General features: G+C 40.5%; 1 protein-coding gene and 1 long non-coding RNA gene across 2 annotated transcripts; both read left to right on the top strand.

The window, feature by feature from the left end:
* Positions 1-31,877: 31,877 nt before the first annotated feature.
* On the top strand, positions 31,878-34,103 carry LOC149323923 (uncharacterized). Its single transcript, XM_089484311.1, has 3 exons — positions 31,878-32,085; positions 32,384-32,587; positions 33,527-34,103. The coding sequence occupies exons 1-3, from the start codon at positions 31,878-31,880 to the stop codon at positions 34,009-34,011; spliced, it is 897 nt and encodes a 298-aa protein (XP_089340437.1). The 3' UTR covers positions 34,012-34,103.
* Positions 34,104-53,601: 19,498 nt separating this feature from the next.
* LOC149323922 (uncharacterized) lies at positions 53,602-54,217 on the top strand. The gene is made up of 3 exons (XR_016280270.1): positions 53,602-53,644; positions 53,760-53,825; positions 53,947-54,217. It is a non-coding gene; the product is annotated as an uncharacterized LOC149323922 (long non-coding RNA).
* The last annotated feature ends 17,872 nt before the right edge of the window (positions 54,218-72,089 follow it).

The following is a 72,089-nucleotide window of genomic DNA, read 5'->3' as shown; positions in this document are numbered from 1 at the left end:
ATAAGAAGTGGTTTTGATGATATGCCATTGAGGAGTTCAACATTGTTTGGATGGGCAACTGTTTTTCCCCCCCTTCTGCCCTGGGACCCTGAATATTTAAAACACAATAAGTCCCAATATGTTTTGAGTAAATTATATATTAAACACTGTCCCCAAAGTTCCATGCATCTAATGAAGTGCAAGCACAGGTCTTGACTGCAGGACTCTTCTGCCTATTCTGCTCAAGGCATTCACACAATACGTTGGCTGCATCTACACTGCAAAATTAATGCAATTTGACACTGCTTTAACTGCCATGGCTCAGTGTTATGGAATTCTGGGATCTGTAGCTTTGTGAGATATTTAGCCTTCTCTGTCAGAAAACTACACAACAGCCATAAAAGTTAAAGCAGTACCAAAAATCTGGCAGTGTGGCAGCAGCCTAAATTGCACATTGGCACTGGCCTAATTCCATGTTTGATCTTTCCTTATCACATGACTCCTCCATTGTTGCATTTCATTTTCATCCTTATTGGTTCACATTTTTTCACTGATCCAATATTGCTGCTGTTCAGCTATTGCTTTTGGTTCAGTTGTTTTGTTCCACTGCAGTTCCAATACTCTGGCAGCCCTGTAGTGTGGATGGGCCTGATTCTCCTCTCCTCCTCCTCCCTGTCCCCATGTAGGGTGAAGTCACTCCATTTCTGGTGTCTTGACAAAGAGAACATCATGGTGCATAGAAACAACATTGGTTTCACTGTTCCCTGGTATTTTATTTTTTAAAACGTTGTTTTGCCACAATTGTGCAATTGCACTGCCATGGAGGGTTACAGCATGCCACAATTATGCAATTAAAGCAAAACATTTTTTTTAAATGCCAAGGAATGGTGTAAAAGCAATCAGTATGGACCAATGAATAGATAGGCTCACAACACCAACATGTGAACAAGGTGGTAATCATCTGCTCAGATATGGGGATCCAGTAGACTCAGCTAGAAGCTCTAGTCCACATAGGCAGGATAGACCCTTTGAGATAAGAACCTCTTTGAGATAGGAGTGTGATGGTGGGAAGGTGCTAAATATCTGAAAGGAAAACTGGAAATCAAAAGGCACTACCATCTGGAGATGACACCTCTTTGTTTAGGCTTGCATTTATTGGCAGTCATTTCTACATCTCTTCTAGAAAGGTATGCCTTAGAAGGAAAGGAGGGAGGGAGGGATGAACTTTTAATTGCACCTTCATAAATGGTTATATTTCTTTTGATAACACAAAACAGAAAACACTGTTTTCATCAAAGAGAACAAAAAGAGAACCAAATAAAAATTCAGAAGAAGGAAATAATTTTTGTCAGGAATTTGTATACTGACAACCAAGATTGTTAGTCTTTAACAAATGGTATACATTTTCATGGACTACTGTCCTCCACCTATGGAAGTTACCTGCCCTATTGCATTTCTATACACACAAACCTGTGCTCCTGCTAAACTCAGTGGAGCTAACTTCTCACCTGTCATTTTAAAAGGTATTCCATCAAATGCATTTTAAAAAAATTCACCTGCTAGATTTAGATCTCCTTCCATTTATATGGAAATTAGATCTCCCTCCATCTATTCTCTTTCACTGTCCTAAGTCTAACACAGTATGGGGGGATGGGGGTGGAGCAGTGAAATAAAGGTGTCATAAAAGAACTGCTGGCCCTAACACTTGCCTTAATGTGGTCAGGAGGAAATCCAGAGGTTGTAAACAAACACAAAAGCTTTTTTGGGACTGGGGTTTGAATAGCCAAGCGACCAATTAACACCTTATTGTAAGGATTAAGCATCCTGGTGTTTGCAGCAAGGCCCTTTAAATTGGTGCGCTGTTTGGAATTCAAAGTGTGACTGCACTGCTGTTTGTAAGGGAAGTGGAGATCAAAGAACTTCCAGAACAAATAATTATAGGAAGGTAAATTCTGTCTGATCTAGGAAACTGCTGGAAGGCCACCCTCCAAAGACTGGCTAATATTTTGGCACAAAGTAGTATGTAGGACTGTTGAGAGCGAGCATTACAAAAGACTGGCTGACAAAGGGAAAAAACCTCCTCCTCTCTAATGATTCCAGAGCAACCCATTTATTTTGTCCTTCCATAGGGTGGCTGATCGCTGTGTCAGCATGTCCATTAGAGGCATTTTTCAGGGTGTTTTTCGTTGTTGTCGTCTAACTCTGTTGATGCCACTGACTTAGAATCCCCAGTCAATTTAGAAAGGTCAGGCGGAGGCTCTTTATTCATTTGGTTTGTTTTATAGTAAAAAAATTTTTTTTTTCAAATTTGCAAGCAAAGATAAATTTTGACAGAGAAAGAAATAGAAATATACATAAACAAAACAAAAAGACAAAAAAGATATGTACAACAAATAACAACAAATACATTGCCCGTCCTCCCCCCCAAACTTCCCACTCTTCAATTACACTCTAGTCAGCTTTAACACAATAGCTTCCCTCTCTAAACTACATCCCTTTATAACTGCACCCTTTTCTATGATATAGAAGAGGTTGTGCTTTCTTAAATCTCAGTTCCCAAATACACAGTCTCCAATTTTTCTCTTAACAAATTCTTGTCAGTGGCTGCCATATACATAAATATTTTTGTGTGGAATTTCCTTTGATCACATTTGTTAATCTATCTGCTTCCCTTAATTCTAACAGTTTATCTAGCTATTCTTTGATATGTAGAATCTCCTTTTCTCATTTGGTTGTTTTTAAGGTGATTATAACAAAGAATGCAAGCAATTAAACAAAGCTAAATATTACTGGTGTTAATTTTCTCAGAATTTGGGAAAATTACCTTTTAAGACTATAGCTCTCAGAAACCTCGGGAATTATACCCAGAAAGGGACATTTTCCAAGCCCTGATTTTTCTGGCATTCTATTATGAATAAGCCAGCCTGCAGAAATTAAATGCCCCTGATTTTTATCTACTAAGAGTGTCATAGCAATACTCATTCAATCTATTGATAAAAACTCCTAAACCTAAACACTATAGAGTGCATGTAATTGATTATGAAAGATTTATTTACCATTTGTAGTACAATCCTACCCTGACCCCATCTGCAGGCTGAAGAAGGTTAAGATAGGGCATGGAGGAGCTCAGATAAGAGAGGGGAGAATCCTCACCAGATAGCGCAGATGGAAAGTAGGGCATTTAATGGTTTGCTTCAGACTGTCTGTTCTCTTCAAAAGTTGTCTCCTATCCCCAAATCAGGTACCTGAGTGATTCCAGTCTGGAAAGAGTATAGATAACCTCCATTATAAATTACACACATGCCAGTGGGCTATAAACCCAAAAATGCCTTCTCTGCTGCCAACACTAGTCAGTGGCATCCCTTGGGTTGGTGTCATGTGGTGTGTGTGTGTGTGGGAGGCAGACAGCTGCAGTCTCCAGAGGGTCACTTGGGCACTGCACCCCCAGCAACCTCTGCTCCTTCAGGGGTCATTGCAGTGGCCTCCAGAGGGCTGTTTGGGGTCCATCATAGTTGCTGGAGAAATGAGAAAGGGACACGATGGTTTTCTCTCTTGCTCAAATGCAGCACCAGTCCCACTGGGTGTACCACCCCACCAGATGCAGCCCCCCCCGGGGTGTCACTCAGTGCATTCCACACCCCTCACAACCCCTAGTGACACCATTGATACTAGTTAGTGTGAAGTGGCAGGACAAACTAGTGGATCACTACTTTTCTTTCTCCCCACCCACCCCACTCCATTGTTTCGGGATACTGGTGATTTGGATCATTTGGACAGTGGTTTCCACTATTTATGAGTGGGGACATATCCCATCTGAATTGCATTCTCCAACACCCTCACAACTGTTCTGGAAGACTGGAAAATCCTCCAGAGCTGATTTTTAGGTGGCACAGAAGGCTGATAGGAGGGGGGGGGGGACAGTTCCACAGCAACTATCAGCAGAATGCTGGATTTAGTCCACATGCAACCTATGAGTATATGTCTTTGCTGGTCTATATCCATTACTTGCTAGAGCATATTACTATATAGCAATGTAGGCAGAGTATACAGTATATTTATAGCAAGTTCCTGTTTGTTAAGATTCTTCATCCTTTCCTGCACCATTTTAACTTGGAACCATTTTCTCTTTCTGCCCAAGACCATGTATTTGATTATGTTCAAGTAAAGCTATTTTTATATGTTTTACAAAGAAGCCTGAGTTTCTTTCTTTCTATGCTGGTTCCTGTGTGTGTTTGGGTGGGCAAAGGACTGCTTGTTGTTCTCCTTCTGCCTTGCCAATTTGATTACTATGCCTGAGAGATCCAGTATTTTCTCTTACAGTATATTCTTGGTCAGGTACCCTGAATAACATGCAAACCCAAAGGAGAAAATAGTAGTTATAGGTAAGTTGCTATAGGGCTCGTGTTTTAATTCTAGAAGTAGCCAAAGAAGCACATTTTGTTTTCACTGAGGCGATCTGCAGATTTATATCTTGCCCTTCAGGTTCCCAGGGTAGTTTACAAAAATTAAAATTACAACGGCCCATGTGGTCAATGATATTTTCTGCACAGGCCAAGCAAAACATCCTCCTCCTATCCTCCCACTGAGAAGTCCAGATGACACCAGACCCAATCCCCAGTTCTAGTGCGGACTATGCAGATAATTTAGTCAGCTCAGCAATGAACCTGCTGTATACCCCCCTTACACCATTTTTAAAAAAAATCTTTTTCCCCAGTTCTTTCAGAACCTTTCGGAGTGATGGTGGGTGGAAGCCCAACACTACTGCTACTGCTAGATGTCACTCCCTCTGAGGTCAGAATGAAGTGCCCAGCCATGTGATCGAGGCTGGGCACTTCATTTTTGGCCTCAGAGGGAGTGACGTGTGCCAGCAATGGGCAGCACAGTATGATGCACATGTGAACAGCCACCTGGTAGTTCAACAGAGTGCCCATGTAATGGGAGGACTTCAATATTTAAAATATGAAATCGTGCCCAAAAAGTATGTGGGTATTTCTGTTTCCCCGCTCATGGCAAATCTTCATGCTCAAATAACTGAGGGGCAGATATATGGTGCTGAAGCATATTTTATTCTGTTTCTTTGGAGAACAGGACCTAAATTAACAGGTTCAGATTACCAAAAAAGAAAAAAAAAAGGTGAGCTAATCTGGGCTGGGCTGGAGATTTCAGTGTAACATTAGGAACAACATCCTGAGTTGTTTAACAATGAAATAGAATGCCTTAGAAATAGAGGTTACAAATTTAAATTTAAAAAAAGAAGAAGAAGAAAAAAGAGAGAGATGGATATTTGGCTGTGCTGAAGCCACCCATAAGTGAGTAGTTGTAGAATGATGGTCTGGGTCTCATTTTGGAATATGTTACTATTGATTTCTCTTTAGAAAGTAGCTCCAATTGCAAAAATTCTCTTTCATTATGTTTTAAGTGTAGAGGCATACTGTGTGGCATCCCCTGGAAAGCCCAGGGGATGCACCCCCTCCCAGGATAGCAATGTCTACCGAGAATAGGATGTGATAGCCTCGCTGGCAAACCACGAGGTCATGACTCACCTTCTGGTTGACAATGCTTTATCCATAATTGGATAAGCCCATGTTGATTCGGCTGAGACAGTGTACACATCCTGTTCCCTTTGCTAATTAGGATTTTCCTGAATACACATTGGTCCCTGATTCTGCAAATTGCCTTCTGATGTACTATGAGATAATGAAAACCTAGTGTAACCTTAATGTCAATAAAAGGGGCTGGCCAAGACCTGGCCAGGAGAAGCTTTGCACCCCCATTCCTGTCTCTGCGTCTCTCTGCCGCGACAGCTGGTGACCCCGACGTGATACGGAGAAGGTGGCTTTGGCCCAGCTCACTCGACTGGAATAGTCTGCGCGCACATCCTCAAAGGATCCCGTGAGTATGGGAGGAACGTTGTCCGCCAAGCAAAGGTCTCACGATAGGGAGTTATAGTTAAGCGGTTGTCAGGGGATAAACAAATCACCCAAAGAGACATTAAAAATTTAGTTGCAGAGATCTCATGCCAGTGTCCCTGGTACCCAGAGAGGGGAAGACTCTCTGCGGAGGAATGGGAGAAGATAGGCAATCATCTTAAGGCTGAGCCTCGTGCTGCGGCACCCCATTTGATTGCCTGGCAGGTGGTAAATACGGCCGTGGGACGGCTAAGCCAATCCACGGCCCCCAAAATCCTGCCCACAGCCCCCCGCTCCTCTAGCCACATTAGCTCCTCCAGGAGATCCACCTGGTTACCCCGTTCCAGTGGTTGCTCCTCCCTTATCGCCTGTAAGGCCCCGGCTGGGAGCGGTAGAAGCAGGAATAGCTGAAGCAAAGACAAATCCTAAAGTCAGAACACTAGAAGTGGCCTGGCTTTAAACTCTACCTGAGTTGAAAGGTGGAGGGAATGCCAATAAATCCCTAAAGGTCTTGGCCAATTTTGGTTTGGAGCAAGTGGTTTTAACCCAGATTCTTCATTGGACAAACCTTTTAAGGTATCCACCAACTTCGGCTAAAAATTGGGTCTAAACCCTAAGCCAATCACGCCTAAGAGGCTTTACAGCTTCATGACAGACTTGGAGGACATTCTTCCAAGGAAAGGAACAGTAAGTTTTCTCAGCTTTTCTGCCCTTCATCCTCCCACTGGAGGATAAGACTCAGATAAGCTCCCAAAATTGCTAGGGCTTTCCCCAACAAAATGAAGAAAGAGATTAAAGAATTGATAGCCCAAGTCAACCTCCTCAGGGAGGAAAATTCCATTTTGGCAGCCAAGGTTCAAAAATGGGAAGCAACATCAAATCAAGAACAAACCCATTTCTCCATCGCAGAAGCATGTATAATGGCAGATTTGTTAGGTCCCTTAAATCAGGAAACGAGCATAAAATGGATGATTCGGGCTGCAAATAGTTATCCATATGCTGCAGGATTTCATCTGACACAGTTGGCTAGGCTGTGCATGTCCTCTGTGGACAGAGACAACCTGGAAGCAGCAGTGATGTGTCGAAACCTTTTGTCCCAAGATATGTACTCCTGGATGGGACATATCTTGAGCCTATTGTGGCCAGGACAACTGGCCGAGGATTTATACTATGCACAAGAGCAAAAAACAAATGAGGGTCCAGAAACATACATGGCTAGGAAAATGTTGCTTGCAAGAATAGCTCTCCCCTCCAAAGCTGTGAATAAAGAGTTCATGGGTGAAATATATAGAGGACTTCATCCCAAGAGCAAGGAGTCTCTGGGATGCCAAATCAAAGAGTCAGAGCTATTTGCGGGTTGGGAAACCTTTTCCCAGCACCTAAGGCAGCTCTCTTCAAAATTTCATCTGATGATAGCACAGAGACAAGAAAAGTCCCGAGCCCCAAAGAAGAAAGCTAGGGAAAATTCCCTTAAAAAACGCTTTTTAGATCCATCTAAAAGCCCTACTCAGCCTTCTCACATTCCCCAAAGAGAGATGGAAACACCCGAAGGCCTGCCTCACCATGGCAAGCAGAAATTGCCAGAGACCCCCAAGGGACTCCACTCCAAGAGCCCCTATATTACTAGTTGCTCTGTAAATCTCAGGAAAGCAAGCCCCCCTTGCCCAAATGGAAAGAAAAATGTCTCACTTTCTTTTGGAGACACCTCTGCTACTGTTCGGACTACAGTCTACAAACAGAGAGATCAGAACCATACCCCAAATAAGCACTTCGAGGCCAAGAGGGTCAAAACCCCAGAAAACAGGGCATGGACTCAACCACAAAACCCCAAGCTTTGGAAACCTTTCCAGCCAGACATGCCAGAGAAAGGGAACCTCAGAGGTCATATTTCCCATTCCCGTGGTTCAGATTGGAGTGGCACTGGGAGATGTGTTTCCTGGAAGAGGCAAAAGCCCAGCTCCCTGGGAAAAACAGTGAAAAGGGATGACACCGTCTCAGCTTCAACCCAGCTCCTTGACCAAGAGGTCAGGCACACTGTTTCAGCCTCAGCTCCCAGAACAAAGACCTCAGAAGGTAGTTCTCGGAAAGGAATCGTAGAAACTGCTCTTTGAGAAACTCAAAACCCTACAGGCATTTTAAGCATTTCAGAGAACTTTTGTAAGTGTTGGGATCTTAAAAGACAGGAAGTTTTCCTTCCCCTCAGTAAGTCCAGTTTATTCAGTAGTCTGTGTTTTTTATATTTCTGCATTTTCCTTTGTGCCCATGAGGCAAGTGGATAAGATCATTCAGTAGGAAATTCCAAATTCCCCCTCTTCTGTTCCCGCTTTGCAAATTGAGATTGAGAAATGTCTCACTATCTTCTGTTGCTGGCACTCTACATGTGCTCAGGCAGAGTGACACTGTCTCAACTTTTTGTCTCTACATTCTGTTTTCAGAGGATTCTGTATGCCTTTAGTTTGTTCTCTCCTATTCAATTGTGGAAATTGTAAAGGGACAAGAGTTTCTAGGTTTTTTCCCCACTCAAATCTGTGTTAATTTTGCATTTTTGGTTGTGATAAAGCATAATTGAAATTCTCTTTGGATGCACAAATCTTACAGACAAAGTGAACATACCATTTTATGGAATAAAATCAATACTTAGAGTGTGCTTGGAAAACTATGTCTTATTCTTCTAGTAGTCAGCTTGGCTTACGCTCTGTCTCCTTTATGTGTTTGATTTGCCCAGGCTTGGCTGGAGAATTGCAACAGCTAGAGGCCAGAATGGGTGTTGTGGATCCTATTAATTGTTGTTTGTATTTGTTAATTTGCTTGTTTGTTTGGCTGCTTGTGATCTGCAAATCTGAAGACAGCTCCCTTCCTTTAGTCCAAAGGTCTTTGCTGCATTGGTTTTTTGATAGGGATTAATTCCTGTTCTCAAGAGTCTTTTTCCTTGCTGTTAAGCCTCACTCTGGTCAGCATAGTCTATCTGTAAAAACTGTCTTGGCTAAAGTAGGAAGAAAGTTTTGTCTAGGTTGCTTTGTGTCCTCATGGCTAAAGGACTCCATATCCCATCTACCTAAATTGTGGTACATGTTTAGAAACAGATTCTAGTCCTCTTGCACCTAGAAATTGTTCATTTGTCTGTCTGTTAATGTGTTTGGATTTGTGCTTCACTTTTGCAACTCATAAGCCTGAATTTCTTGTACTCTTCCTACATTTGTGTTGTTTTGCTTCCTTCTTTTATACATTGTTTCCTAGAGAGAGAGCTTCTCTTACCAGCATAGTCTATCTGTCTCTCTTACTCTTCATCTGGGTTAGCTATAGTGGGATTACTGGGGGGGGGAGAACCCCCTCCTTCTCCTCTGCCTCGTCTTTTTTGTTTTTGAGGTTAATCCTGTACTCCATAGGTCTGCTTGCAGAAAAGGATTTGTTAAAATAGATTTCCTCATTTTTGCTAAAATTGGTATCCTACCTTCTTTACTAAAGTCTGCTATTGCCATTCTTCTATGTTTTTCCCTATGGATAGCCTTCTTCTATAAACAAAAAAGGGGGAATGCAACCCCCCCAATCAACACAAAAAGGTTGTGAACCGGGCCATATCTGTTGTATTTGATTTGCCTGGAATAATTTAATTGCACTGTTTGATTATTTATTTCCAACAGAGAAACATTTTTCTTCATTTTCCCTGCTGCTGTGGCCCTTGGTGTGATATTGACAGTTTCCAGAGACAGCGGAAAGGACCAGCAACCCCCGTCATTTGGGGAAGAGGTTGTGCAGCAGTGTCAACCCCAATAGGCACAGTGTGGACATCAGCCAAGTATCTTAAACCCACAGAACCTAATATTTCAACCCAATCAACAATTTCACATGATGCTAAATCATGAACAACATGAACTTAGAAATGCCACTCTGGACAATGGAGCAGCCATAGACTATTTACTTTTGCTATGTGAAGAAATCAAAAATATGTGCTGTATTAACCCATAATTCTATGTTAACTGTTGTACTTGGTTTATTATGTTTGACCAGTGGAGCCCCTTCAGCCCAGTGGTATCAAAGAGGAGATCAAAATGTTTGGGAAAAGAGATTTCATTTATATATATCCATATTTTATTGCCACATGGATAGTTTTTTAATTGTAACTGTCAAACCTATAATTCTATACCTGCCAATGTGTCTGATGGCACACAGTGCTGTCTGAGTAGGCTTGTTCCTGTTCTCCAACACCCTTTTATCTTGGATGTTTCCAGGGTTCAAAGAGCAGTAACAATCATCTCTGACTACAATATACCTCCATAGCCCAACTGAATACTTTTGCTGTGTGAAGACGTCAAGATATGTGTTGTTTCAAATTGTCAGATAACTCTCGTTCCATTAATAATTTGATTGAAGAACTACATGATTTACCTGACTCAGGTCCACCAGAACATTGGATATTCTGGATTATGAAGCTGATTGATTTACTATTTGCCAGACCTTCCTTGGCTGAAAAGACTTCTTGTACGTGGCATTATCATTTTTGTGTTATGATCCTATTTTGCCATCTCATCCAATGTATCCCTACCTTGTGTTCTATGTTTTCGCAAAAGACAATGACAACTGTAGAGAAGCAGCTGGTCACAGGATATGTACATCAGCTCATAAAAAACAAAAAAGAGGGAGATGTGGCATCCCCTGGAAAGCCCAGGGGATGCACCCCCTCCCAGGATAGCAATGTCTACCGAGAATAGGATGTGATAGCCTCGCTGGCAAACCACGAGGTCATGACTCACCTTCTGGTTGACAATGCTTTATCCATAATTGGATAAGCCCATGTTGATTCGGCTGAGACAGTGTACACATCCTGTTCCCTTTGCTAATTAGGATTTTCCTGAATACACATTGGTCCCTGATTCTGCAAATTGCCTTCTGATGTACTATGAGATAATGAAAACCTAGTGTAACCCTGATGTCAATAAAAGGGGCTGGCCAAGACCTGGCCAGGAGAAGCTTTGCACCCCCATTCCTGTCTCTGCGTCTCTCTGCCGCGACAATACTGGATTACTTTTGGTCTACCTTCTATTTCTATGATTTGATGGCAATGTTTGTTAAGATTTGGGACTGGGGTCCCTAATGTGACCTTTATAATAGGGATATTTGAGACCAGCTTTAGTTTCCATCTGCATTTTTGACCTTTTATTTCCTTTGCAAGTTGAATGTCTTTGAAGTATCCACTGCAAATTCTCTGCTTACTGCAAGGCCAGTTCTGGTGCAGGAAACAAGATCTTGTTTAGTTAATGCAAATGTTTTGACATAAACTGACAAAAGCCAGGAAGCAGATAGTTTGCAGTGATCCTGAATAACTCACTGGGTTTGGTGAGTGCTTTTGCTTCCAAAAGGGTTGTAGTTAAAGACAGAGGATCAACTGTAGCTTTTGAATGACTGTTTTTGCCATGCAGGGAGAACAGTGTTTAAAAATATGCCTTCTCTCTGCCTATATATTTGTTTAAAAGAACTATTTATTTTCAGTAACTAATATATGAGGAGTGGAGAAACAGAAGGCACCTTTCTTGGAAGAATGTAAAGAAGAGAGATTTTGAAACCAGCACTACTGCAGAAGTACTTCTGACAGGAAATAACTTGCTAGAAATGATCAATTAGTTATATAGGGGCTGTACAGAAGGGCAGAGGCCGCCCTTCTTCAGCCGGATTGGGACCGCAAGAACCTCACGTGTGGCCCCGATCCAGCCTTTCGAGGGGTGCAAAAAAGAGCTGCAAAAAGCAGCTCCTTTTTGTGCCCTTGAAAGGGTGCCATAGCTGCGGTGCTGCGGCTATATGATGCTCCTTCAGTGCTGTGTCATCTGGAGCAATATGTGGTGTCAGGGCATCCTGGGGGTGTGGAGTTGGGCATGCGTTGTCAGGATGCTACGCCCCGACTCTGCCCCCAGACCAGCCTTTCAGGCCAGTCTGGATAGTTGTATATACAGACCAGTGTGGCTTAGTGGTTTGGTGTTTTTGTAGACATCTTGCCAACTTCTTTTTTTCCGTTACTCTCAAAGGTGCTATAGATCTCTCTACATACTGATTCTATAGAATAACATGCCTATATCTTTGAATATATACAGTACTTATATTTTTGACCATGAGGGAGTGCTTCATTATTGGGGGGGGGGGGGGAACCTACCCACTTTGTTCTATGAATGCTTTTACTTCAAACATCTCTATTAATAATATTGTTTCTTACAGGTAAGTAACAGCTTTGTTATTTCTGCCCAATTATGGAACCCTTTCAATGTCTGTTTCCAAAGAAAAACAATCAGGTTTATAAGAACATTAGCCAGAAAAATTATTCTTGTTTGTTTTCACCTTGCTGCAGTACTGGGGTAATTGGAGTATCTCTGGATAACATATGGGTAATTTCCTCCTTTAAAATGCATGCAGGAAAGCATGCAACCCCCATTAACCTTTGGGGGAAGTTAATCCCCCCCTAGAGGTCAATGGCATTTCATCAGGGATAAATTTACCCCCATGAGATGAGAATACTTTGGAGAATTCACAGAATGGCTACTCTGCATTTTGAGTAATAGGGGTTTTACATGAAAGGCAAATGAGATTTTCTCCCTTGAGGACACACTTGGGAGCTATAGGCTTTCATTTCAAATGTGGTTTCACGGGAATTAAAAAGATCAAAGAAACAATCACAAAAATAGGCATTAACAAGGAAAGCCTTTTGAAACTGGAGTTTGCACCTAACAATCTCTGTGTGTATGTGCCTTCAAGTTGCCTGTCAACTTATGGCAATCCCATGAATTCCACAGGGTTTTCTTAGTCAAGGAATACACAGGGGTGGTTTTTGCCAGTTCCTTCCTCTGAAATATAGCCCACACCACCTGGTATTCTACTCAGGCAGCCGCTCTCCTTGGGGGAGCATACATTTGTGTGTATGTGTGTAGTTGAACTTGTCCATGTCATCAAAACTACAGATGTTTCCCCAGCCTTGACCCACCAAAATGAATGTAGTTCTCCATCCCTTTAATGGTTGATAAATAGCCTCCTGTCTCTATACTCAGGTAAGATTCAGATGCCAGTACAGTCAACTTCCTTCACTGCAAGGAACCTTGGGAGGCATCTTGCTTTTGAGGACCTATTTTATTTTACCCAGAATCCATAAAATCCTTTATTTTTGACCATAATCCTCATACTGATTGGGATGCTCTGGGAGTTGTAGTACAAACTTTCTTAAACTCTGGGTTTACCATTCTATATCTCTGATGTTAAACAACGCAGCAAATGATTGTAATAGTTGGCATTTTGATCATTTTTTCCAGCATTTTATAACAGTCACCCAGTCAGTTTCAGTTGCTTGTCCTGACTGAGGAAAGGAGATGTGCTTTGTTCTGCAGCAAGGGCTACTCTCCCCCATTATGCCCTCAAACTTTGTAGGAGATTATTCCTTTGGGGGAGGTTTTGTGTGGCCTATTGTTAGGAGACTTGGCAGGGCAGTGGGCTGACAGAGGTCATGACACTGCCTAAAGTGATTTTATTCAGGCCATACAGACAAAAATTGCCATTTGGGAACTAACCTCCTGCCGGTTAGAAGCTCAATGTTCTTTTGTTCCCAGCTGAAGACTCCTCTCCCCCCACTGATGGTCTTAAAAACTGGCCCATAAGAACCAATTCAGGAGTTGGTAGAAGAAAGGTTTCCTCAAGAAAGCAAGGGAAATCACAAAGACATGAGTGACAGGATTCGTCTGCTGGGAGGCAGCTAGTATTGGGAACATTTGCGTATTCAAACAGAAACTATTGTCCCATATATTTGAGGAGCTGCTTATTCATTAGATCTGTTTCTGTTGAGTTAATGAACTTACCAGGCTGGATTCTTTTTTTTTTCTTTTCTTTTTTTCTTTTTGAAACAGTGTAAATTGTACCAGTAGAATTGTCCATGGCATCGTATTTCCCATTCTTATGTATAGTTATGAAAGCTGGACAGTGAAGGAAGCTGACAGGAGGAAAATCAACTAATTTAAAATGTGGTGCTGGAAGAGAGTTGTATGGATACTGTGAACAGCTAAAAAGACAAATCAGTGGGTCTGAGCGAGCAAATCAAGACTGAACTCTCCTTAGAAGCCAAGATGACTAAACTGAGACTAGCCTACTTTGGCCATATCATGAGAAGAGACTCACTCCTCGTTTGCATTAGCCTCCCAGGCTGAGGCCAGCCATCAACACAGAACAATACACATGCAAATCATTCCTGCATTCCCAGGCTCACACAGTATATATGCACCCAATTTTTCCAGGCAAAGCATTCTCTGAAGATGCCAGCCACAGATGCTGGCAAAACGTCAGATGGAAACTATGCTAGAACATGGCCACATAGCCCGAAAACCCCACCAAAAACTATCACGAGAAAAGACAATAATGCTGAGCAATGTAGAAGACAGTAGGAAAAGAGGAAGACCACATTGAAGATGGCTAGAATCAATCAAGGAAGCCATGGCCTAAGTCTGCAAGTAGGGCTGAGTAGGGCTGTTGAGACAGGGTAACTTAGAGGTCTGTTATTCATAGCATTGCCATAAATACAAGTTGACTTGACAGCAGTTAACAACAAAATGTAGTAGAAATATGTGTATGTGTGTATGCGTATGCACAAGTGTATATATGGTTATGGAGGTCTTGCTTCAACATCTGATATGATCTAAACGTAAGAAAACTGAGAAAGATATGTGCACCATGATTTTAGTGTTGTCTAAAACTAGTAGCCCCAATCTGCAGGGCCATAACTAATTATAATTAAATAGACTAAGACATCTGCCTTAGGTGCAGATGTGGGAGGAGGACAAAGTGTTGGGATGAGAGAGTAGTATGTGTCACACAGACTGCTGCCATTGCAGAAATAAAGCAGTTTGACACCACTTTAACTTCCATGGCTCAGTGCTATGGAATTCTGGGATTTAGTTTTGTAAGATATTTAGCCTCTTCCAGAGAGTCCCGGTGCCACACCAAACTACAAATCCTAGGATTCTATAGGATGGAGCTACAGAAGTTAAAGTGGTGCCAGACTACTTTGTGGTGTAGCCTTAGCCTTAGTGAATGGGCCCCTGTCATTTGCTCCTGGCAGCAAAATATCTTGGACTAGTGCTGCCAGCTTTCATATATATTGAACTACAACTGGCCCAGTGCCTGGAAAGGTTGTTTCTTTGGGTGACATTTTCAGAATCTTTCACCACTCAGCATAGCCAATGCCTAATCCCTATCCATCAAATAGGTCAATTGCCTAGGATAGCTCCTTTAAAATTCATCCTGAAGCCCTGAGCTAATTTAACTCCTCACTGCCATGGAAGCAAACAGACACTACTGGCCTCCCTAGAGACATTTATGTGTACCTATAGGCTTCTTTCTGTCACCAGTCTCTGTGGCCATCTGCCATTGTCACCATGCCAGGCCCTCTTAAACCCTTTGCCACAGCAGCAGAAAAAGAGACAATTGGGAATGGGCTGGGGAGCACAAACATTGTGTGTGTGTGTGTGTGTGTGTCTGTGGGGTGTTTGTGTATGTATATAAAATGTTTCATTGTATGTATGGCGGTATGAGAGTGGGTATGTGAGTGTCTTTGTACATAAATATTAAATGGATGGCACATGAGAGAGAGAGAACAAATGAGAGAGAAAGAGAGAGAGAGAGAGCAGGGACTGGATGAGAGAGTGGACATACCAGCATGTGTGTGAAGAGGTATGATTTGTTAGGGTATGAAACAGGAATATTGTAAGATAAAATCTATTTGTACATAGATATGAAAGAGGGAATGTGAAAGGTCATTTCTGTGCATGTATGTAGAGTTGACCCTCTGTATCCATGGATTCTTTATCCATGGATTTAAATATCCATGGCTTGAAAATATTTTTAAAAGTATATAAATTTCAAAAAGCAAACTGTGATTTTGCCATTTTATATAAGGGTCACTATTTTACTATGCTATTGTATTTAATGGGAATTGAGCATCCATATCCATGGGGGGTCTTGGAACCAAACCCCAGCAAATATCAAGGGCCCACTGTATGTACACATAAAGCAGTGAGATTCTTGGCTAGTTCAAATGTAACTATAGCAGTCTAATAAACCATGGCCTGCAAACATCTCCTTCGCAAAGTTAACATAATAAGCTATGGCCTAATAAATCGTGATTTATTAGCTAAAGTGTATTATTTCTGAACTGGATCTCTACGTGGAAGCATGAGACAGGGTAGTGAGTGTTTGAAAGAGGGTGTATATATCTCTCAAAGGGGCTGAGAGTATAGAATAAGCAAATCTTTAGTTTCTCAGTTTACTGACCATATAATGCATACTTTGTAGTCTACAGTTAAATTGGCTCATTTTTTGTTGGCTCTGTATGGATTATGACTTCTCATTGTTTCCCTCTGTCTACAGGATCTTCACTTCCCCAGCTTATCTGGTTTGCATGGAATCTGTGCTGCAGATTCCTCTCAGACTAGATAATCCTCAGAATATGCCGGTGAGAACTTGTTAAACCTGTGACGATATGTAAACATTTGCATTAAGCTTTTTAAGCTTTGCATTATAATTATGACAATTATATATGGAATTTGAATTGTGTCAGTATTATTTAATTACTCTAATATCGCTGTAGTATGATGATGATTTCATGCAATAGATGTACACTTAAATCCAGGGATGAACCGCTTGTGACCCCCTCCCCGCAATATTGTTAGCCTATGCCTTTTTAGTCACCAATGAGCTTGTACAAAGTGCGGGATGAGTCCTTCCTGAATCTTCGTTTGCAAAGCAAAGCCAGAGAGAGAGAAATGCTGAGTGGTATGTATGTGTATTGCTGGCAAATAACAGATGGGGGCCTTAATTCTCATTGCTGTGGGCATATTCTTATATAGCTGGTTCATCTACAGATATAGGTCTCTTCATTGACTACAGAGGCTTGGATTTCATCTGAAGAGTCTTTCAGAATCAGAATAGAATCATAGAGTTGGAAGAGACTTCAAGGGTCATCAAGTCCAATCCCATGCCATGCAGGAACACACAATCAAAGCAACCCTGACAGATGCCCATAGAGCCTTTCTTTAAAAACATCAAAGAAAGGAGACTCCACCACACTCTGAGGCAGCCTATTCCACTGCTGAACAGCTCTCACAGAACATTTCCACTGTGGGGTACGTGCTGATAAAATGTCAGGGAAGCGTGAAAGCCTGACATGCATTCTAAATTTCAGAGAATTGTCCCCTCACCTCCAGCGTCCCTGAATCGTTCGGGAAGTAGCCATTTCTCATTAATGCAAAGTTTCCATTCATAGAAAATTGCTTCTCCGCAAACAATTCAGGGATGCTGGAGGTGAGGGAACGATTCCCTGATGTTTAGGAAGTGTGTTGGCTTTCACACACGTGTGCTTCCATGACATTTTTCTGGCGTTTTACTAGCGCTTACCCCACTGTAAGCACTGGTGTGGAAATCTTCACTGTCAGGAAGTTCTTTCTTTTTCTGTAGTTTGAATACATTGCTCCAGTCCCTAATCTCTGGATTTACAGAAAACAAACTTATTCCATCCACAATATGACTTCCTTTCAAATATTTAAACACAGCTATCATATCACCCCTTAAACCTCTTTTCTCCAGGCTAAACATACACAGCTCCCTAAGTCACTCCTCAGAGGGCATGGTTTTCAGACCTTTCACCGTTTTGATTATCCTCCTCTGGACATGATCCAGCTTGTTTTTGAATTGTGGTACCCAGAACTCGACACAGCATTCCAGGTGAGACCTGACCAAAGCAGAATAGAGTGGTACTATTACTTCCCTCAATCTAGACACTATATTTCCATTGATGCAGCCCAAAATTGCATTAGCTTTTTTAGCTGCTGCATTACAATGCTGACTCATGTTCAACCTGTGATTTACTAGGACTCCTCGATCCCTTTCACATGTACTGTTGTCAAGCAAGGTGTCCCCATCCTATATCTGGGCATTTTTTTGTTGCCTAAATGTAGTAACTTAGATTTCTCAATGCTGAAATTCATTTTGTCAGTTTTGATCCAGCTTTCTATCCTATTAAGGTCATTTTGAATTTTGCTCCTGTCCTCTGGGCCACTCCTAATTTGGTGTCATCTGCAGATTTCATAAAGATGCCCTCTATTCCTTCATCCATGTCATTGATAAAGATGTTGAATAGTACTTAGCCTAGGACAGAATCCTGTGACACTCTCCAAGATGAAGATGAGCCATTGCTGAGCACTCTTTGGTTTGGATGGTCAACCAATTACAAATCCACCTAACAGTTGCATTGTCTAACCCACATTTTACTAGTTTGTTTGCAAAAATATCATGGGGGCCTTGTCGGAGGCCTTACTCGAATCCAGATGTGCTACATCCACAGCATTCCCTTCATCTACCAAGCTAGTAATTTTATAAATAAATAAGAGAGAGAGAGAGAGAGAGAGAGAGAGATCAGATTAGTCTTGTTTTTGAGAAACCCATGTTGACTTTTCATGATTATGGCATTCCCTTAGAAATGTTCAGACTCTCTATTTAATGATATGTTCTAGAATTTTTCCAAGTACTGATGTCAGGCTAACTGTGTGGTAATTGTTTGGGTCCTCTTTTTTCCTTTTTTGAAAATGGGGACATTTACCTTCTTCCAGTCTTCTGGGATCTCTCCAGTTCTCCAGAAATTCTCAAAGAGTATTGCCCATGGCTCTGAGATTACTTCTGTCAGCTCTTTTAATAACTTTGAATGTAATTCATCTGACCCTGGAGATTTAAATTCATTTAGATTAACCAGATTTTCCTATATTACCTGTTTACTTATTCTGTGCTGCATTTCCCCTACTGTGTCCTCTGCTTCATTTTCTTCAGGCTGAGCACTCTTTACCTTTTGTGTGAAGACTGAGCCAAATAAGGTGTTGAGGAGTTCTGTCTTTTCTTTGTCTCTTGTTAGCATTTTCCCATTTTTTCCCATTCAGTTGCTCTACCATTTTCTTCTTCTTCCTTTTGCTATGGACATAACCAAAAAAGCCCTTTTTATTATTCTTAACCTCTCTAGCAAGCCTGAGCTCATTCTGTGTTTTAGCTTTTCTGAATTCCTCCTACACATGCTAACTATTTGTTTAAATTTCTCTTTGCTGATTTCTTCCCTTTTCCATTTCTTATACATATCTCTTTTAAAACTGAGCTTACCTGAAAGTTCTTTAGTCATCCATCCTGGTTTCTTGAAATACCTCCCATTTTTCTTCCTCATTGGAACTGCTTGAAATTGTGCCTTCAATATTTTCCTTTTGAGAAACTTACATCTATCCTGAAGTCCCTTCTCTTACTATTCCTGATGGGATGCACCCAGTATTTCCCTAAGTTTACTGAAATCAGCTCTCCTAAAGTCTAAAATGTGTGTCTGACTATGCCTGGCTTCTCCTTTCCATTGTATAAAAACTCTAGGAGAACACGATCACTCCCTACTAAGGATCCCACTAACCAGGTCATCCCTGTTGGTTGGGATCAGATCTAAAATAGCTGATCCTCTTGTTGCCTCTTCCATTTTTTAGACAATGAAATTGCCTGCCAAGCAAGTGAGGAATTTGCTGGACTTAAATTTTTGGCAGTGTTTGACTTCCAGCAAATATCAGGATAGTTGAAATCACCCATCATCACTACATCTCTCCATTTTGAGTGTGTGGTCATCTGTTCTAGAAAGGCATTATCCCAATCCTGAGTTTGACTTGGGGATCTGTAGTAGAGTCCCATAATAACTTCCCAGTTGTTTCCTTCCTCTTTAATTTTTATGCAGATGCTCTTCATCTGGCTCCCAGCATTTAAGTCCTGGATCTCTTCACAGGTGTAACTATCCTTGGCATATAATGCTAATCCTCCTCCCATATTGCTGTCTCACATTTGGAAACTTTTGTGATAGTAGAAGCCTAAAAATAAATGGTTAGTAACAATGGTAAATATTACAAATCAGAATAAAGATTATAATCGGATAATGTTGAATGCTTGATAATCTAAGGATGATGCAATAATGAACTTTTACTTCCTTTGACCTGTACATTTTTCATTATACCTGTCTAGAATGCCACCAAAGTGACTTGAATTTCATGAGAAAAAAAAGTGGTATAGAAAATAAATCATTATTATTGAATTTCAATTTTGGTAGTCTGGCTTCAGAAGTGCTTGGGAAAACATTTAGAAGATGCAAGCAAAGACCAATCTGGGTTAGTATAAATGCATAAGGGCATTGACATGAGCCTGAAGAGGCCTTGTCTCTCCTTCCTGTTCAGCCACTGACCTGTGGCATGACTGTCAGAAGCCCAGGTCAGGCCCTTAAGAAGGGTCAAGCCAGGTCAGAAACCAAAAGGTCAGGAACCGTGAGAGAGATCATAGTCAGCGTTGAAGAACTGTGCCAGGAGAATGGGTTTACATGTGAGAATCCAAGAGGATTAGGCAAGGTCAGAAGTCCATACTAAACTTGGGTAGAAGGCAGACAGAAGGAGGACTGTAAGAAACAGAGGTTCAGAGGTTGCACATTTTACTTTTTTCAGGCTGTGTATCTGAGTATGTATGAAATAAGAAGGAAGTCAGGCAGGATGAAGACCATGAGAATTGGGTCAGATACAAGCCACTTATAAGAAGCACATGCTTAAATTTAAGACATTTCCACAAGTGTTACATCACCATCACCATCTATTTTACATTTCTGTATTTTGAATGCGAAAAAAATAGGATACACCATATCTTTGCCAATATTGAATATGCATATGATGCTGGCATGGGATACAAGCATACTTGTGTTCTATAAGTCATTTGATGCTCCCAGATCCCTGTAGTCTTTTCACCTTCCTTTACAAGTGAAAGGTGTGTGGAACTTGGGTACAAAGAGATTAGAGCTTGGATTTTTTTTTTTTACTACAGCTCCTAGAATTCCCTAGCTAGCATAGCCACTGGCCATTTTAGCTGGTTAATTCTGAGAATTAAAAAAAAAAAGAAATGTTTTCATTAAAAAACCCTAACTTTTCTAAGCTCTGAAACATCCATACATATCATAGGACCATATCATATTGTAATGTATGCATGGCAAGGACATCTGCATTAACTCTTCCACTTCCACTTAGTGCCTGGCTTCTAGATTGGTTGCTGTAATGTACATTCAACTTAAAAGGCAATTGTGTTGTCGTTGTGTTGTTTAATCAGCCTTCACAAGTGACATTGTCTAAACTGAAAGTTATTCCTACCATCTTTTGCAATAGTGTAGTTGTGCAAATATATGTTGGTTTAAGCATGATGAAGCCATAATAAGGCTTCCATGTAATGGTGCTGCACAGGGCTCATCCAAGAGCCTTTGAACATACCATTAGTTCTTTACATTTCATGGCTGGAATTCACTTGAGGATTCATGTCTTCGTAGATGGATTTGCGTCTGTAGGAATTAAAATTAACCAGTTTTGCAACATTCATCTTTAGCAAGGGTGCTGTTACATTACTATGTAGGGGAGCTAGCAAAATGACCATTGGGACTGATGTGTATTGGGATAGCAAGTTTAACAATGCACACTGGTAGAGCCCAACGGACATTGAACACTCTTGCCAGTAGTTTTTTGTGGGTTTTTCCGGCCTTGAGGTCGTGTTCTTTTTTTAAAATTAGTTCTATTGTACAAATATTAAAAGACAATCATCCACAGACAAACAAAAAAACAACACATAATAGACATCTACATAACAAGAACAACAACAAAAAAAACAAGTAATACGAATAACATACTGATATAGTTAAGTTGAAAAATATACTATCCAGTCACTTCCAAGATAATCGAAGATGACCTGATTACCTAATTTAACCATATTCTTTTGAAATGCCATCAGTACTTAAACCTCTAATGCTCAGAGAATAGCTTTATATGATTCCTAAAAAATATCAAAAATTACTATTACAAAAAAGGTCAAAAGATCTTTTGATCTTTGAGGCTGTGTTCTAGAAGAGTTTATTCCTGACATTTCACCAGAAGCTGTGGTTGGCATCTTCAGAGAATGCCAGCCACAGCTGCTGGTGAAACATCAAGAACAAACTCTTCTAGAACATGGCCTCAAAGTCCGAAAAACCCACAAAATACTATGGATTTTGGCTGTGAAAGCCTTTGACTTCACACTCTGGCCAGTGTCCTGTTGCATATCTTCTCAGTTCACAAACAGGGTTCCTGTTAGTGAACCCTGTTGGAGCCTCTGCCACATAGCTAAATACAGTGGTCCCTCCACATTTGCTAGGGTTAGGGGCACAGGATTCCTGTGAAATTGGAAAAACTACCAATATCAAAAGCACTATGTTTTTACCTGAGATAACACTTCTTTGGAAATCTCTAGGTCCTCCAGTACAACTCTGTGATCAACATCTGCCAGGCGTTGACCATAGAATTGACATAGAATCATAGAAGAGAGCTCAAGGGCCATCCAGTCCAACCCCCTGCCATGTAGAAAATCTAAATCAAAGCAGCCCTGACAGATGGCCATCCAGCCTCTGTTTAAAGACCTCTAAGAAGGAGACTCCACCACACTCCAAGGGAGTGTGTGCCACTGTCAAACAGCCCTTACTGTCAGGAGGTTCCTCCTAATGTTGAGATGGAATCTCTTTTCCTGTAGCTTGCATCCATTATTCCAGGTCCTGTTCTCTGGAGCAGTAGAAAACAAGCTTGTTCCCTCCTCAATATGACATCCCTTCAAGTATTTGAACAGGGCTATCATATCACCGCTTAACCTTTTCTTCTCCAGGCTAAACATCCCCAGCTCCCTAAGTCATTCCTCATAGGACATGGATTACAGACCTTTCACCATTTTGGTCACCCTCCTTTGGACACGTTCCAGTTTCTCAACATCCTTTTTAAATTGTGGTACCCAGAACTGGACACAATATTCCAGGTGAGGCCTGACCAGAGCAGAATAGAGTGGGACTATCACCTCCCTTGATCTAGACACTTAACTTTTATTGATGCAGCCTAAAATCACATTGGCCTTGTTAGCTGCCGCATCGCACTGTTGATTCATGTTCAATTTGTGGTCTACTTGGACTCCCAGATCCCTTTCATAAGTAGTTTCATTCAGCCAGGTGTCACCCATCCTATATCTGTTCATTTCATTTCCCCGCCCTAAGTGCAGTACCTTACATTTCTCCATGTTGAAATTCATTTTGTTAGCTTTGGCCCAGCTTTCTAATCTATTAAGGTCATTCTGAAGTTTGATCCTGTCCTAAGGGTTATTTGCTACTCCTCCTAATTTGGTGTCATCTGCAAATTTGATAAGTATGCCCCCAATTCTGCTGGAGAAGCTAGAAATGCCTAGTGGATTGTTCTCTTTAGGAATCTCTAGGTCCTTCAGTGTAACTTTTGGTTAAAGCTGACCATAGAGTTGCACTGGAGGACCTAGATATTCATTGAGAGAACACTAATACAATCCATGAGTAATCAAATCTGCAAAAGCCAAATCCGCAAATGTGAAAGGATGACTGTATGTGTAAAGTTATGCAATGTAGGCTGAGAGAGAGAATTCTGGCCTTCAACGTTTGGACAAGATTTTATTATTAAAAAAGTGAAATGCTTCTAAACCCAAAAACTGAGACAAGCTAATAAACTGAACAAAAGTTAACAAGTCAAATGTTAAATCAATCAATTAATACAAACCAACACAGCAGAGCCTTTAAAGAGCCAAAAACAGACATCCTACATTGCCTATATAAAGAGAATATCATGAGAAGATATGTTCATGAAAGCTCAGGGATAAACAGTGTTTCAAAACCAACACTGGTGAAATTAACCAGGCAATGATATAGTTAAAACATAATCTAATTAAAAACATAGTTTCTTCCTGTCTGGGTTTTATGTAACTCTGAGTATCCATCCAAAGAGATGTCCAGTTCTGCTATTCAATCAAATATTTATGTCTGCAAAGTATTTTTGTGTCTCAGTTTTTTGGAACTAACATAGATCCCCACTTTTCATATGGATATGTCCCAGTACAAAATCTATATGCTCCATATGTATAATTACGTGAAGTCAAGACAGCTTTCAGTTAAGCTATTAAGCTATCACTGCCAAACATTTAAAGAAAAATAGCACATAGACTGCACCCATGCAAAGTTAAAACTTTGTTAATGCATGTTACAGTTTGGTATCTGTGTCCATGTATTTTAAACAATGGGAGAAAGAACAGGAATAGGTTCTAAAATTGCACATTTGGATTTGAGTAGCACTTCTTCAGTGAAAGCTTTGATTTTCTTTGGAGGGGAAAGGAGTACAGCAAGTGTGGCCAATGCCTATGGTTGATTCTGGGAGTTGTAATACAAAAAGTAACTTTTCCAGGTTCTGTGGATGACCAAAAAGACAGTCAAGGGTTTGGGTTCCTATCACACAAGACTAGAGCTTGGAAAAGTTACTTTTTGACTGCAGCTCTTACAATCCTCTAGCCAGCATGACCAGCACCCATGTTGACTGGGGAAGGGTGGAACCTGTGGTCCAAAAATAACTTTCCCAAGCTTTCCAGAGGATGTCTAGGATGCAATAATGCATCTATGACTGGACCTCAGGGCTTCCTCCAATGGTCACCTGGTCCATGGAGAATGACAGGGACAGTGGCAAGTTGGCTCAGCACCAGCCCTTGAGGAAGAAGGAGCACACTGTAACATGCAGATGCAGATGTTGCTCAACACACCATCCATTCTTAGTTTTACAAATATTTTATAGTTGGAGTCATCCACAAAGGTACATTATGGCTACAGATCCTTACTCATTATTTGCCTTTTATTACTAACCCCCCACCCCACATTTTCCAATTGTATTTTAAAATAAAATCCCCCTTTTAACAGCAAAATCATACTGATTACCAAGGCAATCCCTGTAGCCCTACATTAGAAACTCGATTTTATTCCTGCAGTCGTCATGGTGCTATGGATGAAATGAGCTTAACAGCTGTTGTCCATGCTCAGAGCATTTCTTTATCTTTTTTTTTTTTTAAAATCAGGACTTGAGGGGAAACATTTTGTTATTTGTCTAAACTATTGGAAATGCAGAATCAGTTGTAAAGCATGGAATGGCTGGGGGTGTTGACAGAAGCGCATAGCCTCCCACATTTCAAACATGAAAACATAGATGCCTATATGAATTCGTAAGGCATGTGGCTGAAGAACATGAAAGTGTGATTGAAAGGATGTGTTCAAGTGAAAATGTTATTAATGAGGAAAGACACATAAAACTGTAATCTTTGAAGCAGAGAAACTTCTGGATTTATATACTCCATTTAGGAAAAAAGAAAAAACCAAACCAGTATGTCCAGTATGATAATAAATACTATATTATATAGCAAAATGAACCAGACACTGCTCAAAATGACAGTTTTGTCTCAAGAATCCTGACTACTACATGTGCTTTGTATTCACACTCACTCCATCTGGCAACACACATTACTGGTCTATATCTGAAAGTTCACATGGTCATCTTGAGATAATCATAGCCTCCCAGTGGGACTCTTGTTAGGATAAAAATGCACTGGAATTGAGGAGAAATCATGTGCAACACCTTCAGTAGCAGATGATATAGAAAAGAATTATGTATGTTTGGAAGAATGATGATTGTAATAAAGAATGTGATGCATTCCAGTGACCTTTTGGGATGTTATCCTCAGCATACAATCTTGAAGAGATTTACCTGGGAATAGTTTCCACTGAGGGTTTTCTTCTGAATAGACACGTATAGGTATTGTTAATATTGCTCTGCAAAAAGGGTTCAGTTCCCTGAGGGGCTCAAGAGTGCAGCCCCCCCACCACTGTCACAGATCAGCTGTATGAATGTGCTCAGATATCACCTGATTGTCCTTGCACAAAGAGCAACCTTCACTTTCAGTAATTTTCCATGTCGTGACTTGTCATTTGGTTTGTTGTTGTGTGCCTTCAAGTCATTTCTGATTCATGGTGACCAAGATTTGTTCAGATGAGGTTTGCTATTGCCTTCCCCTGAGGCTGAAAGTGTGTGACTTGCCCAAGGTCACCCAGTGGTTTTCATGGTCAAGCTGGGAATTGAACCCTGGTCTCCAGAGTTCAACGTTCAAACCACTATGCCACTCTGGCTCATGTTGTTATTTGGTAGAGAGGGAAAAGTTAATTGAAAAGGATTAACTATTTAATTAACCGGTAAGCTCAATATCTGTCTTGGTAACAATCTTGATAGATTTGCTTTAGGAATGTCACACATCAGAAATGACTTGAAGGCACACGACAACAGCAATTCACTAACTGTTAAATAATTGTTTAGCCTTTCATACTAATAGTTAAGTAACTGTTCATCTTTTCCTACTAATTTCCCCACTCTATTACTTTTAGAAGCCACTAACCATAGATCCTACATGGGTTGCATCAGGGAAAAGCTGTGGTTAACTGCAAAAAAAGGTGTGGCTTGTTTGCTTGCACAAACGAAAGCCAAAATAAAACAGAAGCCAGTGGAAACATTTCCTGGTTTCTTGAGCCATGGTTAGATGGTCCAAGAGTGGCCACTGCCAATATCTTAGCAATACTCTATGACAAGTTAAACCAGTTGTCATCCTGGGCCACAACTGAAACTACTGCAAAGAAGGAAGAGTTCCACACTTCCTTGTAACCACCAGTTGCTTTCATATAAGAATCTCTTTGTTTTCTAAATAATCACATCCTGTCTCTTCTCTACCCCAAGTCAATTGACAGGCCTCAGACACTAATAAGCATTGATGAAATTAGAAAAGCTCAGCAGGATGTAAGGACTTAATGCAATAATAAACTAGCTTTAATACATCAGTTCAGATTCATCCCTGGTTTAATTTGTATGGAATTCCATTGTATTACATCAAGGATTATTTGGTGTAATACATTGTCCTTAAGGTATTTATTATCATCTCTGATTCATTTTGTTCAATATTCAATAGCTGTCGGCACAATTTGTTGTTCATTTTTTGTGGAAAACTTGCATGTCCTGGAGTTTGTAATATTTTTATTGGAAAATAGTGTGTGCATGTGCGTGTGTGTGTGCATAAAAGAAAGACATACGAAAATGAATCTAATTTAGTTTAATAATACAATATTCTCCTTCTCTCAGGCTAAGATTAATCACCCCGGGAAACACTTTGCCTTGCATACTTAATATGCAAACTCTAAATCTTTGAAAGCTTTAGCCAATAGCAATATGACAAGTTTAATAGATAATGTGCTTTGTGAAGATGGATTTAATTATCTTGAGTAATGAGGTAAGAAACTGCCGGAGCTTCTTTTTTAATCAGTAGCCTTATAAGCATTTAAATCTGTCAAATAAAAACAATATTCAGTCCCAGATAAATAAAAACTACCATCCAACCAAATAAAACACTAAGATTTTTCTTCTTATATATGCAAGGAATCATATTATGCTGACTTGTAACAACAGAAAAAGTGAGTTTCTTTAGAAAGGTTGCAATTCTATGCCAAGGTAGGAGGGAGTGACAATATTTGCCTAATGGTACCATTTGGTTGATCCAAATTTCATCAGTACAATGAAATTTGTGGTTCTTGTTGCATAGACTAGGACTACTGGAGATCTATTTTCTGTCTTTTGTTTCCATAATACAATTTCACAAGGCAATTGGAGGATTGCTCTTTGTTTCACATAGCCCTATTTCACTTCTCATTTGATCTGTTGGCCTGGACTGTAAACAATGTCTTGCTGAGGAAAATGTGTGTGTGTGTGTGTGCGTGCGTGCGTGTGCATGCGCTTCAACTTAGCATCTTGTTGCTACTAAACCAAAGGGTTATTCACACATCTTTTTTTTTTAGTGCAACGAAGCAAATCATCTCACTCACGCATTTCAGGTTTATTACTCACACGATGGAACCACATCAATGCACATCTCTGCAAATTTGGTTGCTCACACGTGCCAGCACTTGAATAAAGATGAAGCTGACAATGCAAATACATTCAAGGCATACAGGGTTTTATTCTGGGCCTATGTAGGTCTATTAGCACCAGTTATTCATACTGCCAATGATGCAAATCTTTTTTAAAAAAACTTGGGAAAACCCCTGATATGGATTATCCCCGATTAAGTGAATTTTTTTGGCAGTCCCCCAAAAACTTAATCAGATGCATTCAGGATGCATGTGAACAATAAAAATTCCACCCAGATTCATCCTGAGTTATTTTCATCATCTGAATAACCCCTACATTTCCCACATAAAATAAATTCTGGCACTTGTACAAGGCCTGAGTAGAGTAACCAGGATGTCTCAGGGGCCGTTTCCACTGGGGTATAACGCGGGTTACGAAGCGAATTCATAAAGTAGCGTGCCCATTTGAACCCGATTTAAACCTAGAACGGTTCTAGATCACCCCGCATGCGTCCCCATTAGAAATCGATTTATATCTGGCTCCTTTTTTTAAACCGAATTAAATGCCTTTAATGCGGGATAAAAAAATAGAAGGTTCAACCCTACTATTTTACTTTAATCTGGGATAGGAATCGATGTATTTTAAATGGGAACGATAATACGTGATTCGGGTTACCTGTATGGGAGGAGTCAAGCGCGAGGGGGGCTGGCTCCTTGCCTTGCCCCCATCCGTCGTGGCAGTTGCCATTTTCTCATCAGTCGTCCTCCTTTGTCTGCGGCTCTGGAGGTAAGATCAGTATTTTTTAATATATTAATATTTTCACATAGCGCAATTCCGAATAGCATAGCGGAGGCCTCGCCATCTGTCATACGTGTCAACCCCCCCCGCCCGGTTGAAATGTATTTACATGTTATCTGAACGATTGCTTGACTACGCATTATTTATTTAATTTGTATAATTTTTAATTTACAAATGCACCTTTTTCACATTGCTGTCAGACATCTGTCATTCCCCCAGCTGAAATGTATTTAAATGTCATGTTGACTATATGCATATCATCATTTTTTATTTAATCTGCTTTCTTAGTTTAAATTGTAATGTAACACTATTATGGATTGATTTTGCCAAACCATATGTATGCATTGTGTGTACATGTGTGTCTGTGTGTGTATGCACTCTCCCAAAAGTTGCATCCCACATGCGCGCATGCAAACGCACACAAAGAAAATATGTGTGGTTATTTGCCTATATTTACTTGTCTGTGTGTGTGTATATATATGTGTGTGTGTGTGTGTGTGCGTGTGTGAGAGAGAGTACAGAAAAAAGCATTTGTATATATATAAATGTATATATATGCGTGTATTTATATATATATATATATATATGTATATATATGTGTATATACACATACATGTATATCTATATATATGTGTGTGTGTATGTATATATATCTATGTGTATATGTATATGTGTGTATTTGCGCATACATGTATATATATATATCTGTATGTGTGTATGTGTATATATATATGTATGTATATATATGTGTATATACACATACATGTATATATATATGTGTGTGTGTGTGTGTGTGCGTGTGTGTGAGAGAGTACAGAAAAAGGCATTGGTATATATATATGTGTGTGTGTGTGTGTGTGTGTGTGTGTGTGTGTGCTTTTGATATTGCAGACTACAATTCCCAGACTACCCTCCCTTCAAATCGCTGTAATATCCACCGCATATCCGGAACCAGTCAGCATTCTACAACAACAACAACTAACTGATTTCCAACTGATTTCTTGTATTTTTCTATTGTTGGCCTGTTATGATTACTTTCAATAAAATCTTTTTTCATGTTCATTCTTCTGTTGTAGAATTATTTCTACCTCAAATTACTGTATTGTTATTGTTATATATATATATATATATATATATATAGAGAGAGAGAGAGAGAGAGAGAGAGTTAGATTTGTGTATATAAATACATTACGGAATTGTTATTGTTATCTAGATAGATAGATAGATAGATAGATAGATAGATAGATAGATAGACAGATATATTTTCCTGTAAATATACACATTACTGTATTGCTATTGTTACATATATATATATATATATATATATATATATATAGAGAGAGAGAGAGAGAGAGAGAGAGATTTTCTACTATATATATATACACATTACTGTATTGCTATTGTTATCCATATGGGATATATATATGTGTGTACATATAGATAGATAGATAGATAGATAGATAGATAGATAGATAGATAGATACATTTGAATGTTGGGAGTTGTTGTTTTGATGAGGTTTTTGGCCATCTCTGCCAGATGCCATAACAAACTAAAATACCCCAGCATTCATTAATTATAGTGGCATCTTTTTTTTCCCCCCAGTCCAGTGCTGAAGCAAACATATTCCTATTGATATGATTTCCCATTGATATGCTGGAAAGGGGCAAGTTTTCGGGGCAGGGCAGGTTTGGCAGGGCGGGTGAGTGAGGAGAGGCAAGGAGCAAGTGGGCGGTGCCAGGGCACGGTTTTGGGTCGGAAGTCGCGCTTTGCCAGGGAGGGTCAGGGAATGGAGCTATTCTGTTCACGAGCACAGCAGCCTACAAGCGAAGGACACGGCTCCACTTCAGCTACTCCAGATCGGGGAGGGGGATGTGCGAGCGGGCACGCGCACGCTCCTACAAGCACCTTTTCCTCTTGGCCTCTGGTGGGGGGGAGGGACAGCATTTGCATCTTTTGGTACCTCCATTTGTCTCATACAAGAACAAAGAACAGGAACTAGGACATTGCCTGTTTTAGGATGGAGTCAAAGGTGTGGAATTCTCACCTTTTATGTATACTCCTCCCTCTTTTCATCCCTCTCTTCTCCGTAGAGCCATTTTTCAAAAACAACGCTTGCTTGCAGGTCGGCCGCTTGTGTTCCTCCTTGGCAACTTTTGGCAAAACCAATTTTAAAATTTTCAAAACAGCCATGGAGGACACCGCGAAAGTTGGTGGGAGAGGATGTAGTTGGAAAGTAGATGAGACTAGAGCTTTGATTGCTATTTGGGGTGAAGAGAATATACAGATGCAACTAAACAAGAGTCACAGAAACATATGTGTTTATGAAAAAATAGCAGTTCAGCTCTCTAGAAAAGGATTTTCTAGAAGTAGTCAGGAATGTAGGATGAAGTGTAAAAGCCTAAAGAGAGCTTATAAAAAAGCTGCTCAACTATCTAGAACAAGTGAATCCAGAGAAAACGGAGGTACTCGTGATAGGTTCCCCTGGTCCAGGAATGGCGGTGGTTCCACCTGTCCTGAACGGGGTCACGCTCCCTGTGAAGGACTCCGTGCGCAGTCTGGGGGTGCTTCTTGACTCGTCCCTTCGCCTGACTGCTCAGGTGAATGCGACGGTCAAGAGCACCTGTCACCAGCTTCGGCTTATTCGCCAGCTGCGCCCATACCTGGCCCAGAGGGACCTTGAAACTGTGGTAAACGCCCTGGTAACCTCGAGACTGGATTTCTGCAATGTACTCTACATGGGGCAACCCTTATACCAAACCCGGAAGCTTCAAATGGTGCAGAACATGGCAGCCAGGCTGGTCACTGGTACGTCCAGGGTCAGTCATATAACACCGGTATTAAAAGATCTCCATTGGCTGCCCATTCGCTTCCGGGCGCAATATAAGGTGTTGGTGATGACCTATAAAGCCCTAAATGGCCTGGGCCCAGGATACCTGAAGGACCGCCTCTCCCCATACATTCCGCCCCGCACCCTCAGAACATCTGGGCAGCAATTACTTAGGGTTCCCGGGGCGAGGTTTGTCTCCACTACCAGGAGGACATTTTCCATCGCCGCCCCGGCCCTTTGGAACACGCTGCCCATAGAGCTCCGCTCAGCTACCTCCCTGGCCCAATTCAGACGGGACTTGAAGACCTACCTGTTTGGGATAGCATTCCCTGAATAAGGTCCCATAGGCCCCCCCCGCCGCACCGGCAACGGGATTGGCTAACCTGGGGCCTTTTGTTTTTATGTTTTATGTAATTCGTGTATGATTTTAATGTTTATTGTTTATTGTATTTTAATTGTTGTAAACCGCCCTGATCTGATGGAAGGGCGGTATATAAATAAAAATTTTATTATTTATTTTATTAAGTGGTATGGGAGCCATAAATATCCCATTTTTTAAGGAACTGGAGGAAATATTTGCTGGTGACGCCTCTGTGGAGCCAAAAAGAGCTGCTGGTGGGAACCGCCTTGAGTTCAGGCATCTTGAGGACACAGATGAACCTATGGAAATGCCACCTGATACCCAGTCAAGTGATGATTTGAGCACCAGTGCTGGTTCAGAAGATTTATTTTCACAAGGTAAGATTTATTTCCTTCATGGAATGCATGTACTGATCATTTAGTATTCCTGTTAATCCTAATTCATTTTCAACACTTTATTTTAGGCAACAATAGGTTTCTCATATATATATATTTCTATATATTTTACTTATTGCATAACATTACACAGTAATTTCAAAGTAATATATAAAATGATGTCCTTATTTTATTATGCATAGAAAAAAAGTTATACTTGATTAAAATAAATTCTAAAAGGAAGACGTTGCTATTATATTATTATTATTATATTAATTATTTTTTGCTGCACACCTTGCAGAAGCACAAGCAGGGACAATTCTGCTCAACTTGACACCAGTTAATGATGACATTGACCTAACTCAAATTGTAACTGTTGGAGAAAATATTGAAAATAACAGCAATGCAAATGTTCAGCATAAGGATAGCCAAGATGTAAATATGTGTCCTGAAGATGAAGATAATGAATGTGCATTTCCCAATCTGCAACCAGTGAAACCCAGTGGTGAGAATTATCCCTATTTTCTGCTGCTCACTATTTTTTCTAGATCTGTTCATGGTGATGATCATTTATTGCATGAATCATGGGTTCAGAGGTGCTCTGTAAGGCTGGGTGTGTTAGTTTGGAAAACTTGTCTAGCTATCTCTGACAGGAGGCAGGACAAACTTCATATAGCAACATTGAAGCAAATTTACTAGTAGTTCTTTAGCCTCAAAAAGGATTCTGTAACAAATGGCAAAGATGGTGATGTTTCTCTTATTTCAATATATATATATATATATATATATATATATATATATATATATATATAATTTATTATATATATATTATCTACATATATACATATATGTGTATATAATATATATACTACATATATTGTATTCATACATATAATGTATATATATATATATATATATATATATATATATATATGAGTGTATATATATATAAAATTACATTAATATTACTTTTATTGGATATATCAAATATATCAAATAAAAACCTACGTTTAACATAGCAGGTATGTTTTTTTAGGTACAACTTTAATACTTTAAATACTCCTTTTGAAATTATACATTTGGCTAGATGTATTCTTCTATTTTATTGTACTGTAAGTATTATTTCATTAATTTCTGATAAACTAAGTTTTTAAACATTATATTTATATATATTTATTATATTTTTATTTATGTATATTTCTTATATTTATATAATACAAAATTTATTTATTATCAATATTCTTAATGAATGTAAGTAATATATACATTAAATTACATATATCTTAAAATGATACATGATAATATTTTTAATTATTTTTCATTTTCTTAGTTAATGTTTATTTAAATATTTATTAAAATTATCTTACTATTTTTAACAAGTAAAAATATTAAAATTCTGTTGACATGCAGGAATTTACTATCTGAACTGTTTCTATATTTCCAGCCACTTACGTTGCCAGGCAAAGGCAAAGCTTGACCCCGCAGGAGAAATTAGCGATGATTAAAAGAAAAAACGAGAAATCGGCCTGTGTTCAAATGTGTGAACAATTGATTCAGTGTTCCAAAGAGAATGTACAAATGATTATTGAAAACAGCAATGATCGGCTATCAAAAGAGATTAATTGGAAGGAAATGTATTTTGAAAAAACAAATGCTAATTTTATGAGGCTTATTTCTGTTTTGGAAGATTTTTCTTCAACCTACAAGGAGGCTTGTTCAGAGTTGAAAAATAAGGATGTCAGGGTTTTTAGACGTGTCAAGAGAAAGCTGAGAACCCAGCCACAAAATGTGCAACTCACTCCTGAAAATAATGAGTTGGGCACGGGCACAAGCGAAAATGAGCCATGTACTAGTAGAATCCAGGTTCAAGAGACCAAAGTTGTAAGGTCTCAAAGACTTATTCGCAAACCAATCCCCTTCTCACCATAATGTTAGGCATATAAGGGCTGTATAATATGTGGATTGTTTAGTAATAACATTTTAGAAAGGTTATAATAACACTCCGTGTAACTTTGCTTACTTTTTTATATGGATAATGAATAATTGTTGAAACAGTTCACTATAACTATTTTGGAATGATATGTATATGTAACCAATTTGTTTTTCCCAAATAAATATTCAATTCATTTCTGTAGGAAAACTTATTTTTCCAGTTTACCTAGATATCTTATCAATACTACATACCCAGAAATTATTCAAAGCATTTTATAAAATATTTATTACAGAAATATATATTTTGAACAATTACAAACATAATTAAAAAAAACTGGTGAAAACAATATAAATAACTTAATTTACAATATACATAAATAACCAAAAACAGAACTATGTAAACAGTAATACATGAAAAATAAATAACATTACAAATTGCAATCATGACAAAAAAGTGACTTGAAATGTAATAATAGTGCTGTTTTATAAAAAAAATTGTGAAGCAGGAAGCTATCAGAGTTCCTTTGGGTCCTCCTCATTCTTCTGGTCTGTCACTAATACAAGGGAAAAGGCAAGAATTAATGAGCTATAGTGGATATTATCCATGTTTAAAGAACTATGTATTATTGTTCATACTTTTCTGCATCAAAATGCCTTCTAGGAGCTGGACTTTTGCCTCCAAGGCACATATCCTCTCCTCTTGACTTTTATCTGAAATTGAAAAATGTAATAGAACGCTTATGTTCATAAGTGTAAAAAGCATTTTAAAAATAATTAACTTAACTGGTTGATGCAGAATTGAAATCATCTGACAGAACATAAATATTACATTACATACATATTACATTATTCAGTGATGTGCTGCATGATGTGCACATTACTGAATGATGTGCTAAGTAAGGGAGCACATCATTCAGTAATGTGCTGTATATGTTTTAATACCTCCATGGATAGCCCTTATGTACAACTCAACTATGGTGGGCAGAAAGAGCAGAAATAACACCATAATGATCTTCACATGTAGGAGGAGGTGGTGGCGAGTTTTGTCTCCCTGTAATTAAATCAATGATAAAGCTTTAATATGAAGTTATTGGTTTTTTAAAACGATAACCTTGGAAATTAAAGGGGGAGCGAAAATGGGAAATGGCCACCAAAACAGAAACAAAAAAAAACACACATTAACTAGTCTCAGCTTCATAGAAATGCATGGCAACATTGCTAGGCTAGACCCTTTGTGGGAGCAGCCTTGGTTTGCTGGGGAATTGAATATTGGAATGGGCACCAAGACAAGGAAAGGATTTTTTGGGTGCATTTCTGATTGTTAGTTAGCTCTAATTAAGGTAGCACATCAGTCAGTACTGTGCAGGAATATTATCTTTTATTATCATGGCTTCAACTTCAGTATCTGCAAATAATAATGATTAAATACTTGCCATGTGAGGTCCCTTCCTGTGGATCCTGGGGAACTGTTTAATAAGAGATATGTATTGTCAATCATTCCATCACGATAACTAATAACATAACATTTAACAATAAAGAACAGTATTTTTATTGTTTTCAAAAACATATGCCAACTGTGGTGTTAGAAAGGTCGTTCCTACCTAGGGATGGTACACCGTCAGGATCTTCTAATCTAGGAGGAGCTGGTGGCGAATTTTGTCTTCCTGTAATTTAATTAATGATAAAACTTTAATATGAATAAATTGGTTTTTGAAAACCATAACCTTGGAAATTTCCAAGTTCGTTTTCATGGAGATTACAGGAAATCTTCATTATGGTATTACAGAGGAAATGAGGTGTTGTAATCTCACCTGTCTAGTACACCCCTCCCCCACATTCCCCTAAATGCTCCATGTATAGTCCTTATGTACAAAACTACTTGTTAGCTGTAGCTGATAGCAGCCCTAGGTTAAGGGGGAGGGAAAATGGGAACTGTGCCCCAAAACTAACACATGCAAAGAAAAACACAACACCTCAGCCTCATTGGAAATGCATGACAAAATTGATAGGCTAGACCCCACACTGGGATTTTGTTTGTGGGAGCAACCTTGGATTAATTGTGAATAGGATATGGGAATGGGCACCAAGATAAGGAAGGGATGTTTGGTTACAAATTTGATTTGGGGATGGGTGAAACATATGCCTTTGGGTAAGAGGGGAAGATTACCAATGTGAAATTGCCTCAAAATGGGGGATGGGATGGCTTGGATGTTACACTGCATCTGGCTGAAATGGGGGAAGGGAAGTCTTGTCTGTACTCTGCATTTGGCTCATGGGGGAAGGGAAGGCAAGGCTTGTTTGTACTCTGCATTAGGCTCAGGAAATGAATGGAATATCAAAGGACAGCAAAGGGATGTTGTTTAAGAGATTAGCCTTGGGTTAAGGGTGAGAGGGAATTGGTTAAAAAAAAAACCCTTGTCACATTAGCCATTAAAAAAGTTTGAACATAGTCTGTGCCACCCTTCTCATAATCCACCCCAATAGTCCTCTGATTTAATCCGGCACCCCCAAAAACACGCGCGCACACACACACACACACACAACCAGGTCACACTGTCTCAGCCTCAGAGGAGATGTATGACAAAATTGCTGGGCCACATAGACCATAGGGAATTTTTCGATTTTTTGAGTAGTGGGAGCCATCTGCCACTGAGGCATCTCTTGAGAAATTGTTTTTGGTATCACAAAACCCATAGCCACATGGTCACAGCCTAAACTTGAGAGGAAAAGATTACCGATAATGTTAACTAAAGTGGGCTATAATGGGGGAAGAGATGGCTTGATTTTACACCGCATTTGGCTAAAATGGGGGAAGGGAAGGCTTGTCTGCTGCTGGCTGAGGAAAGGAAGGTATATACCTCCCCCACATTCACCTACATCCTGGGACAGCACTATTGTTGTAAACAGCTATGCAGACTCTTTAGGCATATTCATATGTTTTAAATCTAATGCTGAATGACTGTTTAGGCAGAATAAAGTGATCTTACTCAAATGCTCCTTTCAGTGATCCAGGGTCCTTCAAGCATGTGCGTGCGCGCGCGCGCACACACACACACACAACCAGGTCACACTGTCTCAGCCTCAGAGGAGATGTATGACAAAATTGCTGGGCTACATAGACCATAGGGAATTTTTCGATTTTTTTGAGTAGTGGGAGCCATCTGCCACTGAGGCATCTCTTGAGAAATTGTTTTTGGTATCACAAAACCCATAGCCACATGGTCACAGCCTAAACTTGAGAGGAAAAGATTACCGATAATGTTAACTAAAGTGGGCTATAATGGGGGGGGGGGGGGAGATGGCTTGATTTTACACAGCATTTGGCTAACATGGGGGAAGGGAAGGCTTGTCTGCTGCTGGCTGAAGAAAGGAAGATATATACCTCCCCCACATTCACCTACATCCTGGGACAGCACTATTGTTGTAAACAGCTATGCAGACTCTTTAGGCATATTCATATGTTTTAAATCTAATGCTGAATGACTGTTTAGGCAGAATAACACACACACACACACACAGCCAAGTCACACTGTCTCCGCCTCATTCAAAGAAAATGCATGGCAACATTATTTTGCTAGACAACACACAGGGATGTTTTTTAAGAGCCTTGGGTTAAGGGGGAGAGGAAATTGGTTAAAAACAACCCTAGTCACTATTATCACAGGAAATGCATGGCAACACTGCTATGCTAGACAATACAAGAAAGGTATCTTTGGGGGGCTTTAAACTTACCAGCTGGAAAGCGTTCGTCCAGGTGTGGTGATCCTGCAATCTCCCACATTTCCCTGAGAGTAGCGAAATGAGTAAATCTGGCAATCTCATGTTGAGGAGGATTCGGGCCAAAGCTATCTATTAATTTATAAAATTTGTTTTTTAAACATTTAAATTTCCTCCGTGTCATTTGCCATGACCGGGGGTAGCCACTATCCCGCAGTTCTTTAGCCACGCGGCGGAAAATATGGCAATTTTTCCGCGGCGTGCTCTGCATTATTAATGGCACAATTTTTTTGTACCGCAAAAATATGGCCAGCATAATTTGCACCTCCTCTGTCAGCCAATACATGTACCTCTTTACCTGCTCCATCCTCAAACCCACGGAGGTTACAGTACCCGCAGTTCCTTTTTTTATACCTTTTGCAAAGGTTAAAAATTCAGATAGTAAACAATGTTGCTGTTTATTTCAATAGAGATGTTAATAGCCGTATATGGGAACCACCCATATGTATTTAAGTACTTCTTTACAAAGTTTAATTACATTATTTTTACAAAAAGTTGCTACCAAGGTCATCCATAGGTGATGTTTTTAAAAACACTATTGCCGGTCATATATATCTATATATATATTGCATAGAATATCGTGAAGAAGTACCAATGTAATACAATGAAAAAGCGCTCAACTCACACAATCACTGAAAAGAGAAGACAATGGAAAAGCGCCCAATTCACAGAAGAAATGGCATGTTAAAAAAGGGCATAGTAGAAGTTAGTAGCTGTGTCTCTCATTGCTAGAGCTGCTGCACTTTGCTTTATTAACCTGAATTTATCTGATGTGAACTGCTTAAGAGGAAGGGGACTCTGCACCTGCACTGCAAAAATAATCAATTTCCATGCTGTGGAATGCTGGGATTTAAAGTTTGTGGTGGCCCCAGTCAGAAGTGGCTAAACAGGTCCTCCAAAATACAAGTCACAAAAATCAATGGCACAGAGCAATAATCGCTATGAAACAAGTTAAGTGAATTGAGGAGGAGATCTGGGAATTGCACAAGAGTTACTTGTGGCTGGCATATATGGATGCTTTGCTTCCAAAACAAGAAATCCCATTGCTGATGCTATTTGCAAGTTGGTTCTGACTCATGGCAACACAAAGTCAATTTCAATAAGGGTCTGAGAGAGTGTTTGTCTAATGTGTCCCAAAGGTGCATTCTGCAAGATCTATATACATATTATAACTATTATTATTATTGGATCTCAATGCATCTTAGGAAGTAGAGTGAAGTCTAGGTGTGAAGTCTAGAGTGTTTGTTTAATGAGTCCCAATGTGTACAGATGTTGTTTAATGCTGCAAGCTCTCTATACATATTATTGTTAATGTTATTATTATTGCATCTCAATGCATCTTAGGAAGTAAATGGTAGTGTGGTCACTGTTCCCTTCCTTTCGCAGCATCTAGCGTACTTTTTTCCTTCCCTGCCCCCTCCACATGCTGGTCGCCATCCTTTAATAAAAGTTGCCATAATTTCATCATGTGATGAAAAGAGGAGGAGATCACACACACACACACACACACACACACACACACACACACACAGAGGTCACACTGTCTCAGCCTCAGAGGAGAGGAGATGTATGACAAAATGGCTGGGCTACATAGACCATAGGGAATTTTTGGATTTTTTGAGTAGTGGGGGCCATCTGCCACTGAGGCATCTCTTGAGAAATTGTTTTTGGTATCACAGCCTAAACTTGAGAGGGAAAGATTACCAATGCTAACTAAAGTTGGCTGTAATGGGGAAAGAGATGGCTTGATTTTACACAGCATTTGGCTAAAATGGGGGAAGGGAAGGCTTGTCTGTACTCTGCTTTTGGCTGAGGAAAGGAAGGTATACACCTCCCCCACATTCACCTACATCCTGGGACAGTACTAATGCTGAATGACTGTTTAGGCAGAATAAAGTGATCTTAATCAAATGCTCCTTTCAGTGATCCAGGGTCCTTCAAGCACGCGCGTGCGTGCGCGCGCGCACACACACACACCCTATTCACACTGTCTCAGCCTCAAAAAGAAAATGCATGGAAGTAGCCTTGGGTTAAGGGGGAGAGGGAATTGGGTATCAAGGAAATACAATGACAAAGCGCTCAACTCACATTATCAATGGAAAGAGAAGACAATGGAAAAGCGCCCAACAAGGGAGCGGATATCTAATGTTAGTACATCTAACTGTGAGATGTTAGTAGCTGTGTCTCTGAGCTTAGTGCTAGAGCTGCTGTACTTTGCTTTATTTACCTGAATTTATCTGATGTGAACTGCTTGAGAGGAAGGGGACTCTGCACCTGCACTGCAAAAATAATCAATTTCCATGCTGTGGAATGCTGGGATTTAAAGTTTGTTGTGGCCCAGTCAGAGGTGGCTCAACAGGTCCTCCAAAATACAAGTCACAAAAATCAATGGCACAGAGCGGTAATGAAAGTTAAAGTGGAGTCAACCATAGAAGCAAAACTGGCTTAGGTTCTTTTCTGGGGGAGAAGGTGGCACAGATTAAATGAAAGGAGAAGATCTTAGAATTGCACAAGACTGTCTTGTGGCTGGCATAGATGGCTACTTTGCTTCCAAAACTACAAATCCCAGGATGCCATTCATTGCTAATGCTATTTGCAAGTGGGTTCTGACTCATGGCAAACCAAAGGCAATTTCAATAAGTGGTTTTCCTGGTAAATGTGTTCAGCTGGTGTTTATTTGGGGCTGAGAGAGTGTTTGTTTAATGTGTCCCCAAGGGAGCATGCTGGAAGATCTATATACATATTATTCTTATTGCATCTCAATGCAAATTAGGAAGTAGATTGAAGTCTAGGTGTGAAGTCTAGAGTGTTTGTTTAATGAGTCCCAATGTGTACAGATGGTGTGTAATGCTGCAAGATCGCTATACAAATTATTGTTAATGTTATTATTATTGCATCTCAATGCATCTTAGGAAGTAAATGGTAGTGTGGTCACTGTTCCCTTCTCTCCCTCTTTCGCAGTATCTGGCGTACTATTTTCCTTCCATGCACCCTCCACATGCAGGTCGCCATCCTGTCATAAAAGTAGCCATAATTTCATCATGCGATGAAATGAGGAGGAGATCTTAGAATTGCACAAGAGTGTCTTGTGGCTGGGCTGGCATAGATGGCTACTTTGCTTCCAAAACTACAAATCCCAAATTGCTGATGCTCTTTGCAAGTGGGTGCTGACTCATGGCAACCCAATTGCAATTTCAATAAGCGGTTTTCCTGGTAAATGTGTTCAGCTGGTGTTTATTTGGGGCTGAGAGAGTGTTTATTTAATGTGTCACAAAGGAGCATGCTGGAAGATCTATATACATATTATTCTTATTGCATCGCAATGCAACTTAGGAAGTAGATTGAAGTCTAGGTGTGAAGTCTAGAGTGTTTGTTTAATGAGTCCCAATGTGTACAATGCTGCACAATCTCTATACATATTATTGTTAATGTTATTATTATTGCATCTCAATGCATCTTAGTAGGTGTGGTCGCTGTTCCTTTCTCTCCCTCTATCGCTGTAATAGGCGTACTGTATTCCTTCCCTGCCCCCTCCACATGCAGGTTGCAACCCAGAGGCCAGAGGAGGAGGGACCCCCCCCCCCAAAAGGTGACATGACTGAACCTGAGTTGCCTTTTACAATTGCAAGGAATTGGAGCAGCCCCCCCCCCTGCTTCCCCTCTTCAAGTTAACTCTTCAAGTTAAAGGCTTGAACCTCCGTTTGTGTGAGGGTAGGGGGCTTTTAACCCTTAAAAAAGTTTGAACGTAGTCTGTGCCCCCCTTTCTCATAATCCATCCCTAATGTCATCTGGTTTTAACCCTTTTGTGTCACCTGACAGAGATGGCTGAACAGGTCCTCAAAATTAAAAATCATAAAATACCATAGCACTTAAGAGTGTTATTGGAAGTTAAAACATCAGTGTCTGCTCAGAGCCGAGGAACTATAGCATGTGTATTGAAATGTTGAATAACAATGAAAACATACAAAAAAGCAATTGTCATTTGTTGAAATGATTTATTGATATACATTATACGAACACATGTTCTCTTGATGCATATTGCAGCCATGTCATGTTAGTATTTCATAGCCATTTCTAAATTACCAAATTTAGGAATTGAAATATGTCACAAAGGCATCTCTTATTCCCTCCCCCAATTTCCTCTCATCATCATCACTGATGTAACGTCGTGGGTCTATAACAAATGTTTCTGGAGAAGTGTTCCTTCCATTTAAAACCTCCCCATTGGTTTCAATAATGTTGTGGAGAATGCAACCAACAAGAATCGCTGATGGTATGTTATCCACGGAGAGATCGAGCCCGCACTGGAGGGCCCGAAATCTTGACTTTAATCTACCAAAGCTCCTCTCCACGATACAACGTGCTTTTGACAGCCTTCTGTTGAACACCCCCTCCCTTTTGCTGTGTCCCACCTGGAAAGGGATTAGCAAGAAAGGTTTTATCGGGTAACCACCATCTCCAAGCAGAATTGGGCCAACTTGTTTTCCAGCAATAGTCACAGTCGGACGACCAGGTACATAAATACCAGCCTTCAGAGCGTGGTAAATGGGGGATTCTTTCAGCAGAAATGTGTCGTGGTTGGACCCAGCGAATCCGGTGAAAAGATCCTGGAATATTCCTTTATTCACATGTCGCCTGCAGAAATATGGAGTGCCTTTGCTTCCGATTGATGTACTGTGCGCCCTCATGAGCAGGTGCAATTATAGGAATATGACAGCCGTCTATTGCCCCAACCACCTGTGGAAATCCTAGCCGCTCAAAACCAGCCATTACCTAGGGATGAAACATTACAAAGGATTGTGTCAGTCAGTTATCGTTGAACATTTGCAAAGTAGATGAATGTATTGATACATTCCAAGCTCCAATGCAAAATGTGAGGAAGGTGCAGTTTTCCTTCCTATTGTCTTCGCTTTCAATGAAGCTAGGGAGGCAGGAAGGACGGCTTCTATCCCTCCTCTTTCTCTCTTTCATAAATACCTCACACTGAATTAACCTGTACCTGTAGAAATTTAGACCCATATATTTTTTAATCTATCCTGCTATCCATCCATCCATCCATCCATCCATCCATCCATCCATCCATCTATCTATCTCTCCATATATATATATATATATATATATATACACACACATATATATCCATTCCTCAATCCATCTATCTATCATCTATCTATCTATCTATCTATCTATCTATCTATCTATCTATCTATCCCTCCCTCTCTTGCTCCCTCCCCCCTCCTCTCTTGCAATCTCCCTATAACTCTCTCTCTCTCTCTCTCTCTCTGTCTTCAATTAAAATTGAAGGTTATGGTTTTCTGAGGGAAAAAAAACTTTACTTGTCAGTAGTAATATACTGATAAAAAAGTAATATACCCTCGAATAGCTGGAAACAGCCTACAAAATCGGAAAAGGCCAAAGAAATTACCAACCTTTCTGTAGTTTCCAAGGTAGACAGCTCTACGGAGCAGATGCGTCTCCATGCAAAGGAAGACTTGAATTATCGCCCTGTAAGCAGTCGACTTGCCCACTCCAAAAAATGTAGCAACTGTTGCATAAGAGCCTTTATGGGCAAGGTACATGATGGCCATGGCAATTTGCTTTTCCACAGGGACTGCCTTACGTAGCCTTGTGTCTCTCCAGGTAAGATGAGGACACAGCTCCTTAACAAGAATATTAAAAATAGCGCGAGGCATTCTGAAAGTCCGTTTCCACATCTCATCAGACCAGACAGTTCTGGCATAAACATTCCAGTGAACATCAGATTTGGGGTAAATCCACCACCTTCTAGACATCGGCTGCATGCTCAATTGGGAATTTTGCGAGTAGAAGCGAAGCATGCCATTAAGATCTTTAAGATGTGCAAGCATTTCTGCATCATGTTCACCATTTTCAAATATAGACATGACTATTTCGCGTTGCTCCATCAAGTTATGCATAAGCAAGCTAATCAGAGAAAACAAATTATGAAACTCGCCTAGAGGATCCATGGCTGTATGAAGGAGGAGAACTGCGGAGCGAAGGGGGAGGACTTGTAAGGCTCAAGAGCATGACGTAAAAGCCAAAGCGCAGCCTGATTGGTCCTTTCAAAAAACAGGCGCAAAACAGAAGGGGAAATGGTAACGGACGGACAAATGGGAACGACTGTAGGACTTACATCAAGTTATATTACTCCGGTTTAAAACTACGTCACTACTACGTCATTTGATTGACAACCACGAAACCGGTTTAAATCCTACATTATACACCGATTTATGTCTTAAATGGGGACGATCAGCAACATTAAAACCGGTTTATAGGGATGAATGGGAACGAAAAATACCCCGATTCGGAAAGCGGGGTAAATAGCGTGGTATTTTGCATCGGATTTAATACAATCGGTGTATTATATAGCGGTTTAAAAGTTAAGTGGGAACACCCCCTCAGTCTTTGTGCCTAATGGTAGAGCTGACCCTGCTAGTGTTATTAGTTCCTGAGAGCAGAGGCCAGAATAAAAGCATCCTCTTTACTTGAAGTGGTTTTCCGTAATCTGGTGTGCCCTGCTGGCTAGAATTGTGATAGTTGGAGTCCCACATACATGGAGAACATCTGGTTGTGGAAGACCAAATTCAGGCATACAGGGCAGAAATGAAATTGCCTTTTGCTTTTGTGAGATTCTGCCCCTCACTTTGCAACTCTACTAAATACATAATTCATCCATTGTGTTGATTAATGATACTCTTGTCCTCCAAATAAACTGTCCCTTTATAACAAGAGTGTAATACGTATGTGCCAGTGGGAGGGATCAGTTTACCCCTGCAGCTCTCTAGTGAACTGCCCAGATGCATTTCTGCCCATCCAGAAGTGATGTGACATCACTTCTATTCTGAGAATTTGGGATGGCTTGTAGAGGAACGTGGTGAGGCAAATTTACTAAGGACTTTATCATATCACCCTATCCTTGCTGCAATCAATTTAATGAAGGGACAGGCACACATACTGGCTTAGAAGCATTCTCTACAGCATGTCCGTCTATTAGTGTGACCAGCCTCTTGCTGGCACCTTGCACTCTCTTCCATCCTCATCCTTAATCTGCTCCCTGCTCTATACCCTACCTAGAGTGCCTTGCATTGTGTGTATGTGTGTGTGTTAAATGTAATTCCAGAGAGAGGCAAATGTAGTTTAACTAAAAAAGAAAGAGAGAGAGAGAAAGAAAGAAAGAAAGAAAGACAGAAAGAAAGAAAGACTTACTGTTCCTGAGTTATCCTAGTGCTATCAGGAGCTTATTGACAGTTTTCCCCATCAATGGCAAGGTGTGGGCTAACAAGACTTCGAAAGCAAGGCAGTGATGAGAGGAAGATGATGTTAGATGATGTTGTGCGATAGGTATGGCCAAAGGTGCTGTTACTGAACTTTTATAGCAGTTTAAAAGCTCGGTATGATAAAGTCCTAAAATCATCATGTTTTCATAATGGTTTGGAACAGATTTTTGACAAAACCAGGGGGTCTCTTAGTAGTCTGGTAGGCCACAAAATGATGTTTGGAAGCTGTAAGTGGCCTGTGGGCTTCACTTCCTCACTTCTGCTTTACAACATGAATTGGCTTAATGACCATATACCATTGTGTGCATGGGCAAAGATAAAAAATATATTGTTGCAGAAGAGATTGTGGTTGGAGAGAAGAACACAACAATACAATCTATACACAATGATGAATATAAATCCTCACCGTCCATTTTTAGAGGGCTCTGTATTGCAATTTATTTTTTTCCAGAATAGTCTGATTTTAATGGCATATTGCCAGAGTTAGGGGGTTTGAGTTTTGTTGCTTAGATCTGGTGATCTCTCTGTCTCTGTCTCTCTTTTTTAATTCAGTTCCTTCCAGCTGAGAAAGACACTCAGAATGTGCAAACAAGCTATCTGGCTGTCAGAGTCTGGCACCAAGGGAACCCTCAGGGTTGGCATATTTCCACTGACTGTGAAGAGATCAGACACAAGAAGCAGAGGGTCAGGCTGTCTATAGGTGAGAGCTGCCAAAAATGCAAGTCACATGGGCTTTGGCCATGAGAAAAGTGTACAGGCTTCTGGAAAACAATTGCATGTTTTTGTGTGCATTTAAGCTTGGGTATGAAAAATGCCATATGCAAATCACAGGCAGATGTAATTTCCCTAATTCTATGCAGAATTGATCTGTGCTGGTGACTGTTTTGAAGCTTTTTGTGCATGCCTATGGTGAGTCCTAGACACAACACTGACAAATATTTACATTTTATGAATTGTTAAATAAAAAGAATTGTTTTTCCAGGGAAGATAATGAGTGAAAGATGTGTGCACGGGACTTCATTTCCTCACATAAAGGGGAAAAGAATTGCTATAAAGTCAATTAGGATTTAAACTATTTAATATCAGACTAACTGTCAGAGGAAACTGCTTATACTGTTGGACCTGCATATCCAAGGATTCTTTATCCATGGATTCAACCATCCACGACTTCAAAATATATAGGAAACTGCTTATATAGTTGGCCCTCCATATCCACAGATTCTCTGTCCACAAATTCAACCATCCACTGCTTGAAACTATTCCAAAAATATATAAATTCCAAAAACCAAACCTTGATTTTACTATTTTATATAAGGGACACCACTTCCTTATGCCATTGTATTTAATGGGACTTGAGCAACCACAAACCCAGCAGATACCAAGGGCCCAATGTAATAAATACCACTGTAAACATGTATTTGTATTAATTTGTAGGAATCATCAAAATAAATGAAAAGCCAAGAAGATTTTTGTAAAAATATTCTAATCAGCCTGAATTGGACATCATATAGATTTGGAAACATTATGGCTATTCACATAAAATTAATTGAAGAATGTGGTACTACTCATAAAAGTATTGCAGTTATCAGTTGAAAAAAGGAAGAGGGGATTCAACACTAAAAAAGAGGAAAAGATACAGATTTTTGTAAAATTATCATATACAAATATGTATAAATAAATGCAAAGATAGAAATAATTAATCAGTTCTTAACAGAAATATGATACATCTTTCCATAGTGAGGAAAACTGAAGTCAGGAGACCTCTGTGCCTGCTGAGTCTCTTGTTATGGGGCTTATTGACACTACAAAATTATAGTGTCATGGCAACGTATTATGGAATCCTGGGATATGCAGTTTGGGAAGGGGTGTTTAGAATGCTCAGCCAGAGAGTGCTAATGCCTCACCAGACTACAAACCCCAGGATTCAATAGGATGGACCCATGGCAGTTAAAGTGGCACTATAACTGTGTAGTGTGAATGGGCCCCAAGTATTCACTGTTGATGGAGAACTTCAAGTCTCCTTTCTCCTCCCTCCTCATCTTCCTTCTTTTGGGGCTTAAGCTCCCAGGCTTCCTGACCATATCAACTAGATCTACTGGAAGATGAAGTCCAAAACTTCTGTAAAACACGAGGTCACAGGAAGGTTGTAATACATGAGGCTTTGAAACAGCACTGTCTCTCAGAGGCTTGTTTCTTTTGTAAAGTAAGACACACAGCTACTCTAAATGCTCTACTTCAGCTGAGTAATTACTAGCAAGACTGATTACTGTTACATTCTTAAATCACAAAGCAGAATCCAATGGGGTCATTTTGATTATGGAAATGCATTCATCAACAGAACTGTTGGGAAGGTGACACACCTCGCAGAATTGCCTCCACCATGTGCCACCCACACCTGCTATAAAGTCCTGCAAAGCCTTCTGGAGCATGTTTTCTGTCACGGTGAAGATGGAAAGTCCCAATATTGGATTTAGGTCAAGTTTTTAAAAAGAGGAGTGTGTGTAAAAAGTCAACAAAAACATTGACATGTGAAAGAATTAGAGCTTGGGAAAATTACATTTTTGGATGACACCTTGGATCTTGCAGCAAACATGCACTCGGGTACTCTGGGAGATGTAGTTAAAAATGTATATTTTCCAAGCTCTGTAAACCAATAATTTCTGGTTTGAAAGGCAGGAGATGGAACTCCTGGAATTTTGAAAGACAGGAGATGGAATCAAAATATTGCTGTTCTATTTAAAATGACATCAACAGTTTGATCAAACAGACTCAATATTCTCCCCCTCCTCGTGTGTGTGTGTGTGTGTGTTTATATTAAGTATGTCACACCTCATTGACTCAGATATTGGCACTGCAGCCCACTCCATTTGAATCATTTGGGAATAGAGTTGCCAAGTTGACTGTAGGCCAGAACACCTGTTGCTGTAATATTTAGCAAATCCTTATGCAGCAAGACTTACTGTAAGAAAGCAACAGAAGCCCTGTCCCATATTCAACCTGGCAACCCAGTTGGCATCCAGATTTAGATCAAAGCAATTGATGGGGGGGAGCAGATTTCCCTATCCCTCCATAAAAAACAAAACAAAAATAATGACCACATAGGATCTACATAAATTTGACCTAGACAATGAGAAAATCAAAATAGTTAAAGATTTCCTATACCTTGGATCAGTTATTGGCTGTAATAATGCTAGGGAAGGTAGAAAGTACAGTCGGCTCTTCTTATACCTGGATTTTTTATACATGGATTCAAGCATCCACGGTTTGAAAATGTTCAAAAAAGTATAAATTTCAAATATCAAACCTTGATTTCCCATTTTTTATAAAGGACACCATTTTGCTATGTCATTATATTTAATGGGACATGAGCATGCATGGATTTTGTTATACACGGGGGGTCTTGGAACCAAACCCCAGCGTATAACAAGGGGCCACTGTGGTAGAAAGAGAGGAAGACCGCACCCCAGATGACTAGACTCAGGAGATTATCGCACTGCGTTCTGAGACCGTTTTCATCACGTGATGAGAACGGAACGCATTTGAGTATACCGCACGTATGTGTTCCAATCGGGTTCTCAGAACGCTTAAATGTGTTCCAAATGTGTTCCAGGAGGGTACAGATATGAATGTGTTCCCAGAGAGCTGAAACGTGATGAGAACGTTCCAACAGAAGTGTGTGCGATATTCTTATGTGTTCTCAAATCCGTTCTCGCATTCCTCCGTCTCCTGATTGGCTGAAAGAATGCCCTTCCCTTTTAGTCCTCCAAAGTCCTAGAGCGTACTAATTTTTTCTTTGCTCTCCCATGTATGACGTGCCCCCGTCTTTGACAAAAGGATTTTATCCTATTCTCTGCATACACACACGTGTGTGAGGTTTTTTTTTCTGTGCACGGGTACAAAAAAGCAGAAATGGAGACATTACATAGACATAATGCATAGCACTAACTATCACAGGTTGCATGTTTGCAAACTGTTACCGAGTCGCAAAAGCAGAGGATACAAGTGTCTCCGGAATTGTCACATAGTGACTTCCGTCGCCAGCATATTGCAATGTGTCTAGACATATTTATCTCTGGAGTTGTGTAAGTGACCCATCTCTGTTGTGTCTATGCACAATACACCATGATATCCGGGGGCTGGGGTTTAAAGGACATCTGGGGTCCGCGGATGCAGAGAGACCAAGGGCTGCACAAGGAAAAGGGGGGAAATATTCTGAGCGGGGGGGGGGGAACCTGGAGGTTTCTCACTTTTTTGTCTTTTTAAAACCTCTGTCGGGCTCTGAGGATTTGGGGCTGGCCTCCCTGCGTGCTTATGACAGATTGGGCTTTTTCCAGCTCGGCTTTGGGGCTTCTCCTCCCCCTAAAGATGATTGACAGAGGAAAGGGAGCCATTTAGGGGCAAATTTAGACTGGGGGTTGGTTGTTCGGGGTCACATGTGTGGAGGCAAGGAGACTATTGGATGGCCGGGTTTTGGGTATTGAAGCCATGGAGGCCATAATGGATGAGGGGTGCTGGAATGCTGGGAAATATATGCAAATTAGCTTTAAATTTTGGACAAAACGAGCTCATAACAGCAAAAGGAGCGGGTTGTGGGCAGCAGGACAAACGGTATAGGATCGACCATATAGAAAGAGATGTCATAGAGCAAGGAACGGCGATACTCGCCATGACACGAAAGACAGTGGAAATGTGTGGGGTCTAGGTTGCTCTTGATGCCAAATTGCTCAGTCGTGGCTCCTGTCATGGGAGCTCGACATGCCGCTGTATGCTGTTATCCTTGTGGGTAACACAGAAAAGAAAGGAGTCGCCTGCAGCGGGCAGAATTCTGGAGCAGCATTAAAGCATCTCATGAGATGCCCTAATGGGCTGCCAGAAGACTGCTGGCCAATATGATCCTGTTCTCATACTGTGTGACCTACAAGGATGACAGTATATTTCGGCCTGCACAAAGAGGCGGGGAACTTCCCCGCCTCACATTCTGGTAAAAGAAAAGAAATAGAAAAAAAAACCCTTCCCTCCCCAATGTCCCCTGAAGGTCTCTTCCATTTTGGGAGAAAGGGTGGGGGCCATGTAGAAATGCATGCAAGGCAGAGTTTCACACACTATAGACATCCATGGAGGGTGTACCGGGGATTGGCAGCATGCTGGCTAATATGCAAATGGATCTTGTTCTTTGAAAAGCATGAGCAGCCCAAAGAAGAGTATTAACTAAGCCAAAATTACATCTGAGGAAGTGGGTTTATGTGTAATGTTGACCATGGTTTTCATTGCTGGCTGGTAAAATTATTTTCAAAGAACTGTTCTCCCTCCAGCATATTAAAAAAGGGATCATTTCAGGATTTCAGGAATTATGTTCTTTTTCATCTGTAATCAGTTATGCATTTGATAAATTATTTCATATTCAGAATTTAACTAATATTAGAATTTGTTTATAGTACTGCACAATTTGCCACTCAAAACTTACCATTGCTGATGGATCATTAAGCAACCATGTATATCAATACCCTCTGCCTGAATATTATTATTGTTATTACTGTTAAGCTTTATTTGCCAAGTGCTGAAAGTTTACACAGCAATGTATTTCCATTGCTTTTAATTGGGATGATTTTTCTTTTGTAGAACATTTCTACTTGCATGTATAAAATAACATGTATGGCCACTCTACCATGCATTTTGGATTGTTTGAATGAAGACACTTCTTGGTCACAAAGTACATGTAAAGGCTGTCAAACAGAAGCGGTATGATGTGGGCTAACTTTACAGGGGCCTACTGGTAATATGTCATACCAGCATCTACCTTGACTGTTTGGAATGCTAGCTTTTCACAGCTAAGCGAATTTGATATCTGGATAAAGGTTGTTATGTTACCTCTATCTTTATGAAACTATGTACCTTTGATGCTCTTGGCAGTGTGTATTTCCTGTACTTGGTGGCATGGTATTCAAGAAATTATCAATCTGCCAGTCTGAACAGCTATTTTTATATAGAAGTAAAGGACACTACTGTTAAGCATGGCAACAGATGTGAGTTATTAATTACAAACTGCATTTATTACACTGCGCCGCAATACAACAAAACAATCTTCTAAATCTGTAATAACAAACAAATGATTACCCAGAAATTGGGGAATCATACTTGTTAAAAATAAAGTCTGGTTCCCTTGGAACAACATATATGTACCATATCCAACTTTGGATGCAAGTCATACCCTTTTAAAAAAAAGGACAATCAAAACTTCGTTATCATCGATCGATGCATGTTATTGGACATCTAAATAACAGCCATCTTACGTTAACAGTACAGTACTGTATCCAAACTCTAAACTTGTATTCAATAACAATGCAGTAATAAAAACATGTGTGAATACAATTAAGTGTTGGATGTTTTCTGCAGATGCAATTCAATTATATTTTCGATTTTCTTTAATCTTCCATTCATTTTCTGTAGTACTCCCACAATTTTCCTATTGATATTTTCCTGGGTTTTCAAGGAAGATTGCACTGTACAGACAAAAGATATATACAAAAAGCTTTTAATAAGACAGTTTATTGCAATGTATTCTCTGTTTAACACAATATGTTCATATATTTCTTTTTATTTAATGTCTTGAAAGTAAAGTTTTCATGATATTCAGTTATCCGGTATATAGATGTAAGTTATTAATATAAACGTTAATCCTTATATGACCACCACTCTATTTTGAAAAAGACAATGCATATTTATTTAAATTCACCTGACTGTTGAAGTTCAGTTATGTAGCTGGGTACAAGAGTTTGGGGTTCTGGCAAGATGTCTCTTGCCGAAAGGATTCCCGATGGTCCCGTCTGGATTCCACTAGAGCAAGGTTCATCTATAGTATCTGCATGTTGATCCATATAAAAAAATTAAAGAGATAACTAGATCAGAAATTGTGCATTGATCATAGTAAGAATACTCTAGGAAAACTGCAGGTCAATAATACAACTAAAAATGTAGGACATTAAAATGTCTCCATCTTTTTGCAGTTAGAAAAAGTAAGAAAACAGAGTGGCAATGCTGTTGTCTAATAAATTTATCCTCCATATGTACACCCATCTATCCCTTCCTGTGTTGGAAAAGTATGGCGACCTCAGGGCTGGTACTCCAGTTTAGTGTTTTTTTCTTTTGGAAACTGATAAGGGAAGTAGCCTAATATGATATTGATATAGTGACTGTCTTTAGCAACTGTTCCTTATGGCTACAACACTGGAGGAATTCCATGGCATACTATGCAACAATGAGCCCTTACTTGTAAAGCTACAAACTTACCCGAGGGATTTTTTTCCTGGGAGCCATGGTTCCCCGCCATAAGCCACAGCTCTTTCATTAGGGGGAAAAAGGGTGGTTGTTTTTCTTTGGGGGGTGATGGCTCAAAACTATTCAGACTGTCCAAAAATGTATCACGCGTCATTTTGAACTTCATGAATACCTCTTCGACGGTGCAGTTGTAGCCATGCATTTTTAATTGCGCTGCTACCTCTCTATGCACAGGAAGAATGGGTATAGAACGGGACCTCATGAGCGTCTTTAATTTTCCGCTCCCCCTAACAAATCTCAGGAGCAGATCAATCTCCTTATTGACCCATTTGGAACCCTTACTACGCGCCATCACTGCTTCCCAATAACTTCGGCCACTCCGAAATGTCCAGCGGGAAGAGGGATTTGCAACATCATCACTGTGCAGGGATTCTTGGCGCCAAAACTAGACTTGCGCCCTCTAGTGCTTTTACTGCAGTGCCGGGAGTTTGGGAGTGCAGAGAGCCAGCATCAGCAGCTAAGTGCTAACGCAGAAGTTTATTTCAGAACCGCTATAATTAAATTGCAGACAGTATTATTTTATACTTTCTGTAATTAGGAAAGCCATGGATAGCCATGCAGTGACCGAAAGCAGTGCCTCCGCACAAGCAAGGGGGAGGGTGTGGAGTGCCAATGAAGTTTTGGCCTTATTGGAGATATGGAAAGAACAAAAATTGCAGACCAAATTAAAAAAGAATTACAGAAATTTGGATACATTTAAGGTTGTATCTGATGAAATGGCAAAGAAAAACCATGTCAGATCTGCCGAGGAATGCAGAAGCAAATCCAAAAAATTGAGATTTGAGTACAGAAAGGTTGTGAAACACAATCAGAGAAGTGGAAGCAACCCTATTACATGTCCCTTTTATAGGGAACTAGAGGAAATCTTTCATGGGGATGTTAGCATCACCCCTAACAGGTTATCCCGAAGTCTTGATTTTGAAAGGGAGGGTGAAACCACAAATGTGACTCAAGACACCGCATCCACCTCCATGGCTAACACAGGCGAAGGAAGCACCCAAGAAACAACTACCAGACAAGACAGTGATGAAGGCAAGTTGCCCATCTGTAATGCCTGAAGATTTCTGCTATGTGCGTGACAACATTATTTTGTTAAAATAACAAAGGCTTTACTCTTTTTTTCCTTTTGAATTTTTCAGATTCTGATGACACTTGTCTCGATGACACAGTCATTACAATACCTGTCACAATTTTGGAAAGTGGACCTACGCAAATAGCAGGTAGTCATATATAAATTTATGTTAATTTCTGGATCTCTGTTTTCTTCATAAATATTGTGAACCTGTATATGTGTTCAAAAGAAATAACGTTGGTGTTTAATGCTCCACTTTGAAGGTGCGACTGGAGAACAATTGGGTGACTTGGAAAGACGTGCAGATGATACAAGCGGTACAAGCAATGGTAGGTAGCATCTGCTTTTCTAAGAAAATTCCTTGTCTACAACCCTTTACATGATGCTACCATAAGAAATAAATTTCCTTCCTGTGGGCTTAATTTATTTTCACTAATTTTTAAATTTCAGTACGTAACGATCCAGAGGACGAACCACCCAATGTATTGCTGTCTCCTGGAACAAGACTGCGTTCGAACAGGAACAGGAATCGTCGCGCCAGAAGAGGAGAACATATTGCGCGCACTATAATGCAGAGTGCAAGTCGAGAGGCCCAACTTACCCGGAGAACACAGGAACGGTTCATGGAAATTGTACACGACAGCATGAAAGACTGTAGGAGGACAGAAATGGAACTTGTAAATATTATGGAGGAAGATGTAAGGAGAAGTGCACAGGACAGACAGAGAACGTTGCAGTACATGGAGACCATGACTGAACTGTACCGGAGGAAAGTAGATCATCAATGTTCACTTCCAACGGGGCAACATGATACTATCGCCCAAGGAACTATGCACACATCATTCAGGGCATCTCCAGGTGATATTACTCCTTCAACACCAGGCCCAGCTGTCTTTACAGATTTCCAGGAGCAACCATCCACATCGGATTTTGGTGGGAAACGTCAAGGGAACAATTCCCCTGAACTCTTTGATGAACTTCCTCCTGCTTATGCTCCTGATGGTTGTCCTGTCACTCCTACTAGTGAAATTAGAGATGATGACAACACAGTAGAGAACATCAACAGGGATGTTCAGAATGTTGTTGCAGTCACTGATCCCCCAGAAAATGAAGGCTGTATTGGAACCGTGCAATGTGTGAACAATGCAGGAACATCTTCCGTGCAAGGCGCAGTTGCACCTGTTCAAAACCAAGATAAACCATGCAGTTCTCGTACTGGGAGGATAATCAAGAAAAAAAAAATATTTTCCCCATAAGGGAAACATATAGGGAAAAGGTTCTGTTTTGAAACCTCAGATATGTTTCAGCATTTTATGTTTACCCTGTTACGTGCCCTTTGTGACCGATAAAGAGGGACTTAAACCATTTCTCCTTGAACCACATTAAAATTTCATTTTCATTTTAAGGAAAAGTTTTGTATGTCACCATGTGCATATGGATATGTTCTCACCTAATGTATATACAGTGTATATAAATGCATGCTTTGTTGACATAATGGAAAACAAGCCACCAGACGGTTTTTTTCCAAAAGAAAAAGGATATTTAATCGTGTTTTAAAATGTTAAGTTATATTGTTGATAAAATACAGCTGTGTTCTCAGAAATTGGTCTACCGTCCTTAATATACCTAAACATTTCCACAACAATAGCAACAGTATTCAGCAATGGTTTCTAGAACAGCCTTCCTTTTGGTTTTCAAGTTTGGTATTATCCTTAATGTCTTCACAGTGTAACATTGCAATGGTAGGAACCATGATGTATTAATATAAATGTAATATAAACAAGCCATTTTTACACCATTGTTTTCCTATATTCCCAAAAAAGGATATTTGAAACATCAATATAGCAATTGTATAACACTTCAAAATAGATTTCCACAATTTGGGTAAACCATGAAGCTAATCTATAACAGTCGGGTATTTATACCCCACAATAATATATACACCAGTAGCAGAACCTGATTGGAAAAAAAAAGTTAAAAGAAAAAAGAATGTAAACAACCGTGATTCAACATTGCCGTCTGGTAAAGTTATTCACATGTTGTACATGACATGTTGTCAAACACATGTATATCAACATTTATAGATTGATACAAAGGTAAACCAAGAAGAAACGTTTTGATCAGATCAATGCTGTTGCCATAACTGAGGTGATGTTATGAAACATCAAATAATGTCAGTTTCTGGTATTAACGACCCAAAATAATGTTAGTTACTGCAGATCTAACAGTTTGACCCTCTTTTTTGTGATTTGTAGAGTGTCCTCTGATGTTATTCGCTAAAGCGGGGAGGACAATTTTCGCAGGTGGCTCTACATCGGGATCAAGCACTTCTCCCCTCGTCTCACAAATATTGTGCAGTATGGCACATGCTGTGACAACAGAGATAAAATTTTCCTCTTTCACAGTTAGTCTACCAGACAGACACCCCCACCTAGATTTCAATCGCGAAAAAGACCTCTCCACCACGCATCTTGCCTTGCAATGGGCGGTGTTATAAGCAAGTTTGTCAGGTGTTAATTCTCCACGATATGGTGTCATGAGCCATTTCCTGATTGGGTAGGCACCATCCCCTATAATCAGTGGTGGAATGGCTACATCGTGGACATGAAGGGTGGGATTTCCGGGCACAAAACAGCCTTCATCCATCACTTGACAGATAGCGGAATTGGTAAATATGTGGCTGTCATGTGATCTCCCACAATTCCCTACTTCAATGTCAATAAACCTCCCACTGTGATCTGTAGTTGCTTGCAGAACAATTGAAAATCCCTGCTTGCGGTTGATGTATTCCTCTCTGCGTCCCAGCAGTGGGCAAACAGAAATATGAGTGCCATCAATAGCTCCTATGCAGTGTGGGAATCCGAGTCTCTGAAATCCATCCTTAATCTGAAAAAAGGCAAAGGTATAATAAATTTGGGATATCAAAAAGGTGGGTTAACATATTTCATATCAGATGATGCATTATTATTATTATTTTTTGGTATATGAAACTGGGATCAAAGAGACAAAAGCATAAAAAGGACAATAGAAATTATTATGGTTTATATATATACCTAGAACACACTGAAGGGGAATCCAGATGTTACTTGTTCACATATCAACTCTTACAAATATATCAAGATACATTTTTTCAGAATTGCAAACCACAACAGCACAGCTGGATAAGAGAGAAGCCAGCAGCAGAGATGCACCTCCGAAGTGCATGCTCCAAGCCCAGGACCACCCCCCCAGCACAGCTGGATAAGAGAGAAGCCAGCAGCAGAGATGCACCTCCGAAGTGCATGCTCCAAGCCCAGGACCACCCCCCCAGCACAGCTGGATAACAGAGAAGCCAGCAGCAGAGATGCACCTTTTAAATCCATGCCCCAAGCCCAGGATCATTAACCCACCCCCATAATTGCAAAGGTAATTGAAAGCCTTTCTTTTTTTCCCAAACAAGGAAAAGGCAGGATGTAAACATATCTTAATGGTATTACATAAGCAAAACCTATATATCTTTAGATATGCATTAATGCATTTGCACCCAGAAGTCTTAGGTTTAAAAGTAATATTGATACACACCGTGTGGTAGTTTCCAAGCTGGATAGTTTTCCTCAGCAGCAGCTTCTCCATGGCAAGGCACACCTCGATGGCGATTTCTGCAGCTGTGGATGCTCCAACCTCGAAACGGGAAGCCACCTTCCTATACATCAGAGGGCTTGAGAGCCACCAAATAGTCAGGGCCACTCTCTTCTCCACTGGGATGGGACTCCGGAATACAGACTCCCCACGCTCCAGCTCTGGTCTCAAGATGCTGGCCAGATCAAAAAGGGTTTCTTTAGACATGCGGAAGTTAGAAACCCACATGTCGTTATCCCATCGCTGGAGGACTTCGTCACTCCACCAGTTGGTCCGCTCCCGGGGTTGCTGCCACCAACGTGGGATGCGAGGCCAGGTCGCCATCCATGCCAGACAACTGGATATATCTAGATTGCCGCTGGCAGCCATAACTGCAATCTTACTCAGAGCAGCCCTTCGGCGCGAAATGAGGACAAGCGATTTAGCAATGCGACTCATTCTTCTCCTTCTTCGCTCTTCTTCTTTCTCTACCATGCTCACAAGATCAAAAAATGCTTTCTCCGACGCCATCTTTACACCCCACAAGGAAGTCACCGGACGACTTCCGGTTAAAAACAACCACCGAGTGGCGACGTCATTGGTACACCGCCCCCAAGATCTAATACGCATGCGCTATAGCAAACCGTTCTGAGAACGGTTTCAAGAAAGGAATCGCAGTGCGGTAAACTGCCGTTCTGATCACGTTCTGATCACGTTTTGATTGCTAATGCGGTAATATCCGTTCCAGGAACGTTCTCATCACGTGATGATATGGAACGTTCTCAGAACGCAGTGCGATAATCTCCTCAATCAGGGAGGTTATGGGCCTGAGTCTACAGGACCTGAGCAGAGCAAAGGAGGATAGAGGGTGTTGGAGATGTCTCATGAGGTCAACTCAAAGACACTTAACAACAAAACTCCCTTCATCCAGTCTCCCCTACACAATACAAGGAGAAGTTGTGTGCTTTCAAATCATTTCCTACTTATGGTAACCCTAAGGCAAGACTATCATGAGGATTTCTTGACAAGTTTTGTTTGGGGAGGGGGGCAGGGTTTACCTGTGCCTTCCTTTGAGACTGAGAGAGTGTGATTTGCCCAAGCTGATTTCCATGACTGACAGTGATTTGAGTCCTGGCCTCCTGGAATCCTACTTCAACACACAACCCACGATACTGTACCATGCATACAATATCATACCATACAAAATTTATAGTTCCTTATCAAAAAGGGGGGGGGGGAATAACCTCCTATCTCCCTGAAAAAGATCACAATAGAAAGTGGAAGAATTGCATAACACCTGCCATTTGGCAGAGAAGGAGCATATGAGGGCAAGAGAGGAGTATTAGCTCAGTGGTAGAGCGGAAGTTGACGTTGTTGGGTGCCTTCAAGATGCTTCCTATTACCCATTTCTAATCCATATAGGTTTAGAAGAGTCCCAAAGTTACAGATTTGTTATTATTGTTTGTCTTTCAAGCTGTTTCTGATTTATGGTGATCCGATCTGGGACTGAGACGATATGACTCACCCAAGGTCACCCCAGTGGGATTCCAGGGCCAAACAGGGATTTGAACCCTGGTCTCCAGAGTTGTAATCTAAGGTCATTATCAAACGACTGAGATTGGAAGTATAATCCAGAGTCATCCCAAACGTAATCATGCGTATTCACTTTATTGCGTGAAAGGTTATCAGATGCATTCGCTGGCATTATGAACGCACTCCGAACGCAATCACGCATCAATCCACACTTAAGTAAATTTGGTCAACTAGGGAATTCACAAATTCTATTCCCAGGCTACTTTGCATTCAATGCGATGTCATTTGGTGTGATATGCATGTCTGCTGTGGTCCTGGTGTTCCCCCCGCATCAATTCCCATGATCCTCTGTTTTGTTTAGGCTTCTGGGGCTCCTAGGTTTTCCCGGCAGCTGGGAGGAAAAGCAGCTGTTTTTGACAGGAAAAAGAGGCTCTCCATGAGGTACCCTGCAAGCTCTCTCTCTGCCCAAACGGTGCCACACTGGGTTATTTCTCCAGTGTGGATGTAGCCTTAGGTTCTCACTGCCTTTACGCCGGGTTACCAATCGAATCCAAGGAATGGAGTTCCTATTGGAAACCGAATTAACTCTAGAACAGTTCTAGAGTAACCCGCAATCGTTCCCACTTAAAATCGAATCGTAAACTGGGTTTTTATTTGATCCGTGTTATCGTCATTTAACACGGGTTAAAAAAATAGAAGGGTCGAACCTACAATTTTCCCTTGATTCGGGACAGGAATCGGAGTATTTAAATAGGAACGATCAGCCTCTGAAATCGGGTTAACTGGATGGGAGGAGCGGAGCGCGATGGGCTTGCCTGGGGGTGTCACCCTCTTTGGTCTCTTTCTGCATCGCCAGCGCCATTTTCTTCCATTCGCATAGACTTTCTCCCCCGGTGGATTGCAACCTCCCCTCTGTTTGAGGAGAACCACTGAACACCATTTGTAACGGAGAAAGGCTGGATGCACAGCGATCTGGGGGGAAATAGAGCCTTTCCTTCTCTCTTTTCCAAACGGAATCTAGGGAGACATAGGAAACCCTGGATATGTGTGTGTGTGTGTGTGTGTGTGTGTATTCCACTTTATCTCTATCCCTGGAGACTTCTGCCCTCTCCTCTTTTGTATTGTGTCCTCCTTTCTATCCTGGACGTCTCTTGCTCTTGCTTTATTCGGCTTTCACTCTCTCCTCTCTCTTAGGTCTGCAGCCTCTTGCCTCTGGGATCATTCTCTTTTCCCCTTTTCTGTCTTGTGTCTCTATCCCACTTAAACCCACTGCCTTCTCCTCCTTGATCCCATTTTCCAACCCTGGGCTTTGGTTCCAGAGTCTCTAAACCCACTGCCTTCTCCTCCTTGATCCGATTTGGCAAACACACACACACACACACTATAGATAGACAGACAGACACACATAATTATATATATATATAAGCGAATTTGCGGAACCGAGGCTCTTTCCAGAGGAACTATGGGATGGCTCCCAAGACAGCCCAGGGAACAATCTTCCCCAAAGATTCTCTCCCCATGGGGCGGCCAAAGTGAATCTGGGGAACCGAGGCTCTTTCCAGAGGAACTATGGGATGGCTCCCAAGACAGCCCTGGGAGCAATCTTCCCCAAAGATTCTCTCCCCATGGGGCGGCCAAAGCAAATTTGCGGAACCAAGGCTCTTTCCAGAGGAACTATGGGATGGTTGTGTTTGTTGTGTTTGTGAGACATTTATCCTCCTCTGCCAGAGAGTGCTGGTGCCATAAAACACTACCATTCCCAGGATTCCCTAGCACTGAGTTATGGCAGTTAATATGGGGAGACACAGAAGAGGATGAATAAGCACCTCCTGATTGGCTCTTTTTAAAAAAAACCCGCAAAATTTATAACTAATTAAAAACGGCCAGGTAGTGGGAACGCAGGTACAGGCTACATTGGTGTATGTTACTCCAAATTAATGTGACGTCATGATGACGTTGCTTTGATTGACAGCCGAAAAAGGTGAGTGTGAATGAAATAACGCTAAAACTGGGTTATATATACACCGATTCATTCTTGAATAGGAACAAAAGCGGATCATTTACAGCGATTCAGTTGGTACATGAGAACGAAGAAAAAAAGTGATTTGGAACGCGGGATAACACCTGTGTTATTTTGAATTGGATTTAATGGAACCGGTGTATTTTAAATCGTTGTAAATCGTAAGTGAGAACAACCCCTTGTCGCCATCTCTGGTTCCTGCACAGCTTTCCCTCTCCTTTCCCCCACTGTGACTCATGGTGAGGAGACAGCACCATTGCCTTCAATGGGACTCCCAATGGGCCAGGTTAGAACCAGAGAGGACACAGGGCCCCCACAACCTCATTGCAGCCAAGCTCTTCCAAATGGGGGGGGGGCTCCTTCTCTCCCTCCATAGCTGGAGACTTAAAGGCACAGACACAGTCTCTCTCTCTCTCTCTCTCTCTCACACACACACACACACACACACACGCACGCACGCACGCACACACAAAACCATCTGGAGACCCCCGCCCCACTTTTTGGGTTTTCTTGACAAGTTTATTCAGATGGGGTTTGCCATTGCCATTTTCTGAGGAGGCTGAGAGAGTGTGACTTACACCAGGTCACCCAGAGGTATTCCATCCCTTCCTTCTAAAGTCATAGTCCAATGCTCAAACCAAGCACAAGGTTGCTTTGGACTGATTTTGAATTGGTGAATTGCCTAAATAATATGAAATGAGGGGTAATAAATGCACAAATAAAGTGCATTGCCTAAATAATGTGACATAAAGGGTAATGAATGACTAAATAACGTCAATTGCTTAAATAATGTGAAATAAGGGGTAATGAATGAACAAGTAATGTGACTTGCATAATAACGTGAAATAAAGGGTAATGAATGAACAAGTAACGTGAAACAAGGCAAAACCATGGGAACTGGAGGCAAGCCCCGCCGGAAGTATAAAAAGGTCACGATCCGATTCTGCCCTCACTGCGCATGTGCAGGGATGCTAATTTGAATTGTACACTACAAAGGGTACGTACTCATATGATAACTTCTTTTGCATTCACACTACTTTAGCTTTGGGGTGGGCGCTGTGTTCTGTGTGTCTGACAACCATTCACGTAATAGTGTTCATTTTCGAATTGGCCCTACTTTCTTTTTTTCCGAAATTGGGAGACATTCCTCACGTGTGATATCATCCTAACACACAAACCACTGCACCACACTGGTTCTCCCACAAAGAGAGTAGGATGGGTAATTCTGAGATACAAGAGAAGGGAAGAATACTGGAAGAATGGGAGTGAGCCAAAATTTGATTCAGTCTGATGTCTCTTAAAAAAAAAAAAAAAAAAGAACTGTCTTTAAACTCCTTTATTCTGGATGGTATGTAGATGAATTGCACATTAGAGCAACTTGGCACAATTTAGTCTTGGTATTAGGAAAACATCTAAGGCTGTGGGTGAGGTAGATGATTAGGGAGTATTTTTAATTAGACTCGTGGACTAGACCAGACAGATGTCTTGAACACTGATTTTGTTTCTCTAATGCAACTTAGATTGCAACATACCACTATGAATGAGTTTTTTCTTTGTTCATTAATGAATGAATGAAAGTGGAGTGAATGTGACAATGTGCATAAACCTATCTGCATTATTGCTTTTACCGAGGATTCAGATGTGGGCTGCCCAGCTCTGCCATGTAGTGCTCTATTGTGATTAAGGGACATGAGATAGTCTCTTTGGTTTATGAAGGTATTTAAAAAAAAAGTATTACAGAGGCAGAACAAGTGAGGAGGAAAGAACAGCCAGCTGCAGAACCAAAAATAACGGTCAGAAGAAAGAATTCAGAATATCTGGTGTACAGAACAATCCCAATACACTTTGCTGCCTGAGGTGGACCAGCAAATGCTACCTCACATGTCTAAGTCAAATGCAAAATACCCATACCTAGGCAAGTTATTTTGGCACATGAGGCAATTTTGACAATACAACCACAACAAATTATATAGCTACCAATTATTTAACTCACTTTCTAAATCAGTGACCTGAGGCAGGTGCTTCACTCTGCCTAATGGCTAGGCTGGCCCTGGTGTCACAGCCTAAACAAATCAGGAAAAACATATTCAAGGACTAGATGAACAAACTAAAAGTGAGCAAAATATTTAATAGCTAGTTACTTCTGAGAACTTTGTACCAAACGTTAGAAGGCTGAGAGAGAAAGAAAGACACCAGGGCAGTCTTTCTCAGCTTGTTACACTCCATTTTAGAGCTATCAGGTCAAAATTATACCAGGCTTTGTGATTTCTTGACCAAACCCTGAGATTTAGGGATGCCTTATAGTAATGTCATGTGGGTAGGTGAGGTGATGTAATTAACCATTGTGCACCAAACAGCAGTGCATAATGCACTAAACATTAAGCAGTATGCACTAAACAGCACTAAACTCACAGTTTTTTATTCAACACCCCCTCCCCCACATTCCCCATTTTTCCTCATTGGCTTTGCAGATTGTAAATACTTGATTTATTTCAATTATCCACTGGGTGATTTGGGCAAGTCACACTTTCTCAGCCTCAGGGGAAGGCAATGGCAAATCTGAATAAATCTTGCCAAGAAAATCCCATGATACGTTCATGTTAGGGTCGCCATAAGTCAGAAATTATTTGAAGGCACACAATAACGAGAACAACAAAACCTTTGCAAAATGCAGCAACTATGCAGCCAGCTAGAAGGCTCCCTCCTTGACTGCCAGTTTTTTCATGCAGACTCATCTCTCACCCAAGCTGACTCCACAACAAAAACTGGAAAATGTACCCCTTTTTTTACTACCTGGAGGTGACCCATGAAAATGGTGGACTCAGGGCAGCACCTGAGATTTGGCAACTCTACCAGCCAGTGCTCAGGCTTGACTCAGGCTTGCACCCTTCGGAGGTTGCAAAAATGGTACGCAGCTTGTTGGGGGCAATTCGCTTACAGTTGTAAATGGCTTAGAGACTGCTTAGGTGGTATGAAGCGGTATATAAATGAAGCTGCTATATTGCTACTCCAGATGTGTGGGCATGCTGAGAAAGAATGATGGGAACTTTAGACCTATCTGGAAGGTTGTGGGAAACTGCACTAAAGAAGGATGGGGAAACTCTTTCCTCTTCTGATTTGCAGAAATATGAGGTAGTGATGGATAGGGACAAATGCCAAATGTTTGGGACAGTTACCAGCCTATTGTAGTATCTCTGACTGCCAATAATAAAGCCTTAAGGGAGGCACTTCAGCCTTTTAGAATGTGGAAAAATGCAGTATAAAAGTTAGAACCCCCCTCCCTCTGCCAATTATTATCATGGGGAGGGGATGCGAGTCCTTCTGAGTTAGACAGCCCTGGTTTTGCTTCAAGGCCTAACATTCTACATTCCTGCACCAAGGCAGGCTATTACTGCTGAGAAAAGAAAAATATTTTTCCCCCAGATAATTATGATTTCTAAAGTTTCCCCTATTCCATTATATAGGAAGATCCATAAATCCTCCACACTTCCCTAGGACATTTTAAAGGTGTAATTCCTTTGAAACATTGAAGTCGCTTGGGTCCTATGAAACAGTTTCTCACTTGCCTTTCTCTAAGAATGTTTAAATCTATTTTATGTGAAACAATTGGCCACTGTCCGGTTTTTATTAAGCAAAGAATGTATTTCAAAGACATGGTTTTGAATTTTGTTAGGTGTTCTTCTACTAACGTATTTGCAGTTGCTCTGTTGCCCCTATCACAACCTCTTGGATGTGTCCAATCCCCATCATTCATTCATTCATTCATGTTGCATTTTGGCTCACCAGACCCTGCAAGCTTGCATAGACAATGCTTTTAAAATAAACAAATGGACAATGACAGCAGATATTGGCCAGAATCCTGTATCAGCTACTTTGTTAAGTACACTTAACTAGTTACTTAATTGATACACTTAACTAAATAATTAGTTAAGTAGTTATGCATCATGCAAGTAGTTAAGTATACTAATTAAGTAGTTAAGTATGCTTAACCAAGTAAATTCTCCTGGTTCAAACCCCCCGCCCCTCCCCCAGCTGATGGAAAAGGCATTCACACAAGCTTTGATTGCTTGCAGAATGGACCTCCTTCTCCCCCCCCCCCCCCCCGCAGCTTATGCCAAGTAAAGTAGGTTTGGGAAAAGTAATGCTTCTAACAATAGTATCACAATCTTGACTAAATGGCAATCATGGATATGAATGAGTTATGGATAAGTAAATTTAGAGACTGTGGCCATGAAGGAAGTGAGGCACTGGAGAAACAGAAACAGGGGGCAGCAGGGGGGCAGTGAGAGGAAAAGGGGGTGGCAGGAGGGCTTTCAGTCAAAGTATTGGTGTGCAAGAAAGACAAAGGGAAACAGTGGCCTTTAGGACTATGGTGAGGGTTGCACGAAACTTCTTTTTAAGATCCCTTAAAACCACCACACAGCCTCACTGATCACACTCTTCACCTTCCCCACACAAGCTCACTCCCTTATCCATGTTTTCCACTAGTAGTTGCAGTTGAGAAATTCTCATGAAGTTGCTCCAAGGCAAAGGAATCTTTCCAAGAATTAACCCCAGGTACTCCACTCCCCCAAAAGGCTATGGAAGTCCCCTTAAAAACATGGGAGTGCCAACACATTTGATAGTACTGATGCGGAATCTGTACTCAGGACAAAAGGCTACTGTCAGAACAGAACACAGAGAAACAGAATGGTTCCCAATTGGCAAAGGAAGAAAAGTGCTGTTGAACATAAAGAAAACAAAAATAATGATCACAGAGAATCTACATAAATTCAACCTAGATAATGAAGAATAGAAATAGCAAAAGTATTCTCATACCTGGGATCAAACATTGATATGAATGAGGACTGCAAACAGGAAATCAGAAGATTAAGAATGGGGAGAATGGCTATGAACAAACTAGAAAAGATCCTAAAAGTCAAACAAATGGGTCCTAGAGCACATCAAGCCAGAAATTTCACTGGAAGCCAAGATGACAAAACTGAGGCTGTCATACTTTGGACACATTATAAGAAGGTATGACTCACTGGGGAAAAAAACAATAATGTTAGAAAAGGTGGAGGGAAGTAGAAAGAAAAGAAGGCCACATGCTAGATGGATGGACTCTATTAAGGAGGTCGTTGAGTGTGAGTTTACAGTAACTAAGCAGAGCAGTGGAGGACACAGAATCTTGGAGATGTCTCATCCACAGGGTTACTATGGGTTGAGATCAACTCGAGGGTGTTTAACAAGAACAACAACAAACTGCTCCCCTTCCTTTCCCAGATATGTGCTTTCCCCACACAGCTTCAAGTGCCCCCCCGCCGCATTATTTCATCTCCTACCTTTTCTCTCAGCCTGTCTGATGAAAGAAAGCAAAAGCAGCTGTGTAATTCCAACCTGCCAGCCATGTCCTGGCAAAGTTCACAAAATGTTTTGCCGCCATTTCCCCCAATGCCACATGCTCTAACGCTTTGCTTCAGTCAGTCAGTCTGTCCAAAAATGGCACTGCTCCAAGCCACAGAAGCAATGTCCTACACCTAAGCCTCATTAAAATTTGTCAACCAAGACTAGTGATAGACATGGCTGAGAGAGTGAGCTTGTCTGGTGAAGAATGCGGTGTGGAAAGATAGCACCACATGAAGTGAGTGATCAGTGAGGCTATGTGGTGGTTTTAAAGGATCCTAAAAAGAAGATTCATGCAACCCTAATCACCCCCATAGTCCTAAAGGCATTTGGTTCCTTTTGTCTTTCTTGCACACTAATACTCTGACTGAAGGCCCTGCTTCTGCCCCCCTCCCCTTGATCTTTCCACTGACCCCAGTGGGGGAGTACTGCCCACTTTGAGAATCACTGGTGTACATGGTTAATATTCTCCCCACTTTATCCTCAGAATAGCTCTATGAAATAAGTCTGGCTGAGAAATCACTCTGTTTCATGGTGACCAGAACCTGGATCTCCAAACTCCTAGTCCAATATTTGAAACCATGCTGGCTCCAAAATATATCCTAATTGACATCTCAAGATATACCATACTTGAATTAAGTGAAACTCAGATGGTACAGGCTTATTACCTACTGATCCCATTGCAAACCTTCTACCTTCACTGTGTTTTGCATCTTAATATTTAGTTCCATTAATAAAATGAACCTTGGGACATCTGTCTCAGTAAGGAATATACACTGAAAAATTGTAACCCACCTTAACCTCTACTTGGCAAGAAATCTGAATACATACATGAATGAATGAGGTGTTGTGTTTCTTTTTCTTCATAATCCACAGGATGAAGAACATATGACCACATAACTATTGGTTTATAGCCACATAAAGATTCAAATAGCTCTGATCCCAGGGAGGTGGGTGAGGGGGCAATAGCTGTTCAATTACGTTAGCCACATTACAGATAATGCCCATCTGGCATTCTGTTAACTATAGTATATTGTTACTAAATCACTTGAGTTTAATGATTGAAATATGAACAGTTCTATATATTAAATCCAATTTGAATTGTCACATGAAACAGCTGCTTGATGTTAGCATCTCAGTTTCTGTAGATATAGAATGATCATTCCTTGCTCTGCAACTTGTTATAGTACCTGAAATGAATTCAGCTGTACATTTCATGACATTACTATGCAGGCAGAACCATTTGTATTCTGGGTGACTAGAAAACATGTTGACTCTGCATGAAATCTAGGAGTTTTGGCCAATGTACAAGTTTTTGTCAACTCCTTAAGGGTTTATTTGTATATAGGCGCAGCCTCATTTGAGTTGGACTGCATTGTATTAATTTTCTGCAGTAGAATCAATCCAAGTTGTTTCATCCAGGCTGGCGGAATCAACATTTCTAATAAATGGAAAAATTTCAGGATGGTGATAATATATAACATGATATTATATAAGCTGATAATGTCAGGAGTATCCATTTAAAAATGTTATTAATTGTTATTCTTGTGTTTGAGTACTGGGGAAACTCAAACAACATGGTGAATTTTGCTGAAATATAAAAAAGTGATGAAAGACCATATTATCCTGGACATGACAAAACAGTGATACTAATAATATCATGACTCTGTTATTCTACATATTAATGGAACAGTAATAATAATTAATACAAGTGGCTCTGCATTTTGTAACATTTACATTGGCTCCGATCTTCCTCAGGTTAATGTTTATAGACTGAGATTTTGGTTCAAGGCCAATTCTGATGCTCATGCAATATTATTTGGTTGATTCTCTCTGTGATGGCATTATATTCTCAAGGAGTTCTGAAGATTTAATTGCAGTTAAATCAACTTCTGATGTTATCTTTTAAAGTATCAATAGCTGAGAAATCCAAAGAGTGATAGTCAATTATAGTACTTTTCAGCTGATCAAAACAGAATTCTGTGGGTTTTCTGAGACTTTTAGATCTCATTTATTTGATTAGTTGTGACCATAAGAGCATTCCAAGATAACTATTCATGTCTGTAGAACAAAAGAACTCAAGAAAATATTAGATCCCATTGGTGATGTTAAAGCAACTCACGCATTTGTGAATTCTATCGGGGGCTTTCATAGCCAATTTATTTCTTGAATTACCTTTTTACATGAATTTGATTTGATTTCTAAGATGCAGAATTCAATGTTTTGCATAAGACAAGGGCAACACATATTTGAAAAGCTGTGGGATACTAAATCTAAGCTGACTCTTCCACTGACAGCTGGAAAGATTAATAGATATACCTTCCTAGCAACAGTCTCAAAAGCTTGACAATTAAAATAAATAAAACCTCAGATGCATGCTGAGAATGTATTTATGATTTATCTATTTTTACTGGAGAATGGTGAGATAAATGAATGGCCTGAGACTCTAACAAAACTGCATTCCAAATAAAATGTGGAACAAAATGCAAGCAGATGCAGTAGAATGAGTTGTGGTGACAATTCAATAATTCCACAAGAAAGCCAATGCAAGATATTGAAAAATCTGTACAGCACTGTAGATTGGTGCCACACTAGCTGCAGCTGTGGTTGGGGTAGTGGCAGTAGTAAAAAAAAAAAAAAACTTCATGCTTCTTGGACATACAGTCTCTGACTTACAAGTAGTGGTTCTAGGAAACAAAAAAAGAAAGGAAAATTGGAAAGACCAATGACTGAACTGGGCTATTTTTACAGTTCCAGTCTGTTATCAGAGATGGAAACACAAGACAATGCTTTCATGAAACACTACATATATTAATACATATATCCTACACACAACAAAATCTCCCCAACAAAACTTCTGTCTTCAAGTGAACTGAGGCTGGGAAGAGATGGGCCAAATGAAGTGGCTTCCGGCTGCTTTAGAGGCATGGTGTTCAAATGATGCACACCTCCAAAGCAGCCTGAAGCTGTGCTCTGGTCCTTTGGACTGGATTAAAAAGGAGCCAGGATAATTTGGCTCCTGGCAGCATGGGCTGGGTCCTACAGCTGTGGCTAGCTTTGAGAGTGGGCCATGTGGTTGTTGCGGTCCTGACCTGCCTGCAACCGGAGCAAATTCAGGCTGCTCTTTCATGCCCATCTGGTCCAATAAGTAGATTTATTGCTTTCACATCTGAGAACTACAGACAAGCCTGACAGACCAGTAACACCTGTTGGAAGATTTATGACCTGGGTTGCAAACTGCATTACACTCTGGTTCCACCCCCACAACTGCATAATATGAACTCTATCAATGCACCTGAAGAAGTGGATTGAACACTATGACCTGTTACAGACTGCCAAAATAAAGCTGCTTCGGGTCTCCTTGAAGGTATGCTATTTAAATGATGCATGGGTCCTAAGAGTCTGGAGGTCGCACCAAAGCCACACTCCATTCCTAAGCACTGGAGTGCAGCTTTGGTGCAGCTTCCGGATTCTTAGGATGCATGCATCATTTAAATAGAATACCTCCAAAGAGACCCGAAGCAGCTTTATTTTGACAGTCTGTAACAGGCCTTTGATAGCTCATGCTAAAATAAATCAGTTAGTTTTAAAGGTGCTGCTAGTTTCCTGTTTTCCTCTTCTCTTTCCCCTTTATATACTGCAACAGACTATGTTTTTGAAAAAGACTTTATGTGACTGAGAAGTGGACTGCACAATGTATTGAACTGGTGAGACAGTCTAAAATGAGGAGGACTCATCTTGATGAAAGCTGTGATGGTACAAATCCAGATCCCCAGTGGGATTATACTGAAGCAGCACCACAACGGGACACTGTATTATTCATGATGGATACATTTTTAATTAAGATTCAAGAAAGTTGTATGTATGTTTACTCGCAAACTAGTCTGCCCCAGTTCTTACACAAAACTAAGCAAAAAAAGTATACTTTTGCAGGATGAACTGGAGTATTGTTGGCTCTGCATGCATAGACTCTAGGTTCTGAATTGACTCCTGCGTTGGAAATCTAAGCCTGTCTGTTAGTTGTTTCAGAGCAGGGACGGGCAAATTACATCCTGCAGACTGCATGCTGCTCCAATTTTTCTAACATTTTAAAAAAAGAACTGTTCATACTCTCTAGTGGGTACAGGGAGACAATCTTATTGCATGGAGGGTCTCAGAGGCCCAGTGTTGCCACATTTCACTTGATCAAATTCAGGTGTCTAATCTAGATATTATGCAAATTATTTTAATTCTGCAAATTACTCTGATTTGCATTTTAATTATCCAAATTCAGCACATTAATTGTTGCATTGTTCTTCCACAATGTTTCAACCATCATGTCATATTTTTATAGGATGGAGACTTTCTTTCGCTTTGCTATACAACTCAAACTGGATGGTGGCCAGGTGCAACACTGCCCCCCAGCCACTGATTGGCCATAGGGGTGTGCATCCATATTGTGTTGTGCAGCCCAGGTTCACCTTTCAGTGTAAACTCTGGGGTAGCTTTCCACTCTGCATGGGCTCTAACACGATCTCAGCCATACTGCATAGTTTGGGATATGGATGTTAACTGGGTTTTGGAAGCGGATTTCATGCAGCAATTTTGTGGCAAATGTTATTGATTAGATACAGAACAGTATAACAATAAAGGCCAGGAAAGGAGGCATAGTAGAAATAATACAGTGCAGTAGAAGTAATGCAATGTATGTAGGGAGAAGCTGGGAAAGTAGTGCGGCAATACCTTTGTATGTCTTGTCTCCTCAGGTTTAGAAATTTGTTTCCGTTTTTAAAAAAATGATAGAATTGTTAGGGAAATGAGAAATAATATCACAATGGAAGACACATTCCGAAGAGCCCTCATTCTAATGGCCATGGAGTGTGGCAAGGACTGATACAAGACACAGGATGGTTTGAATCCAATCTGGGTTTACCTATGACTTTTGTAATGGGTAGAATGTGCTTCAGCTTCTGGGATACCTCCTTTAAAGTTCATAGTAACACCTAGAGTGGATTCACCACATGAATGCCACCTGCTGTTATTGATTTAGCTATATGCTTTCATCCCTGTTTAAACAGTGTATGGATTTGCAAGTAGATACACTGAGCTCCTTCACACATATGCTGAATGCACAATTGGTGATAGTAGGAAGTGATTTCAATGCCTGCTGATCATGGAGGCTCAACAATCCAACATGGCTCTGTAACCATCTTAGCATCCTTGCAGTCCCTGAGATGTTTAAGTAAAGTATTCTGATGTAATGTTCAGTCATATTCTTTATATGTTTGTTCAACAAAAATCTCTACAGAGGCTGTAGTCCAAAGTGTAAATCTGGCAGCATGTGTTATATTTCTTGATATTTATCAGCTACAAGTTGGCCTACTCAGCTACTTTTTATTCTGGAGTATGGCACCATTATCTTTTTACCTATGGGGTAACTTTTAGTGGACAAATGCAAGAAGGAACAGGGGCTGTGAAGCCTTCATCTCCCCTAGAGATTATCTATTTAAGGGTATGGCCTCTTTGCATAAAAAAAGTCAGAAACAAACTGAGTATTTGATCTATTTCATAGATAGATGGAAGTTCTCTTGGTTCTCTTGGAAGCTGGGAAAACAACCTGGCAACCTGGTCAACATGTTTTGAGCAAATTATCTGTTCCTTACAGCACTATTTATCTTGGGTTACCTCCAGATGGATTTTAAAAAAAACACAACACCCTAGAAGTCCTAGGATTTGTACATATGTGTTCCACTTGGTGTGTGGACTTCCTCTCTTTTTGCTGTCCTCTGTCTTTCCTAACATTATTGTCTTTTCTAATGAGTTGTATCTTCTCATGATGTGGCCAAAGTATGACATTCTCAATTTTGTCATATTTAGGGTTGCCATAATTCTCTACCACCAAACCAGGACAAAATGTAGGACAAAATTTCGACCAAAATGTAGGACAAATGTAGGGCAAAATGTAGCCCAGAATGTAGAACATCTAAGAAAAATGGAGGACATAACCAAATAAAAGCCAAACACATTAATTTTTTAAAAATAAAAACATTAATATAAATCCTTATAGAGCTCTTGTTGC

Source organism: Sceloporus occidentalis, unplaced genomic scaffold, assembly GCF_023333645.1.
Source record: "Sceloporus occidentalis isolate IW3139 unplaced genomic scaffold, rSceOcc1.0.p SCAF_1, whole genome shotgun sequence".
Lineage (NCBI taxonomy): Eukaryota > Metazoa > Chordata > Lepidosauria > Squamata > Phrynosomatidae > Sceloporus > Sceloporus occidentalis.
Note: the sequence above shows the minus strand (reverse complement) of the source record. Positions and strands in the feature narration are given on the sequence as shown.

Excerpts from the sequence above, each read along its gene's own strand:
- LOC149323923 (XM_089484311.1), top strand. The coding sequence starts at position 31,878 with ATGGGAGCCATAAATATCCCATTTTTTAAGGAACTGGAGGAAATATTT. Across the intron at positions 32,086-32,383 it reads AGAAGATTTATTTTCACAAG|AAGCACAAGCAGGGACAATT; the intron begins GTAAGATTTATT and ends CACACCTTGCAG. Across the intron at positions 32,588-33,526 it reads GCAACCAGTGAAACCCAGTG|CCACTTACGTTGCCAGGCAA; the intron begins GTGAGAATTATC and ends CTATATTTCCAG.